General features: G+C 41.9%; 3 long non-coding RNA genes across 8 annotated transcripts in view; all 3 read left to right on the top strand.

Moving 5' to 3' along the window:
• The window catches only part of LOC118546964 (uncharacterized), a 24,908-nt gene extending 24,292 nt beyond the window's left edge, over window positions 1–616 (top strand). For all 5 annotated transcript variants that reach the window (XR_013441037.1, XR_013441036.1, XR_013441039.1 and 2 more), the window contains one exon: window positions 1–616. This exon is cut by the window's left edge and continues 641 nt beyond it. This is a non-coding gene — a long non-coding RNA (uncharacterized LOC118546964).
• Window positions 617–11,019: 10,403 nt separating this feature from the next.
• On the top strand, window positions 11,020–28,919 carry LOC118546965 (uncharacterized). Of its 2 annotated transcripts, none has more exons than XR_013441041.1 (5): window positions 11,020–12,824; window positions 13,059–13,147; window positions 13,530–13,635; window positions 18,293–18,493; window positions 24,771–28,919. It is a non-coding gene; the product is annotated as an uncharacterized LOC118546965 (long non-coding RNA). The 2 variants fall into 2 exon arrangements; XR_013441042.1 differs by having other exon boundaries at window positions 11,020–12,679.
• Window positions 28,920–55,788: 26,869 nt separating this feature from the next.
• LOC144378946 (uncharacterized) overlaps window positions 55,789–72,089 on the top strand; it is a 21,135-nt gene continuing 4,834 nt past the window's right edge. The window contains exons 1-2 of the long non-coding RNA XR_013440886.1: window positions 55,789–55,970; window positions 59,448–59,677. This is a non-coding gene — a long non-coding RNA (uncharacterized LOC144378946). The remainder of the gene's footprint in view (window positions 55,971–59,447; window positions 59,678–72,089) is intronic.

Consider the following 72,089-nt stretch of genomic DNA (forward strand, 5'->3'; position numbering starts at 1 on the left):
AGCAAAAGATGCAGAAATCTGGCTTTCATTTGCCAAGTCTCCATCTCCACTGTGTAATTTTCTTTGTCCATACTTTGAAAGAGGAAGCAATCATTGCTTGTCTGTTTGCACTTCCTGCAAGAAGATGCTACTCTGGATGAAATGCACTGGCTCTGCCCGGGCAGCTTGAGGATCCCACTGAGGGAGCAGTCAGCTGCTGGCCACCGGCTGGGTGATGCACAGAGAACAACAAGCCCCAGAGCTTGTCCCTGTCCCCAGCTGTCCACATCCTCATACTCATCCTTATTTCCCCGATTTTTCTTCTGGAACTAGGAGAAGCCCCTGATGTGCCTTTCTCTTTCTCTACCTTTCATATTTTAAAAAGTAGGATACTAATATTTATGAAGACATGAACTAATATTTAACCTTTCCTGACACCCAGTAAACATGCTTACTTGGCTCCATGGCACAGGTCTACACTACATTAATCTAGAGAATACCAATAGGAAAAAGGAAATGATGAAAGCAAATGCACCACTAGCTACAGAAACACTTCATTTAACAAAATCAGGAAAGAGAATATATTTCCCTAAGTTTGATGTGATAAAATAAAGTGATAATACTTTGGTTTCTTTAATTTCATGTCCTCTGCTCTGTTTTCCCTTTGACCACTAACAACACTCAGCTGTGTCCCTTTGTGACCCAATGACTGTGTGCCTGAGAGCCTGGGGCCGATGAGAAGGGGACCCGCTTGCTCTCTACCAATTTTCAGCTTCTTTTTACCGCCAGCCCCTGAGACTCAGCCCTTCCTGTTGTGAGTCTAGTGTTTGGCTAAACTGGAGAAGGAACTTAATGATCGTATTGGAAAGACTTTCTTGACAAAATTCATTTTCTGGATATGGGAAATAAGGATTCTGGACTTCATAATTGTGACTTATGGGGCAATTAGACATCTTGGCAGCTCTTTTGGGTCTAGCATGGATGTCTGGAAATTATATGTCAACTCCCACCCTCATGCTAAAGTTTTCTGGCCTCCCCAAGAAGGGACATGGTGATTAAATAAATGATCACTAAGTGAAAGACAAGAAGAAAGAAAATAAGTCATTTCATAAAATGGGAGAATAAAGGAAAAAATGAAATTTTTACATTTTGATACTTTTTTTCCCTTGGATTTTCCCCAATCTTAGTTTCCTTAGTGCCAAAGTTTTGATAGTTCTATGTAATGACTTAAGAAAATCACACTACATGACTATGCAGACATCTACCTTGCAGTCCCAGTAGTGGGTGTTGGGATGTTTGTGTCCACTCCTGGATGGAGAAATTGATAATTGAGGGTGAATTTAACAGGCATCAAGGATGTAATCTTTTCTCACTCATCTTTTATGATAATGAAAACATGAACAACCTAAACATAAGTTGAAATTGGTGATTGGTGGAGGGTTGGGGAAGGAGCTTTCCTTTGCCCACGACCTTTGCTTCTTGCCACTGTCACCCTGGCAGTGGTCACCCTCTGGTCTCAGTTTCTCCTGAGCTCTTATATATTAGCTCCACCTCTCAATCCACTTCACATGCAGGTTATTGCTTCATCTTGGTGTATGGGGAATGTCTGTTAAAGTTGATCTGAAAATACTTATAGAATTAAGTGGGGTTGGGTCAGATTGCAGATGTTCAAAAGAAACCTACGTTTGGCAAAAAAGGAAAACAAAGTGAGAAATATTGCTCTTCTTTCCGAAGAAAAACCACATAGAGTTTTTGGAGTTGTGGAATAGTTTTAGGAATTGGCTCCAAACACAAGTTCCTGCCTGTGTTCCTGAGCAACCCAGGGTATTCTTCCAACTTAGCCAACACCTGTCCAGTAACCCCTTGGGCTTTGGTTTCACCACCTGTGAGAAATAGTTGCGAAGCTCAGGGCTCATATGAACAAATGCCGAAGCAGGTCAAGTGTGTGCCTGCCCAGCTCCCACCTTTGTTTTTCTTCTAGCTTCCACACTTCCCACAGGAACTCAGGGCTTTTGGCAAGTGTATAATCAAGACATTGCAAGACAGTCCTGATTTTGAAGATTCAGTGTAAATGTTCCCCAAAGCTTAGTTGAATTTGTTTGATAGTGAGTTCTAGTTTTAGTCTTGGGAAACATGGATATAGGCTTACAGTGGAGACCCATTGCCCTGAAATGTCCCATTCCCTGAGGACCTGAGCTCAGCTTTTTGCTGAGCCACCTTATCTATGGTGCTAGCGGTTGAGAACGACTTACTGGGTCAGCTTATAGGAGGATTTATAGTTAAAACAGGTAAGCCAATTTCTCAACTCAGGGGTAACCAAGTGTTTCTGTGTTTTTAATTGTGGGCTACAGACATGACCAGAAATCCAAATGTGTGTGAACATTGTTAACATTTTCTTTTTTAGAATGATAATTTGAGGGGGTTTGAGAATTAGACATGACTTGAACATGAGTAGAATGTGTGGAGTCTGGTCACATCCTTTTTCTGATGTCAGTAATCCTTCTTAAGCTTCATGGTTGAGGTTTAGTGATTAAAACATGAAAAGCTCAAAATTATACCATTAAACGAAGATTCACTGCAAACTTGCCAATGTGAGCCTTGTAGCAGTCACTCAACCAAAGCAGTCTGTGCGTCTGTCTGGATTCCTGTTAGTAAGTTCAGGAAGCAAATAGCTCTGGATAGTGAGGGATAGTTATATTAGAGCATGTGTGCAACTTACTAAAACAAAACCAAACCCTGTGTATTTTTCCTTTTTTGGGGGGCAAGGTGGTATTTAGGTTGCCTGGTTGTTATCTGTCCCCAAGCAGTGGTTTTTAAACTTTTTACCCATCAGATTTTTCTTTAAGTGAAACATTACTCTTAAAAAAGCTAATACTAAGACAGATGAAACAGAAGTGCCCTAGTTGAAAGCTGGGTTGGCAGCTGAGCCTTCACTCTTGGTTTTTCCTCTTGAAGCAGCGCATGAGCACTTCTGCAGAACTGCCAGCCTCTTAAGGAATGTTTGGGAGTCCATTCATTGAAAGGAATGACTCTTTGGAATCTACCTGGTCCATGTGAATTTGACTCCTACTGGACTAATCAAGTATCCCTGAAGCCTAGTGGACCCCCAGAACCCTCCTGCCTATAATACGGTCAAAGAAATATGACATTTGGCCAGAAAATAATACTGTGCCAATTTTGACTCATGAAAGACTCACTCAACCTAGGTGGATATTCAGAGCAAACCATTTTCCAAGCCAACATATGGAGAAAAACAAAGTTTTACCCTAATTGGCATTTCTGTTTTGAATGGAGAATGGAACTTGGAAGACAGTGGGGAGGTAGGCTGGTGCCTCTGAGATGCTGTGTTCAGGACGAATGAAATGTTGGAATCTTGTGTCCTGATCTACTCACTGGTGTATGAGCTTGAGGGGTGGGTAATACATATTTTCCTCTTTTCGTAAAAGGTCCGGGTTGGGCCAGATGACAGTTGGAACTGACCTCAGAAGGCCCTGTTTGGAAGGCTCGTGTGTATCACATGAGGAAAGCTGTGGGGATGTCACCCGGCCAGCTGTTCACTATGCCAAGCTGGGTCTCCATAGCTTCAAAGTCATTCCAGTATAATTGAAAACATGTGCTGAAATATGCATTTTCTTAAGGTTCAAAATTTCCTTGTGATGTACTTTCCATACCATTTTGAATTAAATGCAGAGGAGGACAATGCTGTGGCCAAAAACTTGTATGTCAGTATATGAGTGTTTTAAAACAAATCTTTTAAGAGTAAAAATCCTGATGAATATACGGAAGACTGAATCACAGTTCTGAGAAAGGAGACAGGTGAGGAGCCTAAAGGAAAAGGCTTAGAGTAGTAGTTCTCAATGCAATGTCGTCATAATTCATAATTTCGTACAAATGTTTTATGCTCTTGCTTTCTTTTTTTTTAAATTTCATTTAATTTTTTAAAATTTTATTACGTTATGTTAGTCACCATACAATGCATCATTAGTTTTTGATGTAGTGATGATTAGTTTTGATGTAGTTTTGATGTAGTGATGTAGTGATTCATCGTTTTCGTATAACACCCAGTTATGCTCTTGCTTTCTTGAAAATGATTCTTATATCTGGACATTATGTTTGTGACTTCCACAAAGAGGAAACAAAGCATCTGCCCGTATTTATCCTGCACAAGTTTCCATCTGTGACAATATCAAATGCCTATATGGACCAAACAGTAAATTATGGGAGTGAAGCCAGAAGGTGGAGGCTTGGCCACCTGGACACAGGGCTCATTTGAAGGGAGCTGCCATCGAGAAAGGCCAATGCAGTGTAGCCACAGCTTCTGATTTTTCAAGATAGGCTGGGAATTAATATTTCTAATGTAAAACTCTCCTGATCTTTAAAGTTTTGGAAATTAAAGATGTAAATACAGTGTGTGGTCCAATAAATATCTCTGAAGGCCAGGCCAGGCCCTGGGCAATGTCTGGTCTGCAGAGTGTGAGGCTGGTCTCTGAAAAGTTAGCAGGCAGCAGAGCCTTATAGAAAGGTGGGACAAGAATTCCTGTTGAGGTAGAGTGGGGTGGGAGAACGGGGTTAGTCCCATCTCTATTTACCTTAACTGAGGTGGGGAAGGGGGTGTGGGAGCCCACTTCAAGGTGGAGTCAGAGATCGTAGTGACAGGAAAGAACTCAGTTTTGCCATCTGTGTGTTGCTTTCCTGCATGTCTCTTTCACCTTTCACTTTTCACAGCACATTTCACTTCAGAAATTTTTGGTTATCAAGTATGTGGAGGCTTTTCCCCATACCAACAAATTCTTTGTGACACCAGCTTGGCAACCTACAGTTTAACTCAATTCTGACACTACCAGCCTAGAGAAAGCATCAGAGTGCACAGGTGAAGGCTCAGCCCCACAATGTGGCCCCCCACTTCAGGTGACAAATGCAAGTAGTAGGTCCCCAGGTTATCCAAAACTTCTGTCCAATTTGGCTACAAATTGGGGATTCAGTTTCAATTGATTTGCTAGGGCAGCTCACACAACTCAGGGGAACACTTATTTCTGTTTACCAGTTTATTAAGGGATGTGATAAAGGACACATATGAGTAGCTAGATGAAGAGGTACATAGGGCAAGGTCTAGGAGGGTCCCCAGTGCAGAAGCTTCTATTCCCGTGGAGTTGGGGGGAGCATCACCCTCCTGGTGTGGATGTGTTCACCAACCTGGAAGCTCCCTGAACCCTGTACTATTGGGATTTTAGGGTGGCTTCCCCAAGTAAGCATGATCAATTATTAACCATGTTTTTAACCCTTCTTTCCTCTCTGGAGGATGAAAGGGAGGGCTGGAAATTCTAATGGCTTGGTCTTTCTGGTAGCCAGTCCCTATCCAGGAGCCCACTAGAGTTGCCTCATTGGAACAAAAGATGCTCTTTGTGCTCTTATCACTTAGAAATTTACAAGGGTTTTAGGAGATCTATGTCAGGGAGGGGGACAAAGACAAATATTAGAACAAGAGATACTCCTAATATTCTTATCACTTATGAAATTCCAAGATTTTTAGGAATTCTGTGCCAGGAACTGGTGGCAGGGTCCAATATATATATTTTCTATGACACAGTAGAAATCCAAATGTTGGTAGAAGTAGGTGAGATCAAATGTTCTAACTATGACAGGGGAATCTCTGTCTACTTATGGAGTGATACAAGACCGACAAGCCAACAGACACAAAGGTTTACTAGGCTGGGAAGAGCCTGAGGAGTCTTCTTGCCTTTACAGTTTCCGACATAGTGGAGCTCAGGGATGGGCAATGCCAATTTGTTTCTTAGGATCCGAGTTTAAGAAAGGAAAAAAAAGGAAGGAATCCAGAGGAGAGGACTTCTAATTCTGACCAAGTTGGAGTAACAAGGACCAGATTTACTCTCACACTTGAAACAAACAAACCGACAAACAACAAAAATCGGGGGTGTCTGGGTGGCTCAGTCGGTTAAGTGTCTGACTTTTGGTTTCAGCTCAGGTTGTGATCTCATGGATCATGAGATAGAACCCTATGTCAGGCTCCACATTCAGCGGGGAGTCTGCTTGAAGATTCTCTCCCTCTGCCCCTCCCCTACTCTCTCTCTTTCTCTCTCTCTCAAATAAATAAATAAATCTTAAAAAAAAAAGGAAACCAGACAAAATATGTGAAACAATAGTTTTCAAAATGCTAAACATTGGACAATGGAGTAATTCCTGAGATATGGAAAACAAATGAGGTGAGTCCTGTGATTGCCCCAGCTTACTGCTTTGAGAGTTTAGGCTGCAGCACAGAGAGGGGAACTCCACATGGGACACCCACAGGACACTCCACAACCAGTGGACACCCCAGATTGAGGGGAGAGAACCAAGGTGGCTAGAGTTCACAGGACTGACTTCTGGAGATTTGCTGAGAGCACCTCTTGAGTATTCATCAGAACACTGATCACCACATGCATGTGGAGAGTACTTGAGACCAGGAAGGCACTCTCTGAAAGGTTTAGAGGGAACAGCACCCAGTGTCCATACAGGGTCAGCAGTAATGCTTGTTCCCACCAGCCAGATCGAAAAACCCTATAATTCATGCGAAATTAGGTAGAGTATCCTGAAGGGTCTGGTCACTGTAGTGGGGTATAATTAATTCTAGACTAAACCTGTTTTGGTTCTGCCTAACAAGACTTAAAAGCAAGATCTAAAAGGATCAAACTGGTTCTAAGAAACTTAACTGCACCCCGGAACAAAGTTTGAGAATATTTATGGGTATACAAAAATATCCAATACCTAACAAATGAAAATTCAAAATATCTGACATCTGATAAAAAATTGCCATGCATGCAAAGAAACAGGGGAACACAGTTCATAATGAGGAAAAAAGTCAAAATTGAAGCCAACCCAGAGCTGACAAATATTAGAATTAGCAGGCAAAGACATTAAAAGATTATAACTATGTCTTATGTGCTTGAAAGTTAAGGAGAGAAATGGAAGTTATAAAAACCCCAATAGAGCTTCTAGGGATGAAAACTACAGTGTCTCAGATAAAAATACACTGAATGGGATTGAAAGCAGATTAGATATTATACAAGAAAAATTTAATGAAAAGATTGAAGACAGAGAAATAGAAACCAGGCAAAATTAAACCAAGATAGAAAAAAAGAAGAAAACAATAACAATAGTAAAACTATAATAATAAAACAGAGTCTCAGTGATCTGTGGGACAACTATAAGCGGTATGATGTATATGCAATTGGAGTCTCCCTAGAAGGAGTCAGAAAAAATATTTGATGAAATAACGACTGATAGTTTCTCAAATATGATGCAAACTATATACTCATAGATCCAAGCAGTTCAATGAACCCCAAGGAGAAGAAACACACAGGGAAAACTACACAAAGGCACATCTCAAATTACTGAAAACCAGTGATAAAGAGAAAATGTCAAAAGCAGCCGGTGGGGAAAATACACATTTGTACAGAGGAACAAAGGTAAGGATGATGGCAGATGTCTCCAGAGGCAATGCACGCAAGAGCACAGTGGTGTAGCATCTTTAAAGTACTACTGAATGAAACAAAATCCCAACAACAACAAAATCTCTGTCAACCTAGAATTCTATACTTAGCAAAAATATCTTTCAAGAATGAAGATGAAATAAAGACTTTTTTAGACATGCAAAGGCTAAAAGAATTCACCAGTGACCTACATTATAAGAAATTTTAAAGAAAATCTTACAGGCAGAAGAAAAATTATAGCAGATGAAAATATGGCTCTAAACAGAAGAATGAAGAGTGCTAGAAATAGTAACTATGTGGATAAATGTAAAAACATTTTTTCTTACTATTTAAATCTCCTTGAAATATAATTAAACAAATAAACAAAAACAATGTGGTGTGGGGTTTACAGCATATTTAGAAGTAATGCATAATGGGGTGCCTGGGTGGTTCAGTCAGTTAGGTGTCTGCCTTCGGCTCAGGTCATGATCGTAGGGTCTTGGGATCTAGCCCCACGTCAGACTCCCTGCTCACTGGGAAGCCTGCTTCTCCCTCTCCTCCCTGCTTGTGCTCTCTCTTGCTATCTCTGTGTGTCTCCTCAAACATATAAATAAAATCTTTAAAAAAAAAGAAATAAAAAAAGTACAGCATAATGTATAAACTTGTCAAATCACTAAGTTGTACACCTGAAACTAATATAACATTGTGTGTCAACTGTACTAAAAAAAAAAGTAAAAGTAAAATGTGTGACAAAAACTGCAAAGGCAGTGGTGAAGAAATGAAGAGTCTTATAAAGTTCTCACTTTATATGGAAGTGCTATAATATTGCTTGAAGTTAAACTGTGATAAATCAAAGGTGTATACTATAAGCTCTAAGAAATCATGAAAATAACAAAGAGCCAAAGAGCTATAGCTAATAAGTCAACAAATGACGAAAATGGAACCGTGGAAAATATTAAATTGCTCCAAAGCAATAGGAAAAAAAGAACAAAGAACAGATGGGACACACAGAGAACAAGATAATAGTCTTAAACCTAATTGTATCAATAATCACATTAAGTGTAAACAACAAAATCTCTGTCAAACCTTGTTATAGGTTGAATTGTGTCTTCCTGGAAGAGATATGTTAGAGTCCTAACCCCCAGTTCCTTAGAATGTGACCTTTCTTGTAGATAGGGTCTCTGTAGGGACAGTCAAATTAAAATAAGGTTGTTAGGGTGGACCCTAATCCAATATGATTGGTGTCTTTATAAAAAGGGGAAATTTGGGTGCAGAGATAGATATGCATAGAGAGAAGACACCATGAAGTCATAAGGAGAAGATAGCCATCTACTAATGGAGGAGAGAAGCCTGGATCAGATCTCATCCTCACAGCCTTTAGAAAGAAGATACCTTGCCCAACACTGTGATTTTTGGACCTCTAGCCTCCAGAATTGTGAGATGGTAGATTTCTGTTGTGTAAGCCTACTTTGTGGTACTTTGTTACAGCAGCCCTAGAAAATTAATACATTTATTAAGTGGAAGAGGTTGTTGGATTGGATAAAAAGTGAGACCCAACTTTATGCTCTCTGCAAGAAACACACTTTAAATATAAAGATACGAGTAGACAAAGTAAAACTATAGAAAAAGATATGCCATGCTGACACTAATCAAAGAAAGCTGGGGTGGTTACATTAGTATCTGACAATGTAGATGTCAGAACAGAAATAAAGAGGGTCAATTTATAATGACAAAGGGGTCAGTTCATCAGGAAGTCATAGCAATCATAAACTTTTATGTACCTAATAGCAGACCTTCAAAATACATAATGCAAAAACTGATAGAACTACAAGGAGAAATAATTAAGCCACAATCAAGTCAGAGATTTCAATAACACTCTCTCAATAATGAATAAAAGAAGTAGACAGAAAAATTGCCAGGATATAGAAGTCCTGAAAAACGCTATTAACCATCTTGACCTAATCGACATTTATAGAACACTAAAATTAACAATAGCAGTATACACCTTCTTTTCAAGTTCACATAGAACATTTACTAAGATAGATCAGCTATTGGGCCATAAAATAAGTCTCAATACATTGAAAAGAATTCTAGTTATAAAATATATATTATCTGATCATAATGGAATTAAATGAGATATCAGTAACAGAGAGATCTCTGGAAACTTCCCAGATCTTTGGCAATTAAACAACATACTTCTAAAAAATTCATGGATCAAAGAAGAATCCAAAAGATAAATTAGAAAGTGTTTTGAACTAAATTAAAATGGAGATACAACATTCAAAGTTTGTGACACGACACTAAATTGGTACAATGGGAAAATTAGGGCACTAAATACCTATATTAGAAAAGAAGAAAGGTCTCAATCAACGATTCCAGCTTACTAATCAGGAAACAATAAAAAAAGAGCAAAGTAAACTCAAAATAAGCAGAAGAAAGGAAACAAGAATGAAATTAATGGACTATAAACAAAAAACAATAGAGAACATTAACAAGACAAAAACTGCTTTTTTTGAGAAAATCAATAAAACTGATAAGCTTTAGCCATACTGATCAGGAAGAAAAGAGAAGATACAATTACCAATATAAAAAATGAGAGACATGGTATCATCACAGATCCTACAGATATTAAGGGATAATAAAGGACTATTCTGAACAAATTTTATTCTAATAAATTTGACAACTTAGATGAAATGGACACATTCCTTGAAAGATACAAACTACTAAAGCTCACTCAAAAAGAGACAGATAACCTAAATAGTCCTATTAAAAGACACTGAATTTGGAGTTATAAATCTTCCCACAAAGAAAACTTCTGCCCCAAATGCCTTTACTGATGAATCATACCAAACATTTAAGGAAAAACTTACATCAGTTTTACTCAAACTCTTGTGGACAATTGAAGAAAAGGGGATACTTCATAAATTATTTTATGAGGCTAATGTTACCTATTGATAAATGGTAAATGATAAAAAAAACAAAGACATTATAAGAAAAGAAAGCTACAGACATAATATCATCATAGGAATAGTTGTAAAAACTCTTAACAAACTTATAGCACATTGTACACAACAATACATAGACAGAATAATATATCATGGCCAGGAATATACTATATTTATCTCAGAAATGCAAAGTTTGTTTAAAATTTGAAAATTAACATATATAATTCCCCATGTTAACAAACTAAAACACACACGCACGCGTGCACACCAAAAACTAAGCCATATTGTCAAGAGCATTTGCCAAATTCAGTATCCCTTTATGATAAACTCTCTTAGTTAACTAGGAACAGAAGGAAACTTCCTCAACCTGATAAAGGAGTCTCTACAAAATGTCTCTGTTCTCATTTGCCTTGGAGTCAAGTACACAAAAAGTGATGGGTATTATGGAAGTAGCACAAGCTGCTGGGTCAGAGCACTTAAGTCTGAACCACAGCCTTCCCACTTCTCTGATCACACACACGTTAAAGAGCCCCTCTGAGCCTGCATGCTCTCATTTGTAACACAGAAATAATGGACAAAGAAGTTATGCTTTGTGACTGCACACATTAAAATTAGTACCTTCTCCGTTTTCTTCACCTGGTTCTGACAAAGGGGAGATTGGCTCAAGATGACAGGCTTCAGCATGCTTATTAGCCACAAATATTTACTCCAGGTCTGCTCTGGGTAAGGCATCAGTAGGCTTGCTCTGGTCCTTGATTCCTTTTTGGAAGGACCTGGTGGAGTGGAGCGGAGTGGGGAAGAGGCTAGGAGGCAATCAGAAGATGAGGGGCACCTGGGTGGCTCAGTTGGTTGAGCCCCCGACTCTTGGTTTCAGCTCAGGTCATGATCTCAGGATCCTGGGATCAAACCCCCCGAGTGGGGCTCTGTGCTCAGCATGGAGTCTGCTGTCCCTCTCTCTCCCCCTCTGCTGCTCTAGTTGTTCAGCAAATAAAAATGTTTCCCTTATTACACTAAAACTCTCTTCTTAGGTGTGTGGGTGGGACAGACAACACTTGATGAATGCTGTCAGCCTCTGTTTGTTTTACAGGTGTAGAAACTGGGATGACTAGAATACAGTCTTACACTCACACTTGACAGATTTTTGGAGCTATAAAACAGTTATACTCACTATTGTCTCAATATTCCCATCCTTGAAATGGGGACGGTAATAGTTATAAGAATTACATTACTGTATTTTTTAAAAAGATTTTATTTATTTATTTTAGAGAGAGAGCGAGCAGGGGAAGGTGCAGAGGGGCAGGGAATGAGAATCTGAAGCAGACCCACCCTCAGCACGGAGCCCCACACAGGGCTCAATCCCACAACCCTGAGATCATGACCTGAGCTTGAAATCAAGAGTCAGGCTCGACTGAATGAACCACGCAGGTGCCCCAGTTACTGTATATTTTGATGTGACTTGAAGACTCTGCAAAAGCTAAGGTTATCACTCATTTGCATGTCTAAATGGGACTGTTCATCAATTTTCGCCCACCTGCCTTCGGTGTCCCCCAGACCTGCACCTGCCGCCTGTCCCCCCACCCCTGCACCTGCACAAAGGTCATGCCTGCTCACCTCCTCTGCAGAGACATGCACTCCAGGCCTTCCTACGGTCCGGGGCGCTTCCTCCAGACAAGGACAAAGCAGGGCATGAGGTCGGGACACCCTGGGTTTCGGACCCGGAGTACCCAGACCCTGAACATGAGCGAGGTTTGGAGAAGCCGCTATTCAAACCTTGGCTGTGGGGCTTCTCTGGCCAGTTGGAGGGTGTTGTCTTGTACCGTTCACCGGGCGGTGCTCCACGCCCTTCCTTGCGCTGTTGTCCGTCCCTGCCCACCCCCTGGCCCCTATGCAGGAGGCGAGTTTCTATAACTTACTAACATTTCTCTTTCCAGTTTAGCCTCCGAGTGGTAATCAAAGATTTTGCCCGAGGAGGGCAGCCAGCTCCCAGCCTGCTTCCAGCCAGGCTTTGCTGGCGTGGCTCTGTGGGAGATAGCCCCCCATCGATGGCTCCTCTGGGAAGGGGGCTGGTGGGTGCCTCTGTCCAGGATCAGCTCTGTTATGGTTCACTGTTCATCAGTCTCCAAACTGCGTCTTTTCGATTGTAATGCTAAGCGTTTCTTTTCTTTCCTAAACAGTACTTTATGATCGATTCCTGGGTTTTGTTTTAAGCACTTTGAAGAAGCAGGATGGCCTCCCCCCAAAATTTGATCTGGATCTCAAGAGGGCTGATGCCACACTCACAGCAACAGGGTATATGAGAAGTTGATCACACACATATGGAGGCTTTTGGGGAGAGCAGGCAGGCTCTCCTTGCTGGCCTGAAATGTCAGGAGAGACATTTGACCTGTCCCCTACCCCCAAAGAGGGAGCACTTGGGCCTTCTCAGCTCTCTCAGGTGTGGATGCAGGGGAGTGGGTGGGGGAGGCTTAAAAGCTGTCAGGGAAGATCAAAAAAGGGGACCATACTTTTTGTTATAAGTTTATTTTGGATTTAAGAACAACTGTTCAAAATACAGAGACATTTTGTCACATGAGACAGGATTTACCTGTCCTTAACTGATAACCAGATTCAAGGGTTTGGAAGTCTGTGGGCAACAAAGCCAGCATCACAGCCCATCTCACTTCCTCAGACGCCCCATGTGAACTAAGCCACCAGCAGATGACCTCCTGACACTGTGAGCATGAAGCCTCAGGTCACGACTCTCTGGAAACATAAGAGGTGATTAAAATAGTCTTTATCATTTATTTCAAAATTGTTTCCTTGTTCAAAGTCTCAATGGCCCTATTAGCGAGGAAATTCAATTTCAAATGAGGATCCTTATGCTGCTTATTTCCAGATTTACATCTCCAGTGGGCACCTGTCACCTGAGATCCAGCAGGTGTATCTCCGTGTGTGTGTAGAAAGCATCCCAGAGGGAACGTGCTCCCAGTACAGCACCTGATTTACCCTCACAACTTGACCTTTCTCTTAACTTGCCCATCTTCCCAGTTGGACTATCCAAGATTCTAGAAGTCACTACTCTCACTCTCATAAGTCATATGGGTAGAGTTACAAAACAGAACCCAAATCTTACCTCTCTTTTCGCTCTGCTTCCCCCAAGCCATCTCCACAGGCTGTTTTCCTGCCTGCGCCCTGCAGGAACCCGAAGCAGCCCCCGTCTCGGTTCCTGTGCCCCTGCTGTGGGTTGAACTGTGTCCCCCCAAGAGGTATGTTGAAGTCCTGACCCCTGGGAATTTTGAATGTGACCTATTTATTTATTTATAGATTTATTTATTTATTTTAGAGAGACAGAGAGAGAGAGTGCACGTGCGAGTAAGCACATGGGGAGGGGTAAGGGGACAGGGAGAGAGAGTCTTAAGTAGTTTCCACTCTAAGCATGGAGCCTGACTCGGGGCTTGATCTCATGATCCTGAGATCGTGACCTGAGCTGAAACTAAGAGTCAGATGCTTAACTGACTGAGTCACCCAGGCGTCCCGAATGTGACCTATTTAGAAATAGGGTCTGCAGGTGCAATGAAGTCCATCCTTAGGGTGGGTCCTGATCCAGTCTGACTGGTGTCCTTATCAGAGAAGACACACACACACACACACACACACACACACACACACACACACACACAGGGAAGGAACCATGGGAAGATCGAAGCAGAGTTTGGAATGATGCAGCCACAAGCCCACGAACACCGGGGACACCAGAAGCGGAAGAGGCAATGAAAGATCTTCCCCTAATAGTATTGAATCACTGTATTGTGCACCTGAAACTAATATAACACTGGATGTTAAGTAATTGGAGTTAAAATAAAAACTAAAAAAAAAAAAAAAAGAAACTACATTATCTCTTTACAAAAAGAAAGTAAGAAAATTTAGTTGAGTCTTTCAATATTGTATTGAATAGTAGGTAGCTGGAGTTCAGTTCTAGTAATTATCCTCAACAGGGAGAGCCCATCATGTCATAATTTACATATATAGAAGCATCTTTCAACTGTAAAGTACTACCTAAAACATTGTTAACAATTAAATGTGCTGCATGGACAAATAAGGATAGTGTGTCATACACAAAGTTATAATCACAACCTTTTGAGCGGAGGTCTGCAGAAGAAAAAAATCTAATTAATAAATTGAGACCTTGCAATAGGAAAAAAAAAAAAAGAAGAAGAAGAAAGATCCTCTCCTAAAGGCTTCTGAGGGAGTGTGACCCTGTCAACACCATGATTTGGGGCTTCTGGCTTCCAGAGCTGTGAGATAATCAGCTTCTGCTGTTTGAAGCCCCCCACTTTGTGGTACTTTGCTCCTGCAGCTTTAGGAAGCTAATATAAGCCCTATAATCACCTTTTCACAAAGGGTCCAGTGGGATCTTTTGAAACTGAATTCAGATTGTGTCCTTCTAATGTATCAAAACCTCTACTGATTTTCCTCGGAACTTGGGATAAAATCCAAACTCTGCACGAAGTTCCAGGACGCCTGGCACATCTGGCCCCACTATCTCTGACCTCATCTCTTACCCCTTTCTCTGTTCCTTATCTTCAGCACAAGCAGCCTGTTTGCATGTGGGACCTCACTTGCTAACATGGGGTCTTTTTACTTGCTTGTCCTCTGTCCCCAAACGAATCAGCTGGAGTCACAAACCTTGCCCCACATATTAACCCTATTTGATTTCCTCCAGAGCGCTTATCCTCACATGACATTTCTGTACTAGTTCGTTGTTGGTCCCCGCCCCCTCTAGGGGGAGCTCGTGAGACCTCAGCCTCGTCTGTGCAGGGCTGTGTCCTCAGTGTCCAGAACAGGGCCCTCCACTGCAGAGCGGGGCTTCATGGATGTTTGGTGAATGAATGTATAGCACGTGAAAATATTTAAAGAAGGGTTTTGCTTTTATTATGGACACCAGTAAATGAAAGAAACTTAATATTTACTGAATTTATTGACATTTTTTAAAGTATGCACGCATAAGTGCGATTCATGCTTTTCCTCAACTAATCTCCCTTGGTTCTTAATCCAGAAAGAGTAGTCAAACCTCACTGGGGAGAGGCCCACAGACATCTCCCAACCCCTACTGTCTAGGCAAACACCTGCTTTGCCATGAAACAAGAGTATCTTAGTCTAAGGGAGGCTCATTGCACCCTTTCCAAGGGCCAGTACTTAACAAAGTTAAGTACTGCTTGATCAAACAATTGTGACCAAGTGTTAACACAGTACTTCTAGGTGAAGAGTAGGAAGGTAGTCAGTGCATCATTCTGTCATTTCACTCTAGGCTTGAACATTTTCAGAATGAAAAGTTGGAAAAAAATTAGCCAAAAAAATACTGTATGATTTCAAATTGCCTTCAGGAAAACTTTCTGCTGTAAGATTAAAGGACTAACGGCAGGTTTGTGTTAGACAATTGACTGTAGACTATTTGGTTAGTTCAGGAATACAATGCATTTGTGGGCCAATATGTATATATTATGTGTTTTTAAGGTCGGTCAGAGGTTTTTGCAACAAACCAGGGCAAAATTTGCAGGTCACAGTTGTGTCTTTTTCCTGCTGTGGAAAACTCAAGGTGTAGTTTTCATGGGTGAATGGTACTTGTTGTCTCAGAAGGGACCTCAGCCCTCAGAGCCTCTCAGGGAGGACTTGGCTTCTGTGGAGCTTCAGGTGTCTTTCTATGTCCCCCTGAAACTGTGTCAGGTGACTCCAGACTCAGGAACCAGGAGTCTATCCCACTTTCCTGAAAAGTGATCCTTCTTTCCAAAATATAATAATGCCTTGAGGTCTCATAAATGGTTGTCCCTCTGTGTTAGAAAACTTTTGCCTCCAGAAAGCCAATGTTAAAGGGCAGGTGGGTTAGCTGGAATTCCAGAAACCCCTGGACACACGAACCGAAGAGGTGAGAGTGAGGTCATTGTTCCGCCCACTATTTCTCTGACCCTGGAAGCTACCAGTGAACTTGTTGCAACTTCAGCTCCTTTCAGAGGGTCACCCAGGTGCTTGGAATCTTCAAGGGTGACTTCTGTTTGTGCAAGAGGAAATGTCTCAGGCTTCACTGGTCAATGTGGTCGCTGCAGGCAAACCCATTGCCACTGATGGTGGGGATCCCTAGGATCCCTCTTCCCAGGACTTGGTGAGTCACTGCTGGACCACCCAGATCTTCTGGAAATGTTCCTTTCTAGCAGGTTCCTCATTCTCTCTGGGAAAGACTCTAGGCCGACTTGCTCCTGGTTTTGCAGACACATGTGGGCAGGTCTGACTCATGGTGAATGTAGCTTAAGCACAGGTGGGGACCCCTGCTCATAAAGGATTAGCAGGAGCTTTTCAGACTAGTTTAGAATGTGATTGTAATATAACTATGGGTGGGGAGTGGACAGAAAGTTCTACAAGATGGGGAGATTTCTAGGGAGGGCAGGCCCTTGTGGGATGCTGGCAGGGCTGGCTTCATTGACCAGAGATTCATGCAGTCACATGGGGCCCAGCCCTCGGAGATCCTTGCTCTGTGGCTGCCATCTTGAAATTCTTCATAATTTTATCTGCATTTATGTTTTGTAAGTGAAGTCCAGTGGGATGATGCAGCATGTGCAGGGGCCTCCCACTGCCTCCCTGGAACACATCTGCCTCCTGGAGCCTGGATCCTGCCCAGGTCTCTCTCCCTATCCCTGGCCCAAACCCATGCTACCCTCTATCCTGAGGCATTGGTTGGGGAGGTCCAGGTTCTCCTGCCACAGTCAGCCTCTCAGACTGGGCAGGGCAGTGGTCATCCTTCCCTGGGCTGGCCATGCCCAATTTGGGCAGAGCACTCGCCACTTGGTCCAGGTACCCAGTACATTCCTGCATAAAGGTTGCAATCCCTTGGGGTCACCCATTCCCTGAGGATTAGAACCATGAGCCCAAGGAAAGGGGAGGCTCACTTACGCTTTCCACTGGTGCTCTGATTTTCATTTGGCATTGGGTTCCGCAAATTCTATAGCTGGCCCTGCATGCTGGGAACCTAGCAGCTAAGCAGCAAGGAGAGAGATAGGGCAGCAGATCAACTCTTCCTATGTATTAATTCCATCACCATTTGGCCCTGGTCTCAGATGATGAAACTTACCTTTAAGAAACTTTGTTGACACTGTCCAGATTTCTTGATTTTATTCACATCATTTTGTCTGTCCTGGAATGTCTTCTACTAGGCTTTCTGATTTTCCAGCTTCTCCTTTTTTTTAGGGCTCATATTAAGACTCATCTGTCTCATAAGACTTTTGATCCCTCCCTCCAGGCAACATTGCTGACTTTCTGCACTGAACTCAAGGCTGCATCTTTCCCAGCTCTATTTGTGAATTAAATAGATTCCTTCTTTTTAATTTCAATTTTTATTTATTTTTTCTTTTTTGAACCTCTTTCTTTTATTTTTTTTATTTAATTATTTTTTAAAATGTAAATTCAATTAATCAACATATAATGAATTAGTTTCAGAGGTAGATTTTAGTGATTCATCAGTCGCATATAACCCCCAGTGTTCATTACATCAGGTGCCCTCCTTAATGCCCATCACCCAGTTACCCCATCCCCACACCCCCACCCCTCCAGCAACCCTCAGTTTGTTTCCTATGATTAAGAGTCTCCTATGGTTTGTCTCTCTCTCTGATTTCATCTTGTTTTATTTTTTCCCTCCCTTCCCTATGATACTGTTTTGTTTCTTAAATTCCACATATGAGTGTGATCGTATGATAATTGTCTTTCTCTGATTGACTTATTTCGCTTAGCATAATACCCTCTAGTTCCATCCACATTGTTGAAAATGGCAAGATTTCATTTTTTTGATGGCTGAGTAGTATTCCATTGTATATATATATATACACCATATTTTTTTATCCATTCATCTGTTGATAGACATCTTTGGTCTTTTCACAGGTTGGCTATTGTGGACATCGCTGCTATAAACATTGGGGCGCAGGTGCCCCTTTGCATCACTACATTTGTATCTTTGGGGTAAATACCCAGTAGTGCAATTGTTGGGTCGCAGGGTAGCTCTATTTTCAACTCCCCGAGGAACCTCCACACTGTTTTCCAGAGTGGCTGCTCCAGCGTGCATTCCCAATAACAGTGTAAGAGGTAAACAGATTTCTTATTGCACCTCCAGGGTTCATTGTTTGGCATCATTACTGAAATTTTCATGTGTTTATATTTTGTTTACATTACTGTGTTCTTGGCTCAGTCTCCTAGGTAGAGTAGATGCATGCAAAAATGTTTGTTGATTGAATGACATGTTGGGTGTATTGCAGCATTTTTAACAAATAAGGGCATTAAGGCCATAATTCCTTTGGAAGTGACTGATTGTTTGCAATCAAACTTTCAACTTGCTTGATCTTGGGAAGAAGTAACAACAAATTAGAAACTGACAACTGAAAAAGGAATATTTCAGCCAGAAGATATGGTTTCTACAGCAGTGGATTCATTTGATTTGAACCCTGTTTTTAGTAATCATGAGGTCATTAAAGCTCTGAGTGATTAAACATAATTCTCACTGTGATATGAGCATGTGTGTCCTTCCAGACCCACAGATTGTTTTGTACCCCTAATCATCAGGGCGAGTGGGATTCTGGGAATTCAGGCAATCCTGCTTCAGTCATTGCTTGGCATTTGAAAGCCCACCCAGCCTGGTGCCAATGTATTTGGGCGGTACTTCACCTTCCTCTCTGCTGAATTTTCCCCCTGACTTGGGTGACGTCCTGTGTCTTTGGAATTACGGCAACTTTCACTGCAGGATCCTCCACAGGAGGGCCCCCCAGTGCTGTGAAGCCCCCAGAATTTCATCAAAAGATGCTTCTTTTTGGTCTTCTTCTTTTTTTTTTGCAAGTTTTTTATTTTATTTTATTTTATTTTATTATGTTATGTTAGTCACCATACAATACATCATTAGTTTTTGATGTAGTGATTCACGATCCATTGTTTTCGTATAACACCCAGTGCTCCATGCAGTATGGGCCCTCCCCAACACCCATCACCGGGCTAACCCATCCTCCCACCCCCTCCCCTCTAAAACCCTCAGTTTGTTTCTCAGAGTCCATAGTCTCTCATGGTTCATCTCTCCCTCCGATTTTCCCCCCTTCATTTTTCCCTTCCTTCTCCTAATGTCCTCCATGCTATTCCGTATGTTCCACAAATAAGTGAAACCATATGATAATTGACTTTCTCTGACTTATTTCACTTAGCATAATCTCCTCCAGTCCCATCCATGTTGTAAAAGTTGGGTATTCATTCTTTCTGATGGCTGAGTAATATTCCATTGTATATATGGACCACATCTTCTTTATCCATTCAGAGGGTTCCCCCTTCTCCACAACCTCTCCAACATTTGTTGTTTCTTGCCTTGTCAAGTTTTGCCATTCTAACTGGTGTAAGGTGGTATCTCAACGTGGTTTTGATTTGAATTTCCCTGATGACTAATGATGATTAACATTTTTTCATGTGTCTGTTAGCCATTTGTATGTCTTCTTTGGAGAAGTGTCTGTTCATGACATAACAGACACTTCTTTTTGGTCTTCTAATGATGAAGGTGAACACATGGGCCATTAGCTTCATTTTCTGAGGATTTTTGAGGTCATGCTTTAAAAATCATGAATGAAGTTAACATCTCCATTTTATGTGGTGCATGAGTCCCACACGTGGAGTTCTTGTTTTTTTGCTTGGGTGGAGGAGAGCTGCGGAGGTGCTTTCATCCCGGGAGCTCCTGAGGAGTTTAAAAACAGAGACTCTGGGTTGAATGAAAAGGTCTCTATTCTTTCTTAACATATTCACAGGATCTCATGCCAGAAAGCAAAACAAGATTGCTCCATTAGTCACCCAACAATGAAAGGAGAAAACCACCCACTTTTCCAAGCTTCCTTTCAAAGTAACCTCAAAGACCCTGATGGATTCATGGAATTAATTAGAAACAATAGTAATGACACACTGAGATGGGTAATATTGTCTCTAGATGACATTTCAGAATGCCCTGAGGATCCTCTACTCCCTCAGCCCCAACTTGCTGCCACCTTTGATACAGACCCTTGTCCCTCCTGACAGTGGCTCAGTTGTCCCTCCCCCCATGTTGCCACTGACAACCTGGGCCTTCTCGGATGTAATTTTCAGGCTTCAAGCCCTCCAGGGACATTTAAAAATAGCTGGTTAAAGGGTGCCTGGGTGGCGCAGTCGGTTAAGCCTCCAACTTTTGGTTTCAGCTCAGGTCATGAACTCAGGGTCCCGGGATTGAGACCCGAGTTGGGCTCCATGCTTGGCAGGGAGTCTGCTTGAGATTCTCTCTCTCCCTCTCTGTCTGTCCCTCCCACCCCCTCTCTAAAATAAATAAATCTTAAAAAAAAAAAAGCTAGTCACATACTTGACCATAAAGGAAATCTCAACAAAACCAAAGGATTAGCATCATCAATAATAAAAAGTCTGACCAAAATACAACAAAATGTGAAAGCAACAACTCAAAAGATATCCAAAATGTGTTATATAAGTATTTAAAAAATTAAACAAATACTTCCAAATGATTCATAGGTCAAAGAAAATATCATAATGGGGAATTTAAATATTTTGAACTGAATAATAATAAAACCACTACCAAAAATTGTGGGATGTAGCTGAAGCAATATGTATACAGGGAAACTTTTGGCTTTAAATGTATTTATAAAAAAAGTTTCATGAATCAGTGAGCTGAGTTTCAACTTAAGAAGTAAGGAAAAGAGCAATAGAGTAAATCCCAAAAAGGATAAAGACAAATAAAAAGGACAAAGAGCAGGAATAATAAAATAGCATTTTAAAAACCCACAGGGGAGTAAAATGAAACTAAGCTTTCTCATCTGTAGAAAAGAAGTGCTAAAATCCACTTGAAAGTGAAGTTGTGAAGGTCACATGTCATACTTCGTACAAAAGCACTTTGTAAATGGCAGAGAACTATTCATATGCACTTCTGTCCTTGTTTCATTTTTCCAGCACATTCTTACTACTTACCTGCTCTGTGCCAGACACCTTGCCTGGCAGCAGGGGGCCCAATGCCTACTGGGAACTTACCCTCTATAAGGGTAGTGGAAATTATAATATCTATCCAATATGGCCCAAATCGGTGCGTGTGACAAAGGAGACACATAATAGAGCCTAGGAGGTTATATGTGTAATAGAGCCTAGGAGGTTATATGTAGGGGCAGAAATTTTCCTTTCTTCTCTTCTAGGTTCTTTGGTTGGTCTAATAATTAAATTGATACAAGACAGATTAACAGGAGAAAAATAAAAGTTTAGTGAACATGTATATGCAGGGGCCGAGGGCAGGCTGCCCCAAAAAGTGCCTCTCTTGGCGCATTGATTGTTATTATTTTTTTATTATTTTAAATAAAAGTTACTTAAGAAACAGCCAGTGGCAAGGACACTCAGACCATCCTTTGTTGCCCTGAAATCAGGAAATAAATCTCCAATATGAAAAATACCCTCCCTGTACTAAGAAGTAAAAAGATATTCCTAACCCCAGAGATTTGGGACTTTAAAGCCAAGAAAGCTGTAGAAACAAATCTTATTTTCCTCTAATCTACTACCTCAGCCTAAATCTGCTTGGAATTCCCTACTAATTAAAGCTCCTAAATACCTCTTTTCTTTATTCTGTTAATTCTTCACAGATCTATTGTCTCTTTGTTTAAAATGTATAAAAACTGCCTGCCTTGGTCATTTCCTTAGGTCTCAATTTCATTGGGCCTTTGTGTGCACGTAATAAAATGTTGGGTTTTTTCTCCTGTTAGCACGTGTCATGTAAAATTTAACTTTAAGTCCAGTTGGAAGACCTTGAAGGGTAGAGGAAGACTTTTTTTCCCCTACATATACAAGGGGAGACACCCAGAAAAACTCTGAGATGGCCAAAGCCATCACTTTGTTTTTATTTTTTTATTTTTTAGGATTATTTCTTTATTTGAGAGCGAGCAAGCGAGTGAGAGAGAGAAAGCAGGGGCAAGGGGCAGAGGGAGAGGGAGAAGCAGACTCCCCGCTGAGCAGGGAACCTGACTCGGGGTTCGATCCCAGGACACTGGGATCATGACCTGAGCCAAAGGCAGATGCTTAACTGACTGAGCCACCCAGGCGCCCCAAAAACTATCACTTTAAATATTATCTTTCCCTAAAGACAAAAGAAGATGTAAGATGTGGGGGGTGGGAGTGGTTAGGGGAGGTAACCAAGTGACCAAGAAAAGCACGGTAAACAGGGCAAGGTTGTTATGCAGATTTGAGTTGCTGTCCTCTCCACGGTTAAGAGTTTTCTAGGGGCTTAGAGTCATCACCCTCTTCCCGGTACAGCAGAGAGATTCCCCTTACACACATAAATGTCCTTATAAAAGGGTAATTTTGACTTGCTTTCTAGAGCTTCTCCTGTGTTTGCGGTTTCTTAAAAATAATCAGCCTAGAATAATCCTTATGCCAAAGAGACCTATTTTGGGGTGGCAAATTCAGATCCCCTACACCTACTCAAAGATGTTAGGAGGGTTCTGCTAGAAGATGAGGTTCAAGCAGAGGTCAGGAGGTGGGATGGAGGGAGAAGTGTGCCAGGTGAAGGGAAAAGCATGTGGGACAGAAAGGGCCAGTGTGGCTGGAGCCCAGTGGGCTGTGGAGGGGGATGGGGTCACAGGTAGGAAGGAGCCATATGGGCCCTGGTAGGCCATGTTTGGAGTTTTGCTTTCTAAGAGCAATGGGAAATAGTGGCAGTATTTAATTTGGGGCACAGAATGGATGGGAAGAAGAGAGAAGGAACATAGGGGACCATTTGGAAGGCCTGCGTGGTCTAGGTGAAAGGTGAACTGATGGAGGTTGGGATGAAGATGGCAGAGGCAGAGATGGGGAGAAGAGGTGGGTTTGAGCAATATCTTGAAGATAAAATCTAGAGATGAGGGATATAGATCCAGATACCCTACTGGCCCCCATTGAAAGGGATGATCTAAGGGGTGCCTCCCTGGCATGCAGTCTTTGCATGTGGACCTACCAGTTTATCTACCAGACAGGGGCCCTGAAATCCTGTCTTTATGCACCCAGGGTCAAAAGACAACAAGGCTGCTGACCTGTTGATTATGACATAAGCCTATGCCATTGATCTACCTTCTCTGGTGAGGATTGTCCTGTTGCATTTTCTTGGAAAAGTTGGCTGCTTGAACAGCTGCTCTGGTGGATCTAATGTTCCTCCTTTTTATAGTGATGCAATATAAGCAGAGGCCCACTGGACATTATTAAACTTTTAATAAGTCCCATAAACAATAACCTACTTGTTGAAAACATTTATTATTTAGGATTTTCATTACATTAATTTTATAAATTCAAGACTTACCTTGAAGTTGACAACAATGAGGAAACTTATCTGAGTAATCATATGCTAATTTTGGAGGTCTGGGTAATTAATAACAGTTTGGGGAAGTGAATCTTTGTGGGCCACACGTACAATATCTTCATGAATAAGGTTTTCTGGGAAGATGCGCCAGATGCTCACCAAACCTGAACCTTGGTATAGTTAGTCTACATTTCTTCCTGGGTGCACAGTCAGACTACAGTTCCCAGTCTCTCCTGCAGTTAGGTAAGGCCACATGACTGAGTTCTGGCTAATGGAATGTGGATGGAATTAATGTGGATAATTTCCAGGGCTGGCCTAGAAAAACCTCTCATGCAGGAGCCTGATTTTTCCTCCTTTCTGCTGAAGGGATGGTGAGTCCTCAAATGACCTTGGGAATCAGCTGTCAAAGACAGCTCAGACCCTAAATGTTTACACGAACCACACCCTACTTCCAGTTGGATTTTATATATGTGAGAAATAACCTTCTATAACATTAAGCCACTGGAAGTTGGGAGTTTGTTATATAGCAGTTCGCTGCAATACTCTGTTGTGCACTGAATAATGTCCCCCTCCACCCCCCAATTCATGTACTGAAGCCCTAACACCTGGTGGGAGATGTGCCCCATCTCAATTTGGAAATGAGGCTCTTTGGCAGTAATTAGGATTAGGTTTGAGGTCATGAGGTTGGGGCCCTCATGATGGCATTAGTGGTTTATAAGAAAAGGAAGAGAGAAAGATTTCTCTGTCTGCCATGTGAGCCCGTAGCGAGAAGGCAGCCGTCTGAAGGCTGGAAAGAGGGCTCTCACGGGAGCTGAACTGGCTGGCACCTTGATTTTGGATTCCCAGCCTCCAGAACTGTGAAAAATAAGTGTTTATTCTTCAAGCTGCCCAGTCTGTTATTTTGTTAACGCAGCCCAAGCAGACACACTAATCTGACTAGCTAAGTGCGATTGAACCAGGTAGTCACATTCTGAGAATTCCTTCTAAAGACCTTTGTTTTCCAAGCATCTGTTTTAGTGTATCTGCTTATGCTCACTTCCCTGTTTCTTCCAGGTTTCACTGGCCCCATATTTCTCAACTGTGCCCAGCCAAACACCATCAGCAGTAGAGAGAGAACAATGTATACTACCAGAATGCTCGGGGGCTTCCTGATGCTGCTTGGACTTGCATTTGAAGTCACGATATGTCTGAGGGTTCATGCTGGGACTCTGGGAAGACCCCCCAATAAACATAGCTCCCCCACCCTCTGCTCCCACTCCAGTCTCCCTGCCCTTATTCTGAGGCAAATGACTACTGGGCTTAATGGGGAGTGGGGTGCAAGGGGACTTCGGGCTCTGAGGAGCCCCAGGGGTAAGGTTGACATAAGTTCCATGTGCATGTGCCTGAGCTACCTGGTCTTGAAGAGGTCAAGAGGCAACTGAATGGGTGGGCTGGGTCTTTCCTGCCTTTGACCCTGACATGGACGCTTTGGCCTCAACAGAGACTGAGCACCTCTGCTTTAGTGACCTGGACCACACAGGTGAGAGGGCAGCTACCATCAGGGCATGTGAAAGCAGGAGCCAACGATGCAAAACGATATCCCCTCTCAGGTTCTTGCCTGGAGAGAGGAAGACACGGCAAAACAAACAGGGCTGCTGGAGGAGACACAAGACAATTTGAATTTAAAAAAATATTAGTGTATTGAAGGAGATTTAAATATAGCACAAAAAAACTTTCTGGAGCTAAAAATCATAACTTCCTAACCAAATACAATTCAAGAGATTAATTAAAGGAGAGGAAAATCACCAGGGGATCTGAATTAGCATCCTAGAAAATCAAAGGCAAGAAATATTTTGACATAGAGCAAAGATAAGAAGAGACGGAAAGCAAGTGGAAAAGGTAAGAAGCTTGGAAGGTAGATCCTAAAACCTTGAACTGTGAGTAGTGGGAGCAGAAAGAGGGAAAGGAGCAACAGAGGAGGGGCAACTATTATACTAATGATAACAGAAGACTTTCCTGAACTGAAGCAGACTTGAGCCTGTTTCTTTTTTTCTTCTTAAAAATTTTAATAGATTTTATTTTTTAGGGTAGTTTTAGGTTTACAGCAAAATTGAGCAGATGGCACAGAGAGTTCCCATAGACCCACTCCCCACCACCCCGGAGCCTCCCTGACCATCAACATCCCCAGCCAGAGTGTTCACTGGTTACAGTAAATGAATCCACACCGACCTTATTATTGTCCATAGTTCACATTGCGCTTTCCCTTGTGATGATGTACCTTCCACGGGTTTGGGCAAATGCACAATGTTGTGTATCCATCATTACAGTATCATATAGAGTAGCTTCACTGCCCTACAAATCCTGTGTTCCTTCTCTCCATCCTCTACCAACCCCTGGCAACCACTGACCTTTTTACTGCCTCCATAGTTTTGCCTTTTCCAAAATGTCATATAGTTGGAATCGTATAGTATACAGCTTTTCCAGATTGTTTTTTTTTTTTCACTTGGTAGCATGCATTTAAGGTTCTTCTATGTTTTTTTCATGGCTTGATGTCTCATGTCTTTTCATCCCTGAATAGTATTCCATTGTCAGGACATATCATGTTTATATATCCATTCACCTACGGAATAATATCTAAGTTATTTCCAAGTTTTGACAATTACGAATAAACTCCCATAAATATCTGAGTGTGGGTTTTTTATGGGGAGATAAGTTTTCAATTCACTTGGGTAAATATTAAGGAGTGCAATTGCTGGATTGTATGATGAGAGTATGTGTAGTTTTGAAGAAAGGGTCTTGCAGAGCGGCTGCGCCACGTTGCATGCCCCCCAGCAGTGAGTGAGAGTCCCTGTGGTTCCACATCCTCGCCAGAATTTGGTGTTGTCAGTGTTCCAGATTTTGGCCATGCTAGTAGGTGTGCAGTGGCATCTCATCATTGTTTTAAGTTGTATCTCCCTGATGACATGCGATGTGGAACATCTTTTCATATGCTTGTTTGTCATTTGTATGTCTTCTCTGGTGAGGTATCTGTTCAGATCTTCGGCTCATTTTAAAATTGGGTTGTTTGTTTTCTTAGTGGTGAGTTTGAAACTTCTTTGCATAACACTGGGTGTTATATGCAACTGGTGAATCACTAAACCCTACCCCTGAAACTAATAATACACTATAAGTTAACTAAATTGAATTTAATTTAAAAAATTATAAAAAAATTTTGATAACAGTCTTTTATCAGATATGTCTTTTGCAACTGTTTTCTCCCAGTCTGTGGCTTGTCTTCTCATTTTCTTGAAAGTCTGCCTTTTTAAAAGAGTTAGCCCAGATTGAGGCCATTTTGTTGAGAAAAAGCATGTGTCCAGGCATTTTCTAGTAACAATGTAGAACTTTAAGAATAGAGGGAAAAATATTTTTCTAAGTGCCTCTAGGCAGAAAGAATTAGGAAAGAGTCAGCCCTGCTGTGGACTCCACATGTGACCCAGCTGATCCTTCATCCTCCTTGATATTCTTCTCATGGTTCCGGCATGTCTGTCTCTCTTAGCATCCCTCCTTTATCATGGCTTTTCCCCTAATGAATCTTTGTACTCTGGATATAAATATACACATCCAGACCTGACAGTTGTACTTCTAGGGACTGAAATCTATAGAAATAAAAACACTGGGAAGGAATAACACATGTGTAAGGATGTCTATAGTAGCAAAAAAAAAAAAAAGATAAACAAAGGTAATACTATCAAGGAAATAGTCAAAGAGTTTATAGGATAGATTGAAGTATTACACAAGCATTAAAGGGGATGAAGGGAAATACACCAGTGGACTTGATAGTGATGGGTGAGAAAATAAAGAATCAGAAAACTGTGTGATATGTTCACAGTACATGTACATAAGACATGTTTATAAGTGTAAGTATATGGAACTCAAGAATGTAAGCTCAACTAACACAGGGACTTTATTGTTTACCACATAATCTATAATGCTTAGGAGACCAGTACAAATTTAGAGAAAAAATTAGAAAAGCAGATACCAGATTGAGAGATTACCAGTGTGTGTGGTTATATGGGTAAAAGGGGTCCAAGAAAAAATGGTTTATATATTACCATATTTATATATTTATGTAACAGACTGTATGTTTGAAGAAATTTTTTTAAATTAAAAAAAAAATTAAGGTTTATTTATTTATCCTAGAGAGAGAGAGAGAGAGAGAGAACATGAGTGGGGAGGCAGAGGGAGAGGGAAAGAGAATCTCAAGCAGACCTCATGCTGAGTGCTTGGAGCCCCACCTGGGGCTTGACGTGGGGCTCAGCATGGGGCTCAATCTCAGGACCCTGAGATCATGACCTGAGCCGAAACCAAGAGTCAGATGCTCACCTGAGTGCGCCACCCAAGCACCCCTGTTTGAAGAAAAAATTTTTTTTAAGATTTTATTTATTTATTTTTGAGAGAGAGCACAAGCAGGGGTAGGGGCAGAGGAAGAAGCAGACTCCCCAATGAGCAGGGAGCCCAGTGAGAGGCTTGATCCCAGGACGCTGGGATCATGACCTGAGCCGAAGGCAGAGGCTTAACCGACTGAGCCACCCAGGTGCCCCTGAAGAAATTTTTAAAAGTAAAACTAACCAAAAAGGTTTGTGCAAACTTTACATTCTACTTCATTGTATATTTATGCTTATACATAATGTGTGTATTCATTTTAATTTAAAAATATTTTAAAAGAAAATGTTTTAAATTATTTACATGGAGCTCTCTCAAAAGATTTATTCTCAATTCAAACAGTAACTGTGGTATTAAAGAATGGTTAATTTTTAGGTGCGGTAATAGTATTGTGGTGATGGTAAACCAACTCTGGTCTTTGTGAAATACACACTGAAGTATTTATGGATGAACTGATAGGGTGTCTGGGACTGGCATGTGGAAGAAGTCTGGCCTGTGCTGACAGGTGTTGAAGCTGGGTGATGTGGACATGGAGGATTCATTATATTATTATAATTATCCTGTTGAAATTGTATACTATTATATTATTGAAATCTGCTGCATAAAATGTTAAAACTGAAAATGTACCATTTTCATGATCAACTCTTTTTATCTAACTCTCAAGCTTGTATTTCATAGCAGTAATCTATTCTGGAATGTTCCTTAAATCTTTACTGTTTGCTTTGTACTTGCTAATTCAGATGATTATTTGGAGTACTATTATTACTTCAGAATATAAATAAAATCTGCTCACTAGTCATATTTGAGAGTTACTCTTTATTATTAAGGCAAAAAGATCAAACTGAATTTTACCTTTTGTCAGATAATTTTTTCTTTTCCACTTGAAGAGAAATGACAATCCCACCCTGTATTTGAGAGTTCTGACCACCACCTGCCTGGCTCCAACTTCCATCTGTGTGGTACCACAAGTGTGAGAATCACTTTCTGTTATCTCTACAAATGTCTTAAAATGTAGGCATTTTCAAACCATTCTTTTGTGTTGTCTTACAAAGAAGATCCTTTCAACAACCAATCAATCAATCACCCAAAAGAGGCATCCACTGACTGACTGACTCAATCATTAGTGGCCCTACACTGTAGTCAAGGAGATGAGTCTAATAAATTATCATGCCTCATAAGATGGGGTAAGGGCTCAATGTAAGGAAAGACTATATGTGCTGAAGCTGATCCTCTAATAAATTCCCTTCCCTCTATCCTTTCATTCCCAAGGTCAAACAGTTTCCCACGACATTCTTTCGAACTTGATGCTTAGGATGGTCTGAGAGCAATATGTGGCTCAAAGCTAATACGTGGAAGATTTCCATTTCTGTGATACTGTGATTTATAAGGAATTTATGTATTTGGCCACTCTGATGACCAAAATATATTTCTCATATATATTTGGCCTTCATCCATGGTTCCTGGATCACAGTCCCTCAAACTTTTAGAATCTCCTGAGGCATGAGAGCAATGGGAACATCTTTTGTTGTATATTAAATATATATAATATTTCCTCTCTTGTCCTCAGTTCCTGAAAATGCTTCAGAGTCATGAAGGTGAAATAGGTGTCTTGTTATCCATAACAAGCCCCTTTCCATCACAACTGAGTTTATGTTCATGGAATGACCTGGAAAACACCAAGGATAGGGGCTGGTTGCCAAGGGGAACCAGAAGTGAATAGAGGGGTGGGGCTTTCACCGTCTGATTTCTGGAGAATCGATCACCAATGGCTAAGGATTTAATCCCTCATACCTAGGTAATGAAGCATAAAGACCGACAAGGAGGGAGTTTGGTGAGCTTCCAGACTGGGGAAACAAGACACTTCTACTTGCCAAGTTCTATAAGAACAGGGATCCTTTATTTGGGACCTCGTTCTGTGTATCTCTTCATCTGACTGTTGATTCGTATCCTTCAGTAGCATTCCTAATAAATGGGTAATCTAGTGAGTGAATGGGTTTTCTGAGTTTTGTGAGCCAGCAAGCAGATTAATCAAACCCAAGGAGGGGTTCATGGGAACCTCTGATTTATAGCCAGTTGGTCAGAAGCACACATAACAACCTGAGCTTGTGACTGGTGTCTGAAGGGGAGGGCAGTCTGGTAGGACTGAATCCTTTACCTGTGGCATCTGATGCTGTCTCCAGGTACATAGGGGTAGATAGTACCAAATGTGAGTTGAATCATGGGACACCCAGCTTGTGTCTTTGAGCATTGCTTGGTGGTGTGGGGAGAACCACATCCCACATGTTGGAACTGTGGGTGCAGAGCCCTTAATTTCCTCATGCCATCTCATTTCCCTTAGCCTTAAAACTGACCTGCTTCTACTGACTACGGGAAATCCCACTGAGCTTAAGTAGGAGACAGCGGAGTTTTATTAACATGAAAGTGGGACAATTCCTTGCTGTCTCCTGCCAAACAGCACATCTACTTCCAGGGGAGACTCTTACTCAAGGGAAATTACCTCAGAATAGCATGAGTATGCTGGGAGAGGTTCAGCCCTTTGTTTTTATTGAGAGAGTCATTAGGATAGGAAAATTGGGTAACAGTTAAATCAGAAATTCTTAAAGTATTTGAAACCCTCTTGGTTTGAGCAGCCTATGGCAGCTGAGTCATTGTTCTGAAGGTCTGGATCTCTGTGTTGTCTGTTGGTCTATTTGTTTTCAAAGTCTATATCTTGACTGATCATATCTGTCACTTGGTATATAATCTTTAAGGGTTTCCTAGTGAAGTGTATTTGTTAGGAGGTTGTTTTGCCGATAGACAGTGGAAAACCTGAACAAAATGGCTTACATATTAAGATTCATCCCCTTCCGTAACTCAGGTGCCCCTATTTATTTTATAATTGACTTTTGACTGACTACCTTCACTCATTTTGCCCACCTCCCCACTCCCTGCCTCTGGCAACCACCAATCTGTTCTCTGTTTCTGTGGTTTGGTTTTTTTTAGACTCCACATATAAGGGAGATCATACAGTATTTATCTTTCTGTGTCTGACTTATTTCATTTAGCATAATGCTGTCAAGGTCCATCCATATTGTCCAAAACAGCAGGCTTTCCTTTTTTGTGGTTGGTTAATATTCCATTGGATATATATATACCACATTTTCTTTATCCATGCATCTGATGTTGGACACTTGGTTTGCTTCCACCTCTTGGCTATTGTAAACAGTGCTGCAATGAACCTGATGTACATATATCTTCTTGAGTTAGTGTTTTTGTTTTCTTTGAGTAAATATCCAGAAGTAAAGTTGTTGGGTCATATGATAGTTCTATTTTTAATTTTTGGAGGAATCTTCCTACTGTTTTCCATAGTGGCTGCGCCAATCACGTTCCCATCAACAGTGTGCAAGGGCTCCATTTTCTCTTCATCCTCTCTGAAACTTAACTCTTGTCTTTTTGATTCTAGCCATTCTAACAGGTATGAGGTCATGTCCCATTGCGGTGCTGATGTGTATTTCCCTGGTGAGTAGTGATGTTGAGCACAATCAGGATTTCATGCCTTTTCCTCTGAATCTACTCTCATCAAGGTCCCAGAAGTGTCGATGCATCCAGTGGATAATTTTCTTTTCTTGACTCCTCAGCAGCATTTGGTGTAGTTGATCACTCCTTTTGCCTTGAAACACTTTTTACTTGGCTTTTGTTCCCTTCCTACTGCATTGATATTCTTCTTAGTCTCTTTTTGGGGTTCATCTGATTTTCTGGACTTCAAACATTGACATAACCTGGGTTAGTCCTGAGAGCTTTCTTCTACCCATGTTCTCTCTCGGTGGTCTCATCCTATCTCATGGCTTTAAATGTCACTTATGTGCTAATGACTCCCAAGTTTAGACCTCCAACTTGGGACTCTCCACCAAACTCTAGACTCACAAATCCACAAATCCTGCTTGAGTATGGAATGTCTAATTGGCATCTTAAACTTAAAGCATCAAAACCAAGTCCTGATTTCTTCTCTGCCCCAAACCTGCTCTTCCTCCAGTTGTCCCATCTCGGGGAATGGCAATTCCATTCTTTCACTTCTTCTACCCCCAAACCATGGAGTTCTTCTCGACTCTTTCTCCAACATCTCCCTAAGCACCAGCAAATCTTCAGATTGTATCCAGATCTTGACAGCTTCTGACCGGCCCAATTCAAGCCACTGCCTATTTTCACCTGGGATGTGGCTGTGGCCTCCTGACTAGTTTCTGTGATTCTACTCTCGCTCCTCTTTAGCAGTGAGATTGTTAAAATGTAATGGCAGTGCATGCCATTTTCCCTCTCAAAGCTGTCCAGTGGCTTCTGGTCTTGCTCAGATCCATAGCCAGAGTCTTTACAGCAGACTGCGAGGGTCTACCTCATTCCCACCTGCCTCTGACCACAGCCCTTACTGCTTTCCCTTCATTTTCTTCTCTTAGCCTGTATCCACCTCCTTGCTATTGCCCAGTCACCCCACCCCTGCCCTGAGATCTTGGCACTTGCTTTTCCCTTGGCTTTGGATGCTTATCCCAGATATTCATGTGGCTCACTCCTCACTTCCCTCTTGTGTCTGCTCAGATTGTGTGTTGACCACCCTCCTCACTCATCACTCTCCATCCGTGTGCTTTGTTTACTTTTCTTTATTGTCCTTATGTGGATAATTTAATAGGATTTCCTTTGTAATTTAAAAAATTGATTGCATGTTAAAAGGATAATATTTTGAATATATTAGGTTAAGTAAAACAGATTATAACAATATTTTCACTTATCTTTTTTCAGTGTGCCTACTAGAAAATTTAAAATTGTGTAGGTAGCTTGCATTTGTGGCTCACATTCAATTTCTCTTGCACAGTGCTGGCTTAGACCAATAATGCTTTACTTTGGCTCATGGTGGGGAAGGGTGCTCACCCATATAGAATTGGGGTTCTGTAAGTATTGAAGAAGTGGGGAATGGCAGTTAGAAGACAATCAACAGTGTTCACTACATGGAAGCAGGTGTTTGGAACGTGGGGTTTGGAGCTAGACAGGCCTTTGCATTCTAGTCCCACTAATCAGTGGGTGACATCTCTGAGCCTCAGTTTCTCATCAGTGAAATGGGGATAACAGTATTTAGCATGTAAGGTCACTGTGAGAATTAATGGGATGATATTTATACAATTCTTAACACAGGACCTGAGACATCATGGGCACAAATCAATGGTAGTTACCATTCTCAGTTCTCAAGCCTTGGCTGGCCCCACCGCTGGGCAGACTGTCCTTGGCTGGCATTCCCAGGTGCTGTTGGCAATGTTCTAAAGTTCCAGTTTTCTAAAATGTAGTGTTGGAAGCATATCATCACCATGGAAACTTGTTTCTGGCTTATTGAAACATTAGCTGGGCATATGCGAGGTATGTTATTCCCAGGATTCAGAATTTACCAAAATCACAGGTGCATGGGGGTGATGTCATTTTAGCAAAAGGATCCTCTGAACCACAAAAGGATATCCTAGTGTGTTTGGAGGGTTCATTCAATGGATACTTTTGCCGGATGCTAAATGCCAGTCTCTGAGCCTGTCAGCTATCAATCCCACTCCCACCTACCCTCCAGGGATTTCGGAGCCTGTCCAGTTTCTCAGGTTTAAGGACCCTTAGGACCAAAGCTCCTCGTCAAAGCTCTGTGAACTGTTGTGGGAGGTGAAGCGTGTCTCTGAACCTTGCCAACTCACACTGAAGCTGATGGTTTACTTCCATGGAAGGAAGCTTTCTGTACATTAGTGAGATGGGCCCGACATGGGGTTCTGCCAGGCTGTCTACATGGGCCACACCCACAACAGATAGGATTCTGCTGGTGCCAATAAACATACTTTTTGGAGAACAAATGCTGGGTCAATACTTGCTTTTGCTGTACTTACTGGCCCAGTAGGGGCTGGTGGGGAGATCACATAGAGATGATTGCCAGGTTGAAAGGAGAGGACTGTTGCTCTGAAATAGTCGTGGTAATCAATACTAAAATGGGACCCGAATCGTGGATTATCACAGAGATTCTCAGAAACACACCTATTGTATAAAGTAGTGATTTCCAACATTTTGAGAAATGGAAGTTGTCACTTGTGTCATTTGCCATTATCATTCTCCACCTTTCATTCATTGAAATATGCCTTTCAGTTTAGTTTGGGGATTATAAATATTATAACTAATATTTTGAAAAAGTGATTGAAACTTAATGCTGGTTTTCAGTTTTAAAATCAACATGTTTTTTCAGAATTTTGTGACTCCGCTTGTTCTTCCAACTGACTCTCCCTCCCTTGAAGATAATTTGAAATTCCTTAAGGTATAAAATAAGATCCAACTCTCTTCCTTGTGTTCTTTCTGCTATTGGATATGTTTCATAGTGACTTTGTCCTGACATCTCAAGCACTGGTATATTGTTGAATAAATGAGAACGGGAATAAAAGCGAGACTCCTAGCTCTGGACCCTTCCTTGGGAAGATTAGTTGTCTTCTGCTTTTGGTACTTGCTCAAACGGATGTATGATTATTCTTAAATTATTGCTTGGCAATTGTTATTTAATTTCTCATTTGTATATCTCACCCCTCAATTAAATAGTATGTTCCTGGAGGGCAGGGATATTAGCTTCTTTGGGTTCCAAGTGATGGTAATTCAAGTCCATATAGCTTAAGTAAGAGCTGGGATTTACTGACTACTGTACCTGGGAAAGACAGGGCTGCCCCAAAGGAATCAAATGATGTTGTCAGGGCTTGTTCTCACTCTCCATCTCTCATCTCATCTTCTCTCTTTGTGTTGGTTTTATTCTCTGTTATTACAAGGCTTTTCCTCTATGTGGTAGGTGATGGGGGTGGGCAGAGGATATGAACAGGGAGCAGGGGACCTGGTAGCAGACAGCTACAGACTTTTATCATCCCAGCCCTTGTATGCTGAATTTGGCTGGCCTTTGTCCATGGTTCCTGAAAGAAAGCCTCTAACCTCTTGGAATTTCCCAAGTGATAGGCGTGTCTTTGTAATTCAATGTGGGTTGCTTGGACCACACCTGAGTTTATACTAGTGAGGTGACTCATGGTCAGCCCCTAGATAGTTTCAGGACAGGCACTGGCCATGCCAGCAAGGCTAACCATGGGGTTAGAGGGTTGGCTGTGAGCCAGGTGGTATCAGCCCAACTTCCTGTGGAGGGAAGGGGGATGGAGACAGTTTAATCACAAGGCCAATGACCCCATCAATCATACCTACAGAATAAAACGCCAGTAAAAACTCTGATAATCATACATCAGAGTGCTTGGCGATTGACACCTCCTGAGGACATGGGAGCTTTGCATTTGGAACCCTTCCAGATATTGTCCTGTATCTCTCTTTATTTGGCTGGTACTGATTGGTATCTTTGTGCTATAATAAAGCTGTATAGTGTTTTTCCAAGTTCTATGAGTCATTCATCAAACCTGAGGAGGTGGTGGGAATCCACAAATTTGTAGCGGTGGAGATCCCCAACTTGTAGCTGGTGTTTGAGCTGAGGGTGATCCGTTATAAGACTGTGCGCTTAACCTGTGAACATTGACCTAACTCTGGGTAGTTAGAATTGCATTCTACCTTGCAAATAGAATGTGCAACTAACTACCTCGGCAAAGGATGAGATATCTTTTCCTCTTAACATTGAAATGGAAAATTCCACATTAAGACTTTGATTGGATAGAATGGGTAATGCTGCCACCTTTGAAACTAGAGGTACATGGTGTGGGGAGGGGCAGCTCTGCAAAGGAGGGGGATGCCTGAGTGGAGGAAGTGGGGAACAGTGTTGGATGACAGAAGCTGTAGTCTCCCATGGTGCAAGTCCCCTATAATTTTATGATCTCTTTCAGCATGTTGCAAAGACAGTTAGTGCCCATCAAATATCAAATATTCATTTCCCCCCTTACATATGCCTGCTTTCCTTACACTTGGTTGGGTCCATATGACTAGTTCTGGCCAATGGATTATGAGCAGAACTGATGTGAGTCAATTTCAGGCTAATGTACTAAGAGCCCTGGATCCTTTCCCATCTCTCTTCTTTCCTTGCTGCTATGCCCTTGGGAGCCACATGTTCCAGATGGCATACCACAAGATGGAGAAGGCCACCTGTTCATGTTGGTCTTTATTGTGTTAAGCCAATGAGACTTGGGGGGCATAGTGGACAGATTAATTGCCCTCCCCCAAGATATTAGGTTTTAATCTCTGGAACCTGTAAATGGAAAAAGGGTCTTTGCAGGTGTGAATAAATTAAGAACCTTGAGATAAAGAGATTATCTTAGATTATCTGGATGAGTCCCAAACACCATCATAAGTGTCCTTATAGGTGAGAGGCAGAGGAAGTTTAGACATATACCCAGAGGAGAAGATGATGTGACCCTGGGGGTAGAGATTGGGGTGATGTGGACACAAGCCAAGGAAATTTATTCTTTCACAGCTCTGAAAGCCTGAAGTCTGAAAGCAGTATCACCGGGCCAAAATCAAGATGTCTACAGGGCCACATTTTCTTTGAGCTCTGGGGGAAATTTTTCCTTGCCTCTTTTAGCTTCTGGGGGTTCCAGGCATTCCTTAACTTGTAGCAGCATGACTCCAAACTCCACGTCTGACTTCTCATGAGCTTTTTTTCTGTGTCTCCTCCCCCATGTCTATGTCTTCTTCTCTTCTCATAAGGACACATCATTGGCATTAGAACCCATCCGGATAATCACGGATTATCTCTTCATCTTGAGATCCTGAATTTAATCACATCTGCAAGGACTCTTTTTTTCAAATAAGGTCACATACACAGGTTCTGGGTGGACGTATCTTTTGGGGGCCATCATTCAACCAACTAGAGATACCAATGTCTCAGAAAGCAAATCTGGGACAGGTAGTGTCTCCAAAACAGGTTCAGTGGAAGATTTTTCAATGAGCAGTTTGCCCTTATCTAAAGAACATATTATTTAAGAAATATGAAAGTTACTAGTATAGGTGTTGACCAATTATTGCTTTATGCAAAACACACACGATTGAATACTGCCTGCGTATTGCTTGAGAATGTTCTACATTAGGTTGAACACATGTCCTATCTAGTAATTGCTTTCTTGGCTTTGTGTTGTTGGCCTAGAATGTCATCAGTATATCCGACATACCAGTCCCATCTTTACCATGATGATTTGATTGATTCCTGTTATGAGGATGACGTACTGGGTGAATGGTTTATGAATATAAATCCCAGGCTCCAAATACATCAAAGGAGATGACAAACATGACATGTTTACTTATGATGCTAAACTCAAACCAGAAATTGACTTAAAATACCATTTGAAACATCTCAAAGTCTGCAATCCTTTGGTTCAGTTGAATAAGATTAGGTTAAGCATTCTTCAAATTTTGATGGCTTAAATTGTAAAATGGTATATTATTTGATCCAAAGAAACAGAAAAATTTAGAAAAGTACCCAGAGGTTTAAATTGTTTTTAGTTATCTCCATTTAAAATGAAAATATTTGGAATCAATTTTGAAATCAAGCTCAACCAAAAACTAGAGAGCCTAGGGATTTATCATGTTGGGGGAGAAAGAATCCTACACCTTCTGGAGACTCTGCACCATTCCTCGCTCTGCAGCTGGAGTGCTATGCAAGCTTGCACAAGTTATTTAACCTCTCTGGGTTAAAAGATGAGGATCTTTTCATCAGTAAAGGGAGAGTGTTGGAATAGTTGATGTCTAAGCTTCTTTCCACTCTAAAATCCTATGATTCTCTCATAGGAACCCTATTTTATAACAGACCACCCAGGTGAAAAGTTAACTCTCTAGAGCATACCTCGTCATTTGACCTAAGAGAACATGCAGCAATAGGTCATTGCAACACAGTTATGAGCAAGGGCAGACCATGAAGCAAAACAACTGAAACAAAAACTTGGAACTGATGTTGATTTATCTCTAAGATATGTTTTTTCCATTTTCTCTAGCAAGTTTGCTCTCAAGTAGATTCAGCTGAAAAAGTACGAGCTGGCAGGATGCACACAGGCCCTTCTACTTGGGAAAGGTTTCAGAGTTCTGGGCTCCTGAGAACACCCCCTGTTCACTTTCACCATCAGCTTCTGAGGGACACCAGCCTGGGTTGTAGACCTTTCTGCATCTAACTTCCCTGGGCCTCAAGTCAGCTTGATACCTTTCTGCTCCATCAAGAGGTGTGCCACCCCCCCCTCCTCCGCCCCCTCCCCCCAGAAGGAAGATGTGCCTGCAGAGAATATCCAGGGCTAGGGGAACGTGTTTAGGGGATGGCGTGCTTATGATGAACTGGATGAGGGGAGGTGTTGGATGGTTTCCTAAGGGTGAGAGCATACAACTAGCTGCTTTTTGCCAAAACAATATTCCATAGCTCAAGGAATGACACGGCCTTCCAAGCCAGGCGTCTAACATGCTCAGGCCCAGATGACTTCATGTGGACAGTGACAACTGGCTCTGTCATAATAAATAGCTCTTAGCAGAAGGCCTGGCAGACTCTGTGTTTTCTCTACTTTATAGGTTGGAGGTATGGAAACAAGAAACAGGAGGCTTTCCTTTGAGAAATGTGTGTTTCATACTTGAGAAGCTTGGGGGAATTTAAAGTTATTTTTTCCTTAGGTTTTTCCTTATGATATTTGATATTCATTGGAGGGAAAAACAAATGATCCTTACCTTGTGATCTCCCCACTTTGAGATCTCATGGGAAGATTGATAGGTCTGTCCCTGTGAGCACTGTGGTGAAGTGATGATAGATCTTCCATGTGGAGTGTGGTGTGGGCACAAGGTTAGTATGTTCAGGAGTTTCCAAGATCACACACTCTTGGCACCATGACCCTAAAGTGTCCAGGAAACAATCAAAAATCACTCATCATACCAGGAAATCAGAAAATCTCCACTTGATTGAAAAAAGAAAATCAATACCAAGGTGACACAGATGTTGAAACTGTCTTAGGCCAAGGGCAATGAGTGACCTGCACCCCGATTCTGCACAGACCAGTCTGGAGACTTGGGAAGCATCAGCACTGTGAGGAGCAAGTGACATGGGGCCAAGGCAGTGCTCAGTGATGGTGCAGACCAGGCAGGTACCTGCAGAAGAGAGTTCAGTTAGGGATGAGGAAAGGTGAGGAACACAACCCACATCCATGAGGTGACTCTCTTGGAGCACAAGAGAAATTATGACAGTCAGGTATTTTGAGAGGTTTTCCTATGAGCTAAAAGACAAAAATCTTTGCCATCAGGAAGTCAGGGAGACCCAACTAGGGTGTGTGTATATGTGTGTGTGTGTGTGTGTGTATTCAGGTTTTATAGTATATTACATGAAAGGTCAAAAATCATCATTCCTAGTGCCAGAATTGCTATATTTGGCTCCACTGCCCTCTTTGTTTTGCTTCCAGGGCCTTTAGCATATACTACAAAATATATATAATTATATTATAAAATTATAAAATCTGGCTACACCACCAGCCGGTCAACAATAGAGCTGGATCTTAGCTCTTCCACAGTTGTTGCTTTTTGTTTCTTCCCTTCCCCCTCAAATTCATTCTGATTCTGGAAAACTCTAAGGCTGCCACGGCCACTGCTCAGAAACCATTCCTCATGACACTTATTTCCAAAACTGAACTTTTCTCCTGCATTATGCTTGTAGTTAGGATGATCACACAATTAAAGTCCTTCCAACATCTGTGGCATCTTAGTGTTGATTGTCTTTCTCTTTCAAGTAGAGATTTCTCTGGTTCTTGGTATGGCAAGTGATTTTCGATTGTATTATAAACACTTGGGGTAATACATTGTGAGACTCTGGATCTCATTTAATCTTCTGCTTTTGCAGGCAGTCACCCTCTTGGAGTGTAGTATGCAGGTCCAGAAGGGAATGGATGTTCAGCAGCCCCTGGGCTCACTGACATCACTCCAACAAAAGTGGAGTGCCAGAGGGCCCTACCTTGCTCGTCTGGCCCTGCCTTGTAGCTGATGCGCGGGCATGGAAGTTCAGTGCTGTACTGAACGTCAGGGGTGCAGTGAGGCAGAGGAAAGCACTGTGTGTTAAATAATTTGATTGGCCTTTGTCCTTGGTTCCTGGGAGAAGATTCCTTGGAATTTCCTCAGTAATAAGAGTATCTTTGTTCATTATGAGCCCCTGGGATCACACCTGAATTTATTCTAGAAGATGAGATGACTCAGGATGGTGGCCGTTCACCAGAAAGACCAACCTTATGATTATGAGCATGGGGCTTTGAGCCAGCCCAACCTCTGGGAATGGAGGGAGGCTGGAGATTAAGTTGAGTCACAGGTCCAATGATTCAGTCAATTTTGAATATGTAACCCCAATAAAAACTCTGGACACCACAGTTCAGTGGAGCTTTCTGGTTGGTGACCACATTGATGTGCTAGAGGGTGACACACCTTGACTCCATGGAGAGAGGGCATAGAAGCTCTAAGTTTGAGACTATTTCAGAGCTTGCCCTATGTGTCTCTTCATTTGGCTGGTCCTGATTTTTATCCTTTATAATAAAACTAGTCATAAGTATGGTGTTTTTCTGTTATGTGAGTCATTATAGTGAGTTATCCAACCTGAGAGGGTTGTGGGACGCCTCACATTTGTATCCAGTGGTAATAAGTGTGGGAAGCCTAAGGATTGCTCAAGTTGGCAGTTGGCATCTGAAGTAAGGGTAGGGTTGTTGGGGACCACGCCCTTTAAGTTATGGGGTCTCTACTAACTCTGAGTGGTTAGCATCAGAACCAAATTTCAGGATACCCATTGGTGTTAGAAATAGAGGGGGATTGTATGCCCCGCTTCATTAGACCTTGTTGCTATTGTGTGATGGTGAAGATTCCCCTGTGGGCCCTGCTGACATTACCCCTACAGAAGCAGACCACCAACTCACACCCCTCTCTGGCTTGTTGCCACATGTGAGTGGAATTTCAGCTCCCTGCTCAGCCCCGTTGACCTTTGGTTGGGGGTGGTGGGCAGCTTTCCCTTTGGTGTTTGGGTGGGTGGGTGTTACCAAGAAGATTTCTGTTATGCCTCTTTCCTTTTCCTTTGACTAGAGGGATAAGCTTCTTTGTTTGTCCCTTTTGGTAGATCTGAGCTGCAGGCTCCTCTAGCACCCCTCCCAGATATATAGGAGGCTAAAAGAAACCCAGAGAATTCACCTTTGAACTGTTCCTCGAGTCCTGTGGTCCCTAGCCAGCTCTCTTTCTTCTTTGTACCATTCAGTCCTTCTATGTTTGTTTGTTTGTTTTAAAGATTTTATTTATTTATTTGACAGAGAGAGACACAGCGAGAGAGGGAACACAAGCAGGGGGAGTGGGAGAGGGAGAAGCAGGCTTCCCGGGGAGCAGGGAGCCAGATGTGGGGCTCGATCCCAGGACCCTGGGATCATGACCTGAGCCGAGGGCAGACGCTTAATGACTGAGCCACCCAGGCGCCCCAGTCCTTCTATGTTTGTTTGTTGTATTATGTCCAGGGGTTTTGAGTTGTAAGAGGGAAGACTCACAAGGAATGGGGCTACTCCATCTTGACTGGAACCACAAGTCCGATAGTACAATTTGTCAGCTAACCTGGGACACTTGAGAGTGAAAGAGGATGCTGACTGTCAGGATACCTGAACAACTGGCACAAAACAGAACCTATGGTCTACAGTCCTTGCTCCCGGCTCATCTCAAGTAGGAATCACTTTGTCATTTTTACTCAAGTCTGACCCAAAATTTCAGGGGCCCAACTCTACCAGATGGTGTTAAGGATCAGTTCCTTCTCTTGGCCTCTATTGTGTAGTCTCTGTGTTTGCCCTTCTCCCATCTGGTGATAGCACCCAAACAGGGCCAGGGAAGATAACATTGGAAGTGGGGACTGAACTTCCCCAGCCTAAGCTGCTTTCTTCACTTTTGAGGGATGGTTAGTTGACCTCCTGTGAAGGTCAACAACTCCTGTTAGGATTTTGTGCATCAGGGTCTCCAAGATTCTCCGTCCCTGGTGCTCACTTTTAGAGGCAAGTGATGTTTTGACCACAAGTCTCTTGTCTCTCCAGGGCTTAGAACTTTCCCTTAAAGTCATTTGGTGCTTACCGTAGAACTTGTTCCTTTCTTTGAGTAATCTCCAAGTCAGATGTTTTAAGGGCTGTCCTAGGATGAATCCTGCCTAACAGTTACCTACCAAACCCTCCAAACCTGCTGAGTCTTGATCACTATGCCTTTATTTCATGGTGATTATTTATACTTTTTCTGGAATAAATACCATAGAGAAGGACCCCCTGACTTTTCCAGATACAGTCTTGCCTTTGATATGCAGAGAAATACCCTCCATTGATATAATAGGAACTAGTCTAACTATGCTCTAGAACATAGTTAACTTGGGGTTAACCTTCACCTTCCTTAGCTTGGCTGATATACACTAACCACATTGAAAACCATTGCTGGTACATTTGGAGAAAGGGAAAGACCTCCTATGGTTACTAAGGTTAAGAGTCATCTGGATGGAGTATAATTTAAATCAAAGTTTAAAATGCAGAGCACTAAACTTAAATCTGGACAGAGACTAGCCAGTGAGTACATTGGCAGGAAGAACTTTTGGACTGGAATATCTGGATGGCATATTATACTTCTCCTTTGGATAAGTTTTTGTGCCCTTGATGTTTAAGAAGTAACCAGTCAAAAAAGTTACTTGTGTTCTTTTTTTTTTTTTTTTTTTAAGATTTATTTATTTATTTTGCGGGGGAGGGGCAGAGGGAGAGAAACTCAAGCAGACTCTGTACTGAGAGGGGAGCCCAATGCAGGGCTCAATCCCATGACTCTGAGATCATGAAATGAGCCCAAATCAAGAGTCAGATGCTTAACCAACCGAGCCACCCAGGGTGCCCCCAAAAAGGTTATTTACTTCTAAGAGACTGACTTACAGCTAATTTTGAGAAAGGCAGTATAATATGGTAGTTAGGCTCTGGACTCTGGAGCCGAAACACCTGGGTTTTATCAGCTAAGCTATCTGTGTCTCAGACCACAATCTTTGTGTCTCAGATTCCTTATCTGTAAAAAAATAATAGCACCTACTTGATTGAGTTGTGAACATTTAGATATACACATATGTAGTGCTCAGAATGAGACCGGCTATGAAGTATTTGGTACATACATACAGGTGAGCTTTAATTATTCCTTTGAATGGAAGTGCATGGTGTATATCAGTTTATCAACATTTATCAGATTTGGAAAATGTTTCAGCAGAGTACTTCCAATCTGGAAATGAAGAAACTAATGACATCTGAAAGCATGAGACTGTGGTAACAATGAACTTGCAAGAAAAGTCTTGTCAGACTTAGGACTGAGTTCATGAATATAGAGACACTGCCTTTTGAGGACTGCAGTCTAGCGTCCTCTTTTGATAGTAGGATTGGAAATTGGCACAAGCCTTTGAAGAGCATTTTGGTAATGTTTATCAGTTTTGTTCTTTTTTAATGCTATGTCCTTTAGCCCGACAATTTTACTTCTAGGAATACATTCAAATGAAATATCAAGGCTGCAAAGATATTTATTCACAAGGATGGTCTTTGAAACATTACCTGTAATAGCCAGAAATAAGAAACAACGAAAATATCTAACAATAGGGGCTGGTTTGGTAACAAATTAAGTTATGCATGTATATGGATTATTAAGTGGCCACTAAAAGTAATGTTGAAGATTACTTACTGATGGGAAAATGCCTGCAGTATATTTCAAGTGGAAAAAAGTTTACAAAACTCTGTTTAGTATGATTTTTGTAGAATCTACCCCTTGCCCACTTGCCTTTCCAGGCTTCCTTAGCACACAAGCCACAGGATATGGGAGCGTCCCTGCCTCCAGCAGAGTCACCACACCCTCCCTGGGGTGACTCCACCACGAACAGCAGGAGGGCACGGTTGCCTGGGGCTCCTACACCGCTGATTTCAGTAAATGTTCATGACCAGAGTGTGATAGCAAATGATTGTGTGGACTGTTTTAATAGGAAGTGAAACTGTTTTGGTTTTTTTGTTTTGTTTTGTTTTTGTTCATTCTTTGATGTGCTAGAAGGATGGAACATAAATATTTCTCTTTACTTACCAGGGGATTTTAAAAATTAAATTTTTTTTTGCCCTTGAGGATAAAGCAACTTGTTTTTTGGGGGTAGTAATGGTTAAGAATCTGGACTTATTTATTTATTTATTTTAAACTAGGCTCCGCGCCCAGCGAGGAGCCCAACACCGGGCTTGAACTCATGACCCTCAGATCAAGACCTGAGCCAAAATCAAGAGTCAGTTGCTCAACCAACTAAGCCGCCCAGACACCCCAAGGATCTGGATTTAATAGGCTGTTAATATCCATCAGAGCAAGAACAAGAGAGGAAAAGGGTTGAGGAAAGAAGCAATTTATTTTGGAGAAACAGGAGTAGACATTGCTCTGGAATGAAGGCAGGGGCAGCTCTTTGAGTTTCTGACAGCACCCTAGGAAGATGGCAGGACCTGGGAAAGGCATGGTCTTGGGGAGTAACAGGACAGGCATCCTGAGCCTTGTTAAGAATTACTGTGTCCCAAATGTGACACTCAACAGCAGAGGGCCATATGTAGGGAGGATGCAGATGTCTTAGTGATAACTGGTGTGGAAAAGAGGACCCCGCCAATTTTCCACTCCCCCTTGGAACTGCATAGATTTGTGTTCAGTTTTGGGATTTGAAACTGTCTAGAAGCGCTCTCACTGAAATCACTGCTCAGGGGAGAAGACAGACCTGGCTACTCTGTCTGATTGTTCAATAAGCACGTTTTATAAATGGTCCCTATTTCCTCCGCTACTTCCAACTGCCACATAATTACTTAAAATAAGCTTCTCTAACCAGCTTGGATGTCCATTCCAATAGATGTAGTTTATATTTCAGATGGGTGAACACTGTGTCTTATAGTAGAAGGATTTAACAAGGGGAAAATACAATCGAAAAAGGTAAAAAGAAAAAAACCGTTTCTACTTGTGATGGAGACTAGGATGTGGACAAGTTTTATCTTAGGGGCTGACTCCAGTTGATGCGTCAACTCACCAAGATTCTTTGTTTACTTTGTTCCTTGTAAGTATTCAAGTTTCTTTTCAACAAAGGCTAAGTCATCTTATATCCCAACATCTGAATAAAGCACGTTTAGGTCCTGGTGATTTGCTTTCACATTTCCCTTAAATTAAAGCTAATGCTCACCGTGGCATGATGGAAATGACGAGGCCCAAGCTTCACAGGGCTTTGTGTCCCCAGAAGACCCCAGCTGTAGCTAATCCTGCCTGTTTGGGGGTGAAGAGACTGTCAGGCCCCACCACAAGGTCCCGTTCCATTCACACCAAGGCTTTCACCCTCCAGTCTTGTTCCATGCCTATTTGCCAAAGCAGGGCAAGGAACTGAGAGCAACTGTGGCCCATTTCTAAGAATCCATGGTGACATGGGGTGAAGCAATGGTCAATTTTCCAGAAGTGCCATTTTCCCAGGGGACCTAGGATTTCGATCTTAAAGAAATTCCACTGTTTTGCTATTAAAAATGAGCCTTCTGTTGGTTTTGTTTTAGATACTCTTCAGCAGAATAAGGAAATACTCTGTTCCAAGTTTGCAGAGAGATATTTTCAAATCGCGAAAGAATGTTGATTATTGTCAGAAGGTTTTCGTACATTTATTAAGATAAATGTATGGTTTTCTCCTGGTGAGTTACATTAGTTGATGTGCTAATGTTAAATCAACCATGAATGTCTGGAATAAACCTAGTTAAATCATTCTATTATTTATACATATATGTTTTCCTTCTGCTATTTTTTTTGTTTGGGTTATTTGTATCCATTTTCATGACTAAGATTGACTTGTAATTTTCTTTCTTCATACAGTCCTTGTCAGGCTTGATATCAAGAAGCTAGTAATAATTCATAACAACAGCATCAGCAGCAATATATGGTTGGGTGCTTGTTTTTCTAAGTCCTGTGGCAACTCATTTAATCCTCACACAATCCTCAATCCAAAGTACATTGGTCTCAAGTCCTTATTTTACACGTAAGATGAGCTCGTAAGTGACCAGAGCTAGGATTCAAACTCAGAAGGTTTAACCCCAGACCCCTTCTTCCTCTTTCTGGTTTTTTAATTTGAGTATAGTTGACACACGATGTTACCCTAGTTTCAGGTGTACAACGTAGTGATTCAACAACTCCATACGTTATGCTGTGCTCACCACAGCTGTAGCTCCCTATTGTCTCCATCTGCCACCATTACAATCCCACTCACTGTGTTCCCTATGCTTGGCCTTTCATTCCTGCGACTTACTCATTCCATACCTGGAAGCTGTAGTACCTCCCTCTCCCCTTCATACGTTTTGCCATCCCCTCTCTTCGGGCAACCCCCAGTTTGTTCTCTGTATTTATAGCAGACCCTTTATTCTTTTTTTTTTTTTTAAAGATTTTATTTATTTGAGAGAGAGAGAGAGAAGAGAGAGAGAGAGAGAGCATGAGGAAGGGAGGGTCAGAGGGAGAAGCAGACTCCCCGCCGAGCAGGGAGCCCGATGTGGGACTCGATTCCGGGACTCCAGGATCATGACCTGAGCCAAAGGCAGTCGCTTAACCAACTGAGCCACCCAGGCGCCCGGGACACCCTTTAGTCTTAATCATATACTATATAGAGCTTATCTCGCTCTTTCTGCCTCTCCCTTTCACCTACCTACGTCCTACTGACCTCACACAATGAGTTGAGAGGCATTCCCTTATCTTCTGTATTCTAGAATACTTTGTGCAAAGATGTAGTTATCTGTTCCTTGAATGAACTACTGATTCCATTTCTTTAATGCTTATTGGACTACGGAGGTCTTCCAGTTTTTCTTAACTTAGTTGTGGTAAATAGTAATTTTCTAGGAGTTGGACTATTTCATTTGTATTACAAGTTTTGTGTGTACAATTTTGTTCCTAATATTGTTCCTAATATGCTCTTATGTTTTGTGATATTGGCAATACTTGAAGTTATGTCCCTAATGGTGTTTGTGATCTCTCTTTTCTCTTTATTACTCTGATTCAAAGTTGGTCATTGTATTAGTCTTTACAAAGCACTCAGTTTGTGGCTCTCTCTTGTGCTCTTCTCGTTAGTATCATAACGTTTTCTTCTTATCTTCGTTGTTTTCGCCTTTCTACTCAATATAAATTTCTTTTACAGCTCTCTTCCTGCCTCTGGAGATGTGTGCTTACATTGTTCATTCTCAGCCTTTCTTTTTTACTTATCTAAAGAAATTTTTTTATTTATCTAAATGTCTAAGGCCATGAATTTCCATCTAAGCTCTTCTTCAGCTGTGTCCTGACAACTTTGGTGTATTTTCGTTAGTAGCATTTTCATTATCATTCAGTTAAAATATTTTCAACTTTTATTTTGGTTTTTTGATCTATACATTATGGAAAAGGGTTTCTTAATTCAAACATGGCAATTTCAGTGATGTCTTTGTTATTGATTTTTACTGGTAGCATTGCTATAAAATATGTTCTGTATGATACCAATTCTTTTAAATGTGTTGAATCTTGCTGTATGGCACAGTATATAGTCAGTATTTGTAAATATTCTCAGTAGCTATTGGGTGCAATATTCTATCCATTCATTAGAGTTTTTTTTTTATCATTTTATTTTTTTCAGCATGATAAATGTACTATTTATTTATTTATTTATTTATTTATTTATTTATTTATAGAGAGAGAGAGAAAGTGCATGCATGAACGGGGAGGGGCAGAGGGATAAGGAGAGAGAGAATCTCAAGCAGGCCCCATGCTCAGCATGGAGCCCCACATGGGGCTCTATCTCACAACCCTGAGATCACGACCTGAACCAAAATCAAGAGTTGGATGCTTAACTGACTGAGCCACCCAGGTACCCCTGTACACTTTAATCCCCAACCCCTATTTCTCTCATCCTTCCCCCATCTCCCCTCTGGTAACCATAGTTCGTTCTCTATAGGTAAAAGTCTGTTTCTTGGTTTGTCTCTCTCTCTCACTAGAAGTGAGATCATATGGTATTTGTCTTTCTCTGTCTGACTTATTTTGCTTAGCATTATACTCTCTAGCTCCATCCCTGTTGTTGTAAATGTCAAGATTTCTTTCCTTTTTTTTTATGGCTGAGTAATATTCCATTGTGTATATATATATATATATATATATATATATATACCACATTGACACTTGGGCTGTGTCCATAGTTTGGCTATTTTAATTAATGCTGCAAGAAGCACAGGAGTGCATGTATCCCTTTGAATTAGTGTTTTTGTATTTTGGGGGTAAAAACCCAGTAGTGTGATTGCTGGATCATAAAGCAGTTTTATTTTTAACTTTCTGAGGACCCTCCATACTGTTTCCATAGTGGCTGCACCAGTTTGCATTCCCACCGACAGTGCACAAGAGTTCCTTTTTCTCCACATCCTTGTCAACACTTGTTTCTTGTGTTGTTGATTTTAGCCATTCTGACAGGTGTGAGGTGACATCTCTTTTCGTTTTGATTTGCTTTTCCCTGATGATGAGTGATGTTGAGCTTCTTTTCATGTGTCTGTTGGCCATCTGGATGTCTTTTTTGGAAAAATGTCTGTTCCTGTCTTCTGCCCATTTTTTAATTGGATTTTTTGTTTTTCAAGTATTGAGTTGTATCAGTTCTTTTATATATTCTGGATACTAGCCCTTTATCAGATATGTCATTTGCAAATACCTTCTCCCATTCAGTAGGTTGCCTTTTAGTTTTGTTGACTGTTTCCTTTGCTGTGCAGAAGCTTTTTATCCTGATTAAATCCTAATAGTTTATTTTTGCTTTTATATCCCTTGCCTCAGGAGACAGATCTAGAAAGATGTTGCTGCGGCTGATGTCAGAGAGACTTCTGCCTGAGCTCTCTTCAAGGATTTTTATGTTTTCAGGTCTCACATTTAGGTCTTTAATCCATTTTGAGCTTATTTTTGTGTCTGGTGTAAGAAAGTTGTCTAATTTCATTCTTTGGCACGTAGCTGTCCAGTTTTCCCAACACTCATTTGTTGGAAAGACTTTTTACCATTGCATATTCTTGCCTCCTTTGTCAAAGATTAATTGACCATATAATTGTGGGTTTATTTCTGGGTTTTCTGTTCTATTCTATTGATCTATGCATCTGTTTTTATGCCAGTTAGATAAAACTTTTTAGTTGTGTTATTTTTCAAATCTTTTATGTCTTTGCTGATTTTTTGAAAGCTTGGGGTCACAATTTCTGAGAGTGTTATATGAAAATCTATCACAGCAGTGGTAGACTTACGTGTTCTATTTTTGCTTTATTTATTTAGAGGTCTTGTAATTAGGTGCATAATAGTCTAGAATTATTTTAACTTTCTAGCAAATTAAACCTTCTATCATTATGTAGTGACCCTCTTTATTTCTAGCAATACTTTTTTTGCTTTAAAGTCCAGTTTTTTTCTAAAATTACTACAAGTGCAATATTTTTTTTGACTGGTATTCACCTGTATATATATTTTTGTCCTTTTCCTTTGATGTCGATTTCTTGTGCCTATATGTTTTTAATGTATTTCTTTAAAAAATGTCTCTTAGTTATTGCCTTTCAACTGGAGAAATTAATGTTTACTTTTTTGTAATTAATGAAATGTTTGTTTTTATATTTCCCATATTATATATTATTTTGTGATTTCTGCCTTTTCCACCATTTCCATTTTCCTTTTCCTGTCTTTTCTTATCTTCATTTGGATTGATTGGTTAGTTTTTCTCATGTCATTTCTTTTCTATAGTAGTTTAAAAGTTATGCATTTTATTTCTATTCTTTTCATAGCTACTACAAAATTTAATATGCATAATTTATCAAACTACAAAGTTAATCAGTACTAAACTCTCTTTCCAAATAACATGAAATCCTTAAAATGCTTCCATTTCAATCACCGTTTCTAACATGGTGCTATTGTTGTGTATTTCGATTCTATTTATTGAAATTACTCTCCAAGAACATTATTATTGTTAATCTCATTCTTCTTATTTTATATATCAATGTTTTCCTAGATTTACCCACATATTTTCCCCTTTCTTTGTTTTTAATTTCTTTCTGTATCTCATTCTTTCCATCTGGGATAATATCCTTTTTTCCTGAAATAAATGCTTAAGGATTTCCTTTAGTGAGGGTCTGCTGCTAGCAAACTCTCAGTTTTTGTTTCTTTTAAAAAAAATCTTTATTTTATCCTGGTCCTTGGAAGACATATTTGATGGATACAATCTTCTTTTCTTATGTCATTATTTATCCTTCTGTTAGTTGAAGTGGCTTATAACAGATGGGTATTTAGAAACCCCTGTTAGTGTGGCTGTCGTCCCACAGAGACAAGGCACCCCTTTACCTAGAGAGTGGGTTTAAAGAAAACCGAACAGCTCTTCCCTTCCACAGAAAAAAACAAAAAGGCTCTCTTGCCCAAATGCTACAGAGCTGGAAATGACCACCTTTTGATTAAAACAGGTGGCTCTAAAAGTCTTGTGTTAAAATGCAACTTCTCGTTGCACTGGGTGATTAAAATAAAAACTTAAAAAACACAACTTCTCATCAGTAGAAAGTACGAATATTAGTCATTGTTCACTGTCAGCTTTATACAGTGAGTTAATTCATGGAGTGCTTTCCACCGCAGGGCTAGGTAATGATGTTGGCTTGGAGTGGGGTCACATAGGGATAAATAGGAAAATTAACTTTGATAGAAGGAGGGAGAAGGACAGCTTTTGAGCAAGGATCACGGCCCTGGGAAGTCTGAACAGGCTAAGAAAACAAGGTAGGACAGCCTAGACAAGGGTTGCTGGCAGGGAGTTTTGGTTCTGGTGGAGGGTGGGGGAGAGCTGACCACGTGTTTCAGGGTACCTCAACTTCCAGCTCTGAGCTCTTCAGCTCATGCCTCTCCACTTCTTCCTCAGCTGTGGCCTTGAGAAAATAAAGTATCAGATGAGAACTCTCCCCACTAACTCACAACTTCGCTTCACAAACTGCCTCTCTCCTTCTTACCACTTGCCCTTCGGTCTTCTGCTTATAAACATGTTTGAGTCTCTTGCATTAAAAACCCAAACCAAAATCCCTTTACTGTGACAAATGTAATACAGTATTCACTGTACAGGATCTGGACTATACACAAAATTGCAAAGAAGAAAAATAGAACCCATATATAAACTTGTCACTAGAAGATAATCACCTTTAACATTTTTGTATATTATTTTTTGGATTTTTTTCTATGTGTGTTCTCTCTCACTCTCTACCCTTTCCCCCCCACATACAAAATTAGAATGGTAATGAAGATCCATGTTCTAATTTACTTCACCTTCCTGTTGCTATGCTTCTTCTGTCTTGTTGCTGTGTTTTCCTGTCTTCCTTTCCCTCATAAACATCATGAGGCTACACTCCCTATCTACACTTCTGCCTTCCCATTCAGTCCTCAAACTCTGGAAGACTGAACTCTATGCTCTCCCAAGCCCTCCTTTTCCCACCCCCCACCAGAAGCTGGCATATGCTGTCAAAGACCTTGGCATCGGCGAATCTGACAGACATTTTCCTTTCCTCATTTTATGGAACTTGCAGTGACAGTGGTCACTATTGGTTCCCGCCTCCTGGAAACTCTCTCCTTCCTCAGTTTTCATGAGCATTTCACCCTGATTTTCTTTTCCTTTTTCCTTCCTAGAATGTGTCTCCAGCTTCTGGGGATAGTCTCACTTGTGAATTGCTAGTGGTCTTATCTGCCCTAGGTTCTTTCTCATTCTCCAGTCTTGGGGCAATCACATCTCTGTCAGTGATTCTACGGGATTTTCTCTTGAGCTTCTAACCCACAGATCTGTATGTCTCAATGGCACTTCAGGCTCAGCATGACTGAAGCAGAACACCCACTGCATTAGGGAGGGTTTTGTGGGCCAGCCTGAAAATGGTGGACATCATTCTGTCCACCTGTCCACAGTCTTAGTCTAGACCTCAGTCACATGGGTGCCCCTAACAGCAAAGGAGTCTGGGAAATGCCATAACTGGGTGCCCAAGAGGTAAAGAAACACAGCTGGGAGAACAACCAGCCAGTCTCCATCACAGCTACCTATGAGGAATATTACATAGCAAAATTCACTGTAGGAGTGACTTCTGCAGAGTCTATAGATAAACGATCAGAAGGGAGTGCCCTGGAAATAGTCTTTCAGGGAAGTTTGGAAGAGAAATTACTCTGGAGATTATGCAAAGAGAAATCAGAGAGCAAAGACAGATATTAAAAGCAGCACATCCAACACGATTTGCTTATCCACGAAGCCATCCAAGATGAGCTCAGTGAGAGTGTGAGGTCAGTGAGGGACGTCTCCAGAGCATCCAGATGGGGCTTTTCTCTTGGCATAGAGACTTCTAACACTCTTGCAGGACACCCAGGACAGCTTAGGCAATGTTTTGGGTATGCTTTCACTCATCACTATCCCTTTTTCCATTTCAGTTGCAAGTTTGAAAAGGTTTTACGTTTTTAGATTTCTGGTCATTTTCAAAGATAGCTGAAGTATTTCAGTTCTGTTTTTTCTCTCAATCCCTCTCCTTAACTCTTCCAATCTTTATATTCTTCTACCTTTTATTGCCAAGTGTCTTCTAGAATGCATGGCTTCTGAAGATGAAGGAGGCTCACAGCAAACACAAACTGGGTGCCTGTCCTTCCTGTGCTCTCTTTGCTTGAGCCATTACTTATTTGGTTTCTGTGAGGCATTGGTCCCATCAGACCAAATAATGGGCTTGACAGATAGGAGGAAATTCTTAAAACATCTGTGACTATTTCCTTGCCTGCAAAATGTAGATGAAGATGAAAAGGAGTCATCCTTACCAACCATCCTATTTATAAAGATGTTTAATAAAAGATGTTTTTGATCTACCTGGCAGGTAGATTTCTATAAATACTAAATTATATTAAAAACTTATTTATTTGTTCTTTTTAAAAATTTAAATCCAGTATAGTTAACAGAGTGTTATATTAGTTTCAGGTATACGTAGTGATTCAACAAATCTATACACTATTCAGTGCTCATCATGACAAGTGCACTTTTAATCCCCTTCACCTACTTCACTCATTCTCCCACCCACCTCCCCTCTGGTTACCATCAGTTTGTTCTTTATAGTTAAGAGTCTGTTTCTTGGTTTGTTTCTCTCTTTTTTTCCTTTGCTCTTTTGTTTTGTTTCTGAAATTCCACATATAAGTGAAATCCTATGGCATTTGTCTTTCTCAGACTTATTTCGCTTAGCGTTATACTCTCTAGCTCCACTGTAAATGGCAAGATCTCATCCCTTTTTATGGCTGAGTAATATTCCATTATATATATATATTTATTATTATTTTTTTTTCCCCTCACATTTTCTTTATCCACTGATCTATTGATGGACACTTGGGCTGCTTCCATATCCTGGCTATTGTAAATAATACTGCTATAAACATGGGGGTGCATGTATCTTTTCAAATTAGTATTTTCATTTTCTTTGGGTAAATAGTAGTGGAATTACTGGATGATAGGGTAATTCTATTTTTAATCTTTTGAGGGCCCTCCATATTGTTTCCCACAGTAGCTGCACATTTATTTGCTCTCCATCAGGCTTTCTTTTCCTTCCTTTTCATTCCCACTACAACATCTCTTAACTGCTCTGCCTGCTTTCTCCTGTCTTGGGAGGCACCACTCAGGAGGTGATCCAGAACTTGGCACCACAGGCTAGACCACCAGCAAGTCCAGCTATGCCACTGACCAGCTATGTGATCCTGGGCTGTCCCTTACCATTTCTTCATCCTAGTGTACGCATCTACAAAATGAAGAAAATGATAGGACTTGCCTTAAGGGTGGGTGTGAGAATTAAATGAGTTAATTCTTTTTTTAAATTGAGGTATAATTGACATACATCATATTCGTTCCAGGTGTCCAACATAATGATTTGACATCTGTATGCATTGTGAGGTGATAGCCACGGTTACCGTCCGTCCCCGCACAGAGTTACAAATTTTTTTCTTGTGATGAGAAATTTAAAGATCTTCTCTCTTAGCAACTTTCTAATATGTAATACAGTATTATTAACTATAGTCACCATCTGTACATTACATCCTCATGACTTATTTATTTTATAACTGGAAGTGTGTACCTTTTGACCTTCTTCACCTGTTTCTTCCATCTCCCCATCCCCTGCCTCTGGCAACCACCAATCTGTTTTCTCTATCTATGAGCTCTTTCTTTTCTTTTTTTTTTTAAAGATTTTATTTTATTTATTTGACAGAGAGAGACACAGCGAGAGAGGGAACACAAGCAGGGGCAGTGAGAGAGGGAGAAGCAGGCTTCCTGCCGAGCAGGGAGCCCGATGTGGGGCTCGATCCTAGGACCCTGGGATCATGATCTGAGCCGAAGGCAGATGCTTAACGACTGAGCCACCCAGGCGGCCCGAGCTCTTTCTTTTTTTAATGAGTTAATTCTTGTAAAGCACTCAGGGAAGTGCCTTATCAAGTGTTTTGCTTTTAGTATCATCATCATCATCATCATCCCCATTTTAATCCATTCAGAAAGCCAGGGCCAGAGTGTTGAAGCTATCAGTTTTTCTGCTAACAATCTTCAGCAACTGAATTGCCAAGCCAATAAAGCGTAAATGTCCTTCAAGGTCCCTTATGATCTGGCCAGGATGCTCCCTGCCGGCGTATTCTCTTATTCATCACAACCAACCGTGAGCTCGTTCTCCAGACGCATATGTTTCTTTCCTATCTCTGCATCTTAGCACATGGTATTCTCTTCACCTCGAATCTTATCTTTCTAGTAGAACTTTCACTTCTGGCATGCTGCTTTCCTCTTACCCTGAGCAGATTATGACTTAATGAATGACTTTTTACTTGGCGCTTCTAACCAGCTCCCTGCTGACTAACTGGGGAGGGAGGCAGATGTGAACGGGTGAGTTGGTGGTCAAGTGAGAAGAGCAGGAAGGTGTTTGTTCCAGTTTAGGCATTCAGATGTGCTCAAGGTTAATCTTTACACTGCCATGAAATGCAAGTCTTGCATCTATAAAATGAGGAAACATGACATTCTCTGCCCCCTTTCAGAATTACTACGAAGTCTACATGATATCAACAATGTGAAAGTTCTGTAGGAAGAAGAATTAGCTTTGCAAATATACAAAATATCATCATTATTGTAAAAGACAGGGGAAAGAGTATACCGAAGACTTCAATTTATTACCAGACATAATCAGTACCAGCTTGAACGTCTACTATGTACTATGCATCATCTCATTTCATTTTTACAACCACCTTCTGAGTTGAGTTTCAGAGAGGCGTAAGGACTTGCCCAAGTTCCCATGGTTGGTTGTCAATGAACTCAGACTAAGGCTTCGGATTGAATCTAGATCCACCTGGCTCCAGAACCTGGATTTTTCACAGTGAACTCCTGCCTCCAGATTTCATGAGTGATGTTAGTAGCGTGAGAGCTTAGAATTTGGAGTAGTATCTCCAGGGCAGAGGCTTTCAACCATGGGCAGCATCTGACTCATCTGAACTAGCTTCTCTGGAATACAATTGTCCAAATGCAACCTGAGAGATTGGATCCATTAGGCCTTGGGAAGGGTCAAGAATTCTGCATTTTGAAAAATCTCTCCAGAAGATTCAACAGTTTATCCCTGTTTAAAAACCCCCTACTGTTACATATTAATTAGTTGAGCACAAACAATGTGCCAGTCTTTGTGTTAGGCGCTGGGGTATAGACGTGAATGAATCTGACTCTTTGTCTTTAAAGATCTTGTATTTTAGAAGAGAATTGATTATGTGGAATTTGCAACACAGAGCAATGAATGTTGCTGACACTGTGCACAGTGCTATGGGATGGTGGAGAAGCAAATGCCAGGCTTTACCCAGGAAGACTCTTCAAAAGAAGTTAACACTGGACCAGAAGCTTGAAGGGTGAGCAAGCATTTATCAGTTGGAATAAGTAGCCCAGATGGCATTTATGAAACGTGCAACAGTTCAGTTCAGGTTTTGCTGTTGGAAAGATTATTCTGGTGACTTTAAGAAAGATAGATTGGAGAAGGAAATCTAGACATACAGCAATCCAGCCTTCTGGTCCCCAATGACCTTGGGCTCCAGTCCAGGTCAGTAATCTCATTCAAATTGGAACTCTTTATCATTAGGAGCTACATTACATGTGAACTTGGGCCCCTTCCCTTCCTGAAAATTCTCTCTGACACTTTTTACTTCCTGCATCCTCCCTGGCCTTCCTCATCCCCATAGAACTGTTCTTCATTCTCACCATCTGCACATCTCTCCCTGGACCTCAGGGGATCCCAGTCCTTCCAGTTCACAATTCTCTGCCTGACCTTGCTTGGCTCATGCACAGTCCGGAAACTTTTGCTAGTCATCTGACAACACATTGGCTAATGTGTCCGCTTTGCCTAACTACAGAGAAGAGTTTATTTTGAGTCCATAAGTGAATCATTTTCATAGCATTATTTTTGGAAACCCCAAATGTTTTATATAAGAAACGTAGTTGCAGGAAGATGAAGCATTGAAATTAAATGCACAGACAATACTGTGTCAATACTGACATATTTCAGAACAAAGAGCTTGGGTGTATGGATTTGTATTGGGTTGTATAGGAGGTGTGCTTTGGTGGAATACAAAGTCTGAATTATTTAGGGAGGAAGTTGTCAAATGTTGTACTTTATGGAGACATGGTTTACAAGCTGACATTTATATTTTCTTCAGAACTATGCAATTTGGTCTTGTTCCTGCTTATGGATTAAAAAAGTTGAGATGCAAATGTCATTATACAACTGACAAAATGATACCTTAATGGCTTTAAAGTTCTTTGAAGAGCAAATAGGGAGGATTTCTCCTATTCGATTTTCCTGTTGTGGAGGCCCAGGACTAGATTAAATTAGGTGTGCCAGGTCAACACTGTATGGCATTCCAGCTAAATTTGACCGATTTTCCCAACAATTTCATTTGTTTGCTCATGATGACATACTGATTTTTAGTGCAGATACTGTAAGACTGTTAACAGTCCTATTGAATGGCCCATGTGGCCCATGAGCTGTGAGGTGGATCACTCCACCTTCTTTTATCTTTCACCATCCACACCCCTGGCTCTCTTGTCCCTGGTCTTTCTGCCTTGTCCCAGGTGGCTGAACATCTCGGGGAAAGTCCTGAACCAGGGCTTCTTGGTTCCAACTGCTGATATTCTGCGCTCCTTTTTATTTATCTTTATCTGACCCATAAGCATATTTCTCAGTGTGCTTATTCTAAATCTCTTCTGGCCTGCCAAATCCCTAACCTTCATCCCTACTTACTCACTCTTGGCAAATGACCTCACTTCCCAATTTCTAGAGGAAATTGATAGGGGCGCCTGAACCCCCTTGCTCCTCTCCATCACGACTTTCTCTGCATCCTTATTTTGGTTTTGCCTCCCATGTTTCTCAGAGACAGAAATGTGCCTCACCTTCAGGGGTAACATTTCCATTTGGTCTACCCTCCCTCACTTCCTCAGGGACTCCTCTGTCGTATCGTCGACAGTCAGTTCTCTCTGCTGACTCTTACAGAGCCTTCCTCCCACCTTCCCCAGGCTTCACACATTCTCAGCCCTTCCCAACGTTATAGCAACTGCTTCTCTGAGAGCAGTCCCCTCATTCTGGCCTCTCATCGCTCCTCTCCCTCCCTCATCAAACTTCTGGTAGAGATACCACTGTCTTCTGGTACAGATACCAATATACTTCTGGTATATTTTTACCACTCTGTCTTCATTCTGGGACCCACCAACACTCTTTATGTATATGTATCTCATTAGAGTTAGCTTGCTCTTTCTTTCAATGCTATTTATATACATTTTCCAATCAGTTTTTTTATGACTTCAGCCTGTTGTGTCTCTTCTTAAAAATTTTCCACCATTAGATGACAAACTTCTTACGCTCAGATGCTATGTCCGACTCATCTTAATTAAGTCTTGCAATATCTACTGCAGTGAAGTTTAGTCTTTCCTTAAATGTTATTTTCTCATAAGATCTACACTGATCTTCCTACTTAAAGCTCCGGCCGTGTCCCATCTTTAGCATTCCCAAATTCCCCTTACCCCTTATTAACTGAAATTATGTCTAATTGCCAATGAGATTGCCTTCTAAGAATGGTTTCCCAATAATTTATAAATGTGTACCTGGGAGATCTGGGATCACACCATCTGATCAAGATGATTCGGGGACATGGCAGCACAAAAGTTGTGATTAAAAAAGAACCCAATCAATTGTGTTGTATGTTATATATGGGATGATTTGAATAGAGTCTATGAGAGGGAAGCCTGTAGAGCAAGAATTGTTGAGAGATCTTCCACTATTGGGGGGCAGGGCGAGGACAGAGCATGCCGCTTGGCCTCCCGCCCTATCTGCTTTGCTGGATGAGCCTCGCCCCGTAGGGAAGATGGTGTGGTGGCTTCAGGCTGACTCAGATCTTGCTGTCAGACCACCAGAAACGGACAGACTGGCCAACAGCTCAGACAGAGCCTTTGGTGGCAGGTGATAAGGGTTCTCTTCTGCCTGAGGTCTGGGTCTCCCCACAATCCCAGGGCTGATCACCTGAGGGGAGCTGGCTCCCCATGACTGCACTCTCGAGAGACATTAGAAACCAGGTCGTTAAAATTTCAATTTACAGTGAGAAACAGAGCAGCCATTTTTCTCCTGTGGGAAAATACGCAGGAGAAACCAGTGGTAAGCAGAGGGGTGCTGGGTGCCTTCCTCTGCCTTCACCGTAGCCACTGAGGAGGACGTGGTTCTAGATGCCTCCAAAGCAAGTGTGCTGCTTGCTGCAACCACATGTCAGAAATAACATCAAAGCTAAGTTCCCACATGCTTACTACAGGCAGCTTCCACCACAGCACTACTGGTGGGAACCAGTGGAATAATCCCTGCAGAAGACTTTGAAATTATCTTCTCTCTCTCAGTCCATCTGTATCAGGACACTTGCTTTCCTTTTATGCTTTTTGTGACTCAGTATCGAACATCAGCATATGCAATAGGAGGACACACTAACTTGATAACAGGAATGAATAATAAATGAAGATGTCAGTGGCGTGGAGGGAAGGAGAAGCCAATCATGGCTACTGAACCCCCCAGACCTGATTATACAGAGATGTCTCTATTTACCATGGCGAGGCCTGAGAGCCAGCTTTCCCAGCATTGATAAAACCCTGCTGAAATCCATCAGCTTAGACTAGTGGGAGGCCTCAAGTCATCTCAATAAATAGTAATGTAAACAATGCTTTACTGCAGCAGGGTGTTTTCATCCCAATGGAAGATGTCTTGGAGCACACAGTTCCCAGGGCAGAAGATCAGAGAGAGTGTTATAAATACCCAGCAAAAAGAATGATCATTTCCTTGGGCTGTTTCTAATTGACAGAGCAGATGTCGACCCACACTTCATCTATCTGGGATTTCACAATTTGGTGTCACCATGTGGGACCGGCACCCCGGGACGCAATCAACCCTCCATGGAGACACCCTGCAGGGACAGAGGGGTTTGTGTGTGTCCTGCAAACATTCACCACAGGAAGACCCCTGCCTGGACCCTGCTGTGTCTTGGTCACACTGAGCAGACTCTTAAACTCTGAAAATCTTGGTGAATCACAGGTAACCCTCTGAGTCTCTACCCCCCACCTTGCTTCTTGAAGGATAATGTAAATAAAAAATAGTTGCTAAAGGTTGGTCATAAATTTGCCTGCTCAGAATAAAACCACCTTAATCAACTCTCTTTACATCAAACTATATGGAAGATTAGTTCCACTAATGAAACATTTATTCTATAGATCATACAAGTAGAGAAATGTGTGAATTCTATACTGAATTGATGACAAAGACATTTCTTTCTTTCTTTTTTTTTTTTTTTTTGCCTCTAACCCTGGGCTGTCCCACTGTTCACTTCTGTCTTCCTGAAATACTTACTGACACAGAACAAAATCTACTCACTGGGAGGTTGTGAGGTAAATAAGACATGTATATGAGAATGCCTGGCTCGAGCCCTGTATTCAGAGGAAACTTCATAAATATGTGTTGAGTTACAATGACTTTGAAAGTAGAATTTCTAGTTCACCAATTGCGGCGCTGCCTCTAAATACATTTTTCACCCAAGAATTCAGCAAATTTGTTTTGGGAGTCCTTGAATCTAGCTCACCCAGGATCAATGGATACTGAAAATGTGTCTTATGGCAGGAAATGTGGGGGTAGCTGGGTGAGAATCCTAGTAAGAAAACCCATTTATCAAATTCACTTTCTGAGCAGAAACCACATTTCTTCAGCTCAGTTTTAAGATGTTCCTTGTGTGAGTTGTTTCCCTGTAACTGGGGCCACGGGCCATGGCCCCGTGGTAGCTTCTGGACCTAAGGTGACTTCTGGGAGCCAGGCCCACACCTCTCCCCTCTGGGGGACACGTGAGTTGTCAGCAGGGAGGCTCTGACTCATCAGTAGGTGAGGGGAAATCTCTTTGACGTAAGTCATTAAAGCGTTTGGATTTCCAAAGGAAGTTTTAGATGAGGCTTTGTTGAGTATCCAAAGGGCTGGAAAAAGAAAGGAGGGAACGGAAAGGCAGCTTTATGCCAAGTCTATGGAAATACTGTGTGAAAAGCAACTCAAGGCAGATGGCCTGTTCTGGAAAGTGAATGGGAGCTCCAGAGGGTGCTGGTTTTTGTTTAACTAAGAAAAAGAAACAAACAAGTAGACATTCAAGATGGCTTTGTGGCCATCAAGAAAAGGGCTGAGCCCAGAGAGAAAGCTGCTGAGGGCATGTGAACACACTGGATGTGAGCTAGGGACCCCAATTCTGATCTGTGTTCTGCTCCGACCAGGGGCATGAGCCTGGGAGAATAATTAACCTTTCTGGGTCTCTGTTTTCTCCAGTATTAGAGGGGGCCTTGGGCCTTATGATTCCCAATATTATCCTAGTCCCAGGCTTCTGGGAGGCCCGCTGGTGAAGAGCAGCGTGTCCCAGGCACTGTGCTAGGAGATTACATATGTTTTCTCATTTACTCTATGCAAGCATCCCTACAGGCTAAGTAAAACTGTTTTCCTATTTCAGAGATGGAAGCAGAGTCTTGAAAGGGGGAAGTGACTTGGTGGGCTGCATAGGTGTAGAAGGTTCTGGAGGCAGCATTAACTCTGAATCGGCCTTTCTGATGAGGGCTGAGTGATTCAGGAGCTGTGCTTCTGTCCCTGTGGCATCCAGAGAAGAGTAGAGGCCAGCCTGGTCACAAATCTGTCCTAGTCCAGTGGCGGGAAGCTGTCAGTTTCGCGGGGGTCCTCTCATAAGCTGGAGGATATTTTCTCCTGTCATGCCCAATGGCCAGGACTTGAGAACTGAGGTGAGGTGGAGCAAGGAGGGCTTCCTTGGGCCAGTGAAGAATTCTCCACAGCCCATTGGCCCCAACTCAGGGAAACCCCAGCTCTGCAGAAAAATGACCTTGGAATCATAGAGTCTTAGGATTTAAAGATAAAATGGATTTCTGGGGTGCCTGGGTGGCTCAGTTGGTTAAGCGACTGCCTTCAGCTCAGGTCGTGATCCTGGAGTCCCAGGATCGAGTCCCACATCAGGTTCCCTGCTCGGTGGGGAGTCTGCTTCTCCCTCTGACCCTCCCCCCTCTCATGCTCTCTCTCTCTCTCATTCTCTCTCTCAAATAAATAAATAAAATCTTAAAAAAAAAAATGGATTTCTGCATTCAGCAGTTCTAATACATGAGTCTGTCTGAAACCAGTAGCCTGAAGCTAGATTCAGAAACTTCCGGAGTGGGGCACCTGGGTGGCTCAGTCAGTTGAGCAGCTGCCTTTGGTTCAGGTTGGGCTCCCTGTTCAGTGGGGAGCCTCCTTCTGCCCCTCCTCCTTGCTTGTGCTCTCTCTCTCAAATAAATAAATAAATCTTAAAAAAAAAAAAAAGAAAGAAAGAAAGAAGGAAGGAGCTGCAGGAGATTCCCGGGCAGGCTGGTAGGGGAGCTCTGAGTGCTGTGTGCAGAGCTCCTTCTGGACCGAGACTCTGGCTCCTTCGCATCTTCCAGGCTCTGGGGATGCCTGGCACTGACTCTATTCTGAGGTGGGATTGTGCCATGAAAGCAGGGCCTGGGGCCTCTCAGGGAGGCATCTGGGAATTGTGATCCAGATTCAGGTCGAGCATCAGCACCACAGGTAACTAGGAGTCCAGATGCCTTTTCTCCCCTGACATAAAAGTGTTTGCTGGAAGCCTTCTCGGTGTCTCGCTGCCATGACTGAAGGTGTGGGAGAGAAAGTCACTTGGAAATACGTTCGAGAGAAGGATGATAATTATCGCCCGTTCTTTATTTTTCAGTGTTAGATTATTCTGTTAGTGGGTGATCCAGGTCTTTTCCTTCTCTGCTCTATTATATATTACCTTTATGTTTTTGCAGTTGGACTTTGCCCTTATGCTATTTGATAGTGGAGGGAAGGGCAATGGAGAAGGCCCGATCAAGGAATCCTGGTCCAATGGTGGTAGGAGGAGATTCATGTCAAGTGTTAGGTGTTAATGCGGTGGGATCTGAGGGCCACAGTGGGCCACTAACCAAATAGAGCAATATCTTTAGGGAGAGCTCCTTGCTCAGATTAGCCAGGCACAGATAAGGGTAGGGGGGATGGGGCCCTGTGTGGTGTTCAAGGGATAAATGGGACAAGCTAGGGGAGATATCACAGAGGGTGGTGTTCTGGGCAATCAGGAGAAAGTCGGGGTCCTCAGCACCTGGTCAGAAGGAGGTAAACAGTGGTCAGAAGGAGGTAAACAGTGTAAGGAGAGGCGGGGCCGATGGCTCGAGCAAGGGCTGCGCTGTGTTTTTCAGGAAAGCAGTATGGTGAGCTGATGGGAAACACATTGGGCTGAGGGATCAGAGAGAAGAGGGTTCCAGCCCAGATTCTATCAAGTGTTTCTGTGACCTGTGTACACCTACTGAACCCCTTTGAGACTCAATTTTTCATCTATAAAATGAGGGGTTGAATTGGATGGGTCTTGGGATTTCTTTCAGCTCTAAATTAGGACAGTTGCGGCTACTGGCCTGAGAAAAATTGATGACACATCTGCTGCATGGGAGGCCTCTTCTGATGATGGGCCTTGTGTGTTCTGGGTGTGAGAAGCAGGAGTGAGCCCCGTTTGAGCGGAGCATACCAGCGTCACACGGCACCTTTCATCGGCTCTGAGAACTCCATGTGCTGTTCAAACATCTTTGCCGATACGAGTGATACAAACCCTGAACGTCACAACACAGACGCGGAAGCAAATCAGGGGCAGGGTCGCCTTGCACAGCTGATCTGGAACGTCTACCAGCCCAGATGTTTCTGTGTCCTCAACACTTAAAAAAATCTGGGTGATGTGTTCATGGGTGTTTGCTATAGTGTTCTTTCTGTATGTTGAAAATACTTCATGACGACAGTGATCTTTATTTGTGTAGGAAGAATGTGGGGAGCAAGCACCCTGGTACAGTTAATAGCTGACAGTTTTGGAGTCTGGCAGGCAGGCTAACTGTGTTAAGAGTTCTTAGAGCCTCAGGACTAAGGGTAGCACTGCCTGCCCACTTGAAATGAACACCGCCCACACTTTCATCCCCTCCTCCCAGGCCACACCGGCGAGCGGTAGCCCCGGATGGTGAGGAGAAAGCGTGAGCACTGGGTGCTGCCCTGTGTGGATCCATCTCCGTGCCTCTGGTTAGGATGACCTGAATTTTCCTTGGTTCACAGTCCTACAGCTTCTCAGATGGGAGGGAAATGGAGGTGATAACGGAACCAGGAAGAGGGAAAAGGCCGAGGGTCCCCTTGCCTCCTAGGGAGCTGTAAGCGAAATCTTTCCCAGAGCGCAGATACTTAGGGCAGACACAATAGCGTGAGGACAATAAGCATTCCAAGCCACATACGGAAATGGAATTTATGTATTTTCTGTGTCGTTGAAGGCCTTAGGGGGTTACGGGGCGGGGGCTGGGAGACTACTCTCAGACAACAGAGAGACCCTTTGCTCTCACTAACAGATCTTCAAGCATCCTCTCATGGAATTTGGCACCCATGCTGAAAGCCAAAGATGAAAAATTTATTTCAAAAAGATAAGCAGTGACTTTAACTGCTAAGAATAAACCCACAGTCACTCCAGCCTGCGGACCTCCCGGCTTTACATAAATCAATTTCTTGACAATTTTGCTCTGTCTTCCACATACATAATAAGAATCTTTGAGATGTTCACCTTGGTTAACCCTCCTTTCATTTCCTTTAAACAAAGAAGGCAATATGAGGAAGCAAGTTTTCTTTCCTTTCCCTTATGTGTTGGTATTAGAGAAAGTTGGCAGTTCTAGAAACTGAAGTATGCTTGAAGCAGTTCTAGACACTGAAGTATGCTGAAGCAGATGGAGCTTAGGCTGTGCTGGCATAATACATATTAAGTGGGGATTTTATATTGCCAAATTATATTTTATATATAAACTTACAAAATGTTTCCTTCCATTATTCATACTATTACTTAACTTCTTTTAAATGTATTGTTGTTGCCTAAAATTCAGGACAGCTGAACTTTGGACTCCGTGTCTTAAGCTCTATTTTTGACCTTAATGAAATGCTTAATTCTTGTAAGATGAAATTAGGACTTAAATGCTTCTTTCTTAGCTTGGTCCTGAACACTGGCATGCTACTCTCTTAAGGAGGTTTGGGTAAAAAAAAAGTCCCCCCAAAACCAACTCTCTATCTTTTCCAACTTAGACCAAATATTTCCCTCACCGCCTTAATTCCATGGATCCAGAGAAAAAGAAATTGGATTGTATTTTTAGGTAGCTATTAAATATTAACAATTTCGAATGTATTTATTAGAGATGCACTATTCTGGGATGTAGTGGAAGGGTGGGCTTTGAGATCATACAAGCCTGAATTCAGATGCCGGCTATAATGTATGCTGTGATCTTGGGAAAATTTCCTATCCATTCAAAGGCTCAGTTTTCTCATCTGGAAAATGGGAATATTGATACAAACCACTCTGATTAGCTGTGAGTATTAGATGAGAAAATGTATTATGGGTAAAAAAAAAAAGTGCTATGTCAGATACTAAATGCTAAATGAAAGTGAGACCATAGCATTTTCCTGACATGGTGTAGCTCACCCAACCACATCTCATAGCGAGGTTCCAAATGTACTGAGGGGAGAGCAAGGCTGGGAAGTTCTCTGAGAAGGGGAAGAGAGGGAGAGAGAGGAGGCAGAGGGAGACACTAGAGAGGGAGTATCTTCAGCAGCAGGGGAATGAGAGCCACCCAACTCCACCTGAGCTCTCCTGTCCTTGCACACATTGGCCCTGGGTGAGCACCTTGAGGAGGATGGGGAAGAACATGTAAGTCATGGATCCATGGGCCTTGCTCTTGGAGAGAGATGACAAAAACTGCTTTGGAGGTTTTGAAGGATGCTGGGACTCGGGACAGACACTCTGTTTAGGAGTAAAATTTGTCTAATTGGTTCGAGTTTTCTTATTTCTGGAGTATGGGGAAGGAGTTGGGGCTGTGGTGTGTTTTCAAGCACCCTAACAACTACATGGTATTCTAAAAATATTCTGTATGTGAATAATCCAATGGTGGTGGTAGTAATCGGGAGGCACCAGGTTGACTGAAAAGTTGGTTGGCTGGTGCCTGAGGTGCTTGATAAATGTGAAAAGTCATACAATGTGGAGTTTTTCATTTTTATTTTTTGTTTTTGAAAAAGAAATTAGGAGCTTTGTTGTTGTTGTTTTACCACATGGGGTGGTCATATCCAAGATGGCTTCATGGTCCGATATCACCAGCTCCAGCCACCAGCTCTTCTTTCTAGATGGCAGGAAGGAGGAAGGAGAAGGGCCAGCCCCTTCCCTCTAATGACAGTTTCCAGAAACCACATACATATTCTGCTCTTATCTCATTGACTAAGGCATGGTCACATGTCCACCGTTAGCTGCTAGAAAGGCTGGAGAATCAATGATCCCAACTAAAAATTGGGATTTTTCTCAGGAAGCAGAGGCTAGTGACTGCTGGAAGGCACTTCTCAGTCTCTGTTGGAATTTATGTGTATGATCACGTTCCAGCTAGAGCTGACATTAGCTTCAGGTCTTAAAATTAATCAAAAAATTTTCTGGGAATGTTATAAGTATCTTCTGGCTAGAGATAGGAGTCTCATATATGCCAAAGTCACGAGTACTGGCAAATTGGTGAAATAGAGATCTGTTTTAGTGCCATGGTAAATTGTGGGTTTAAGTTGAAACATGTACCTTTGTTACACATATAATTTTATAAAACTTTCTATTTCCCAAAGAATCTCCCGCCTGCACTGATTATTTTTTAATATGTTTATTAAAGTTACTCATTTTATACTATTTGTGAAGATGTATGCCAGGCACTATAGGGAATAGATCACTTCCTTGAAGGAATTTATAGTAGGGTAGAATAATAAAGATTATTTCACACAAACTTGAAAAATACACAATAGAAGCATGAGTGGGAATCTAATGGTCAAATCACTAGCTGACAATGCCAGACAGAACTGTTATCCTCTGCTTGACCTTAAACTGGCATATGCTGTGTGCACAAAGATTTCTTAGCTCTGACTGTGCTCAAGGCCTTGACTAGAGTTTGGTTATTGTTCATACTCTTCCAAAGAAGAAGAGAATAACTCTCATGATTTTCTATAAATACTTGATTCAGAATCCAGCTTAACAACTGTTTTTCATGATAAATTTCAGAGGTAGAGTTTTCAGCTGCAAGTCTGATCATCTTCCTGAAATCAATCCATTGGCCCAGGGCATAGTGAAGAGTGTCCTAAGGGAAGTGAGGGAGGATTGTATTTCTGTACTCTGCAGGGCAAGAGCAAGTCAAAAGCAGTGTAGGACAGATTTGCAAAGGAGATGGGGTAGGTAGATACTTTAAGGACCAATAAAGAAATGAGAGTTCATTGGAATACAAATGGATATAGATAGCCAGTGGTAGGCACTGAGAAGGAATTATGTGATAGCCATAATGTCCCATACCTGACCCACAGAGTTTACCTGATAACCATATGGCAGGATGCTGAGTCTGCCCCATCTAGTTACATTTCTTTGATCCCATCCATGGGATTTCCTCAAGCAAATCAATATGTGAAATTATAACTTTTAAAATGTGGCAGGTGTAGGCTATATCCTTTTATGGGAGCTGAAGTGGAGTCCAAAGACATGTTCATGAGCCATGCTTTGTCACTTTCCTCAATAGTGTCCACAATTCTGATGTTAAGACAAGCTAGCTATGGTTGCATGAGTCACGGTAATATGTTTTTACTATTTCTTATTTCTGAGATTTTCATCACAATTTATTTTCTACAAAGCAACATCAACCTTTTTTTTTTTAAATTTTATTATGTTATGTTAGTCACCATACAATACATCATTAGTTTTTGATGTGGTGATCCACGATCCATTGTTTTCATATAACACCCAGTGCTCCATGCAGTATGTGCCCTCCTTAATACCCATCACCGGGCTAACCCCTCCCCCCTCCCCCCTCGCCTCTAAAACCCTGTTTGTTTCTCAGAGTCCATAGTCTCTCATGGTTCATCTCTCCCTCTGATTTCCCCCGCTTCATTTTTCCCTTCCTTTTCCTAATGTCTTCCATGCTATTCCTTATGTTCCACAAATAAGTGAAACCATATGATAATTGACTTTCTCTGCTTGACTTATTTCCCTTAGCATAATCTCCTCCAGTCCCATCCATATTGATGTAAAAGTTGGGTATTCATCCTTTCTGATGGCTGAGTAATATTCCATTGTATATATGGACCACATCTTCTTTATCCATTCATCTGTTGAAGGGCATCTCAGCTCTTTCCACAGTTTGGCTATTGCGGACATTGCTGCTATGAACATTGGGGTGTATATGGCCCTTCTTCTCACTACATCTGTGTCTTTGGGGTAAATACCCAGTAGTGCAATTGCTGGGTCATAGGTAGCTCTATTTTTAAATTTTTGAGGAACCTCCACACTGTTTTCCAAAGTGGCTATACCAACTTGCATTCCCACCAACAGTGTAAGAGGGTTCCCCTTTCTCCACAACCTCTCCAACATTTGTTGTTTCTTTCCCTGTCCATTTTTGCCATTCTAACTGGTGTAAGGTGGTATCTCAATGTGGTTTTGATTTGAATTTCCCTGATGGCTAATAATGATGAACATTTTTTCATGTGTCTGTTAACCATTTGTATGTCTTCTTCAGAGAAGTGTCTTTTCATATCTCCTGCCAATTTTTTGACTTGATTATTTGTTTTTTGGGTACATCAACCTTTTTTGGTTTAAGAATAGAAATAGCAATGAGGGGGCACCTAGGTGGCTCAGTCCATTGAGCATCTGACCCTTGATTTCAGCTCAGGTCATGATCTTGGAGTCGTGAGATGGAGCCCTGTGTCAGGCTCTGTACTCAGCACGGGGTATCACCCTCTGCCCCTCCCCGCTTCATTCTTTCTCTCTCTCTCTCTCAAATAAATAAGTCTTTAAAAAAGGGAATAGCAGTGAGGCTGTTAAGGTGATAACAAGCTCATTTTGTAAAGAGAGAAACAGAAGCATTGGGCTATTTGTGCAACAAGCGTTAGGCACCTGGCACATCTGGATGTTCAGCCCTCTACATATTTCACTGCTAAATTTCCCTGTAGAGAAGATTTATCCCTGCACCGGATATACCATGGAAAGTTTCATTATTTATTTATTTATTTATTCATTGGAAAGTTCCATTTTTAGAGGAACACAAAATTCTTTGTGCATGCCAAGTAATATGGACCTATTTAAAACATGAAAGCAGTTCCATGACAAATAGGAAGTTCTGTTTTTTGAGAAGAATATTCTGTTCTAGATATATTGGTTGGGAAACCTACATTTCCAATTGGGTCTTTGGCTCATCATCAGCCAAGTAAAGAACCAAGGTCCAGGGGCTATGGTAAGATTAGAGATGATGGCTCCCAGCACAGGGCTCTTTTAACAGACTTGTTTGCAAGATGGCAGGCCTGTAGCCTTGTGGGAGACTACACACTTGAGAGAATGCTCTGCAGAGAATGAGTGTGTGGCACAGCAGAAGTTGTCTGGAGTGAGCTGTGTAACTACCACCCGCATGCAAGCTCCCAAAGCCCCAGGTAGGGCGACTCCTACTGAGCTGGATGTGTTATTTGGTCTGTGAGTGGATGCTGAGGATGGCCTGTTTCTTCTGGGGATAATGGGGGCTCCTTTGCTGTTGATCAGCAGGGTCAGTATGGAAGGGTCAGCCAGGGTCAGTATGGAAGCCATGGCAGGTATTTTGGATTTTGCTTCTGCTGATACTTGGCTGGACCAGCAGTAAACACTACACAAAAATGACCCTCCAATCCTTTCTTCAAACCTCCCTTTCTGTGTCTCCCTGCGGCAGTCATAACAAATGTACAGACCCATTACTGCAGATCAGTGCCCACCGTGGTAAAGTTCCATTTCTTTGCGTCTTCTGCAGCCTTATTTTCTCTATGTCTGCCCGGAGAGATTTTGACTCAATTCCTTCTTTTTGAGCGAATCAGGAGAGGATTTCATGATTTTACTTGTTGTCATCCATTCTCGTTCATCAGAGAAGTTTAAAGTTTACTGCAGCTCTTGCAGCCTCCTCCATAGCAGCCTGAATTCTGTGGAGCGGTCCAGTTAGAACAGGCTGTCTTCAGAGGGAAGCCAAAGCCAGACAGACTTGGCCACAGGGTGTATGATGAGTCTGAACCACCGATCAGGCGAATAAGTGGATGGTTCTGATCTCTTTTAGCAAGGATCATGGTGACAGAACCACAAGTGGTGGGATGATTATTCAGTTACTGTAATGGTTGGCTGAAGCGAGTTGCCCAGGGGTCTTTCTTTGGCTTATTGGCTAGTCCTTATGACAGAGAAAACGACCAGAATAGCCAATATTGTACCATTAGAAAGTGCTTGGCTGCACTCAAGTTTAAGGCCATTTGGTTTGCATGCATTCAAGTATCATTTTATCTCCAGTATACACCATTCAATTTGCTCTTCTTTTCAAAAACAAAAAATGAACTTGAGTCTAATCCCTTCTTTTCTACCTGTCATAATGTGTGGCTTACTTTTTCCAACCCTCTGAGCCAGAACAGAAGCAGCTCCCTAGAGGCTGTTGAACCCGGGGTCAGGGTTCCGAGAGAGCTGGAGGAGAGGGTGGGACATAAACCAGATTTCACCCTTTACACCAAAAATTGCTTCTCTAGAGCCAGCAGCCCCACGCTCACTTTCAAGTGATTGAAATGGAGAGGAGGTGGTGGGGAGGATGCTCAAGAGGAGATATAGAGTGGAGTTATTAAAAATATCAAACTTAAAAAAAATCCCATCAAACTTTCAGTTACAAGATGTATGAATTTTGGGGTTCTAAGAGATAGCACAGCAACTATAGTTAGTAATACTGTACTGTTCACTCGAAAGTTGCTAAGAGAGTAGATTTTAAGTGTTCTCACACACAAAAAATGGTAACTATGTGAGAGGATGGGTGTGTTAACTTGATGGTGGTAATCATTTCACAAAATGTATTTATATTAAATCAAGTTGTACACTTTAAATATATACAAGTGTATTTGCCAATTATCCCTCAACAAAGCTGGGGGGAAAAGCATCAAGCTCTAGAGTCAGGTTACTTGGGTTCCCAGACCCCGATTTTACTTATTAGGGAGATCACCACAGACTACTCCCTGAGGATCAGTGTCCTCATCTGTAAAATGGGAATCACACAGACCTTGCTCATTGTGGGGGAGGATTAGATTATCAATGTCAGGGGCACGAAGCAAGCACTCGATACACATAAGCTGTTAGTGTTGTGAGAGCATTGGGTGATGCCTTCTCAGAGCCTCCAGGCATCCATTCCCTTCTCTAGGCCTTGGTCATGAGGAGTCTTACTTCTATCGGAGTCCTGGGGACTCTTTGCACATTTAATTCCAATTCCAGATTAGCCTCATTTGATGATTTACTCCTCTTTGTCTGGCAGGCTAGGCTGTCTGCCCAGCCATTTTCACCTTGAGTCCTGCATTGATTTATAGACCCATGCAATCTGCCCATGTGCACTCTGAAGGTAATATGCTGCAGTGATTATTATAGCTCCCATTATAAACATATAAAGAGAATTATTTTCTGATGAAGCATGGTCCTCACCAGCCTGCGTGCAGCCCTATGCTATATGAGTTGTAATCCTGAGCAGAACTGCTGGATGCCCTGTATGTCCATGGCTTAGCCCACCTGTGCCCCCAGCCTCTGTGCTCCCACTGAACTTCCCGAGGCCTCTGGTTCACGTGGGGTCACGGTCCTGACCGCAGCCTTAGTCATACCACTCTAGGGGTCAGGCTCAGAAACGACCCTCCAGTGACCTTCGGTCAACTCCCTCAACCCATGGGAGGCCAGTCATGTGGCCCCCTGGGTGAGCATGTGTGCAGGGAGGTCATGACTTCAGGTCACAATGCTGGCGTGGCAGGTGCCTCATGAGGTAAGATTTAGAGCTGGTGCATCAGGTCACCGACTCTCCGCCTTTCTCTCTTCTGATCTTCATCTTGTGTTTCACTGTTTCTTGGCAACTAAGCTGTGCGTGGCAATTTTTGCGTATTTTCCAGAAGTGTTTCTCCTCTCCTCTTTCACAGAACTATTCAGAGGGTTCCCCAGTTGGCAGATCCCAGCTTCCCTCCATGCTGGAAGCACAAATACAGCACCCAGCTATCCCCTCATGGAGCAAAGAGAGGGGTACACCAACACAGTCACAAATGCACAAGCTTCATGCTGAAGCCTCATAAAGATGAGTGCCCAAATCAGTGTGGGACATTGGCTGTCACTTAGCTCTGAACTTGTGGTTTCCAGACAGCTGTCATATGTCCCTAGAGCAGGTGCTCTGCTTCTACAGTGCTGGGATTCTGCCACGGGGTTGGGCAGCAGCCCTCTGGGCCCCCTTCTTGCATTTTGAGCTACAAGATGCATGCCTATTCTGAGATGCAGGAATGCCTGAGAAGTTCCCAAACCACACTTATAAAATGAAAACTATATTTAAAAAACCCAAGC

The sequence above is a fragment of the Halichoerus grypus genome, chromosome 9, assembly GCF_964656455.1.
Source record: "Halichoerus grypus chromosome 9, mHalGry1.hap1.1, whole genome shotgun sequence".
Lineage (NCBI taxonomy): Eukaryota > Metazoa > Chordata > Mammalia > Carnivora > Phocidae > Halichoerus > Halichoerus grypus.